We start from the raw sequence: 72,089 nt of genomic DNA, 5'->3' as shown, positions 1-72,089 counted from the left end.
CTGGAGGTGCTGGCCCGACAAGTGGAGCTACAATATAAGCCTTATTAGGCAACTGGGGAGATGAAATTAAATTTTGATGGCCCGCAAGTGAAAAGAAGGGTTTAGATTCGTGAGGTGGAGGAAATGAGATTGAATTGAAAGCATATCACAATGATAGTATCTACAAAGATAGGATAACCAAATGGTTTGATTCAAAGTTCTACTATTCAATTTGATGTTCAAATTATATGGAAAAAGGAAAAATTACAATTCACCATTACGACCTTAGCTGAACTTTTACTTATCACACTATAAAAGAGCGAATAATTTGTGGGGGGCTATCCCTTTTTCATAACGTTTGATCTTGAAACCGTTTCATATCAGCCTTCCGTCGTCTGAGATCTTACTCTCCTTCATTAATAACCATTCGATCTAAGCACCATGTCATATTAGCCTTCGGTTGTCCAAGATATTACATTACCCCATGCCCCCTCGATCACATGGCCTAGACCAACAGGTTAGGAGGTTGGTGTTGTAGCCCAGCTTGACCTGGACTTCGACATGCACCCACCTCCTCTGCTGGAGACGTGCCCTAATGATTAACAAAACGTGGCTATTCTTTTTTCATAACTGTTTGATCTTAACACTGTTTCATATCAGCCTTCCATTGTCTGAGATCTTACTCTCCTTCATTAATAACCGTTCAATCTAAGCACCGTGACATATGAGCCTTCTATTGTTTCTGAGATCTTACATTACCCCACGCCCTCCTCAATCCCATGGCCCAGACCAACATGTTAGGAGGTTGGTGTTGTAGCCCAGCTCGGCCTAGACTCCGACATGCACCCACCTCCTCTGCTGGAGACGTGCCCTAACGATTAACGAAACATATATATAGGTTCCAAAAAACTGAATGCATCCATCCTGAAATCGTTGGTTAGATCCTGGAGAGTCATCTTCGGCGAGGGGAGGGCGCAATGAAGAGTGCGATCATTGTGGAGGCGGCCGCTTCCTTCGAGGCAGAGAAGCCTCCTCCTCCTGCTGCTGTCCCGGCTGATGCCATAGAATTCAACACTGGCAAGGAAGAAGGGGAATTGAGATTGCCACAAAAGTTCAACGAGTACATCCTGTCCTAGAAGCCGAAGGTCGTTGTGGAGCCGACCGAGTACTACGCCCTGAGGATCAATGACCCAGCCTTCTCTCGAGAGTATGTCGAGAGGAGGATAAAGACCCTATGGGATGTCGTTGAGTTGTTTAAGCATTGCGCCGATATGATGGTGGACTACAAGGCCTGGGTGCGCGCCGAGTACGAGAAAGGCTCCATGGAGGTCGATGATGACTACATTGCTCCATCAGTCCTAGGAATTGGAAGAGGGTGATGGTGATGAAGAATTTCCTGAGGCTTTTGGACCCGTGGACGGCCTCATCTCAGATGCAACTCCTCAGAGTGTCATTGATGAGATTGACGGCCGCATCTGAGAGTCAACTTGATGAGATGGTGAAAATTGGCTGCTCATTATCTATCTATCTTATCATCTATGTGGTCTATTAGTTATGTGTCATACGTCTAATGGAGGGCCCTGGAGAGGGCCTAGGAGGGGGCTAGGCCAGCTAGGTCTAGGCTAACAGCGCCACCAGGAGGGGGCACGACCAGCGGAGGGGCGGCCTCCTACCACGCTGCCGACATCTAGATCCGGGAGGATTATGATTAGCTTGCTTGGAGGATAAGTTAGATTTCTTAGGGGCTAAGTCTCCTAGGACTATGAAGACAGGGGCTATGCAACCTTTCAATGGGAAGCAAGAGTAGAACAGGCCAAGGGCCTTCTATCCCCTCCTCTCCCTTCTAAGCCTCGGTCCCCTTCCCCTATGCCTCTCTCTCCCCTCCCCATAGCTGACGCCTATACCTCCCCTAACCCTAGCCATCGCCACCCAGCGCCCTTCCTAATAGGGCTCTGACACTAGTATCTGAAGACCAGATGATCCGATGGCCACCACCACCAAGATCATCAACATTGACATAGTTTGCAACAACGCCCACAACATCAATTAATTGGTGAAACTAGGCGACAAGTTCTTTGCTGTCAACTCTAGTAGTAGTCCACTACTGCCCGATGCCACCACACCCTTGTTGCTCGCTACACCCTGCAGTGACCATACAACAAGTAGCGTCACCGCCAGCCTTCCCTGTAGCGGCCTCGCCACCAAGCTGATGGACAACGACGCTCGCCTGAGCAACAGCAAGCATGCACATTCCAAGGAGGACCTCGACATTTGCAACATGACCAACCGTTGGAACACGATGTTTGATGAGTTCTTCGCTCACCCCAACAATTCTCCACCAATAGCAGATCCACCTCAACTAGAGATCCCCACTTCGGAGATCACGTACAAAGGAGTTGGAGTAGACGTCTTCCTCAAGCCCTATCAATGATGAAACAAAGCCATAGCACGAGGACGCGCTGCCTGGAGAAGGGGGAAGAGAGTCATACGTCTAATGAAGGGCCCAAGAGAGGGCCTAGGGGGGCCCAAGCCGGCTAGGTTTGGGCTGACCATGCCACCAGGAGGGGGCGTGACCAGCGGAGGGGCGGCCTCCCACCGCGCCGCCAACATCCAGATCCAGGAGGATTATGATTAGCTTGCTTGGAGGATAAGTTAGATTGCTTAGGGGTTAAGTCTCCCAGGACTATAAAGATAGGGGCTTTGTAATCTTTCAATGGGAAGCAAGAGTAGAACAAGCCAAGGGCCTTCTATCCCCTCCTCTCCCTTCTAAGCCTCGGTCCCCTTCCCCTGCGCCTCTCTCCCCTCCCCATAGCTGACGCCTACACCTCCCCTAACCCTAGCCACCGCCACCCAACGCCCCCTCCCAACAGAGCTCTAACATTATGCTTTATGTGTGCACTAAGCTATGTCATGACGGTGTTGTTTATTAATTAATTATTATTAATGCTCTTTTTTTAAAAAACTAATTATTAATGCTCATCATTTTGTAGCATCAAACGAATAAACTATGACTGATGTTGCTAAGTTTGCTAATTATTTCTGCACATCATTGTATATGTATCGATAAGATCATGGTATGCATGTCCTGTTTTCCTCATCCTCATCACATTATAAAAGAGCGAGTTTTTAAGGGGGTTCTCCCTCTATAATAACCGTTCGATCTATACGCCGTGCTATATGAGCAATCCGCATTGTGTGATCTTATTCTTTCTTTATAACAACCGTTTGATCTACATGTCATGCCATATTAGCCCTCCGTCGTCCGCGATCTTACATGTAAGATGTAAGGCTTCTATTCAATCTCAAATACATCTCATGGTACGTTTAAAATCCCACCTGCCATAAGTCACGTTTATTTTAGGTACATGAGTCAAGTACAACTTCTATCCTTGACGTGCACCACCTTTTTCACGTTTATTTTAGGTACACGATCAAATACGACTTCTATCCTTCACCAACACCATCTTTTTTTTCTTGGACTCCTGGTGCGTCCGTGATTGAATTTGCATGTAGCCATGTAGGGAGGGATAACGGACCACGGAAAGGACCCTAGCCTAACTCGCAGTATCAGATGTACCAAATTAAACCAAATGTGATAGTATATTGTTTGAGTCTTTTGTGCCTCATGTTGTGGCATGAATTAAAGCAAGGTCGCATTATTATGAAAGCCGTCAATCCAGGAGACAAGAAGCAGAGGTAGCAGTGGGTGAAAGACAATGGTGCTACCAACTAGTTTAGCAATGGAGACTTATTTGCAATCCAGCTATAGGGTACAAACTACAGAGTACTTGTCAGCGCAAAAACGTGGTAGCCGCGTCGAGTCGACACACAGCAAGCCGGAACAATCTGGAGATTTGCATGGCTTCAATGCAGGAGCAGTCGATCCTGGGAATTCCCAAGGGCGTGCCAGTCAATTTGACCTGCAATTGATAAGGAGAAAGTTTATTAGTAATTTTGGGCAGAACATGCTAGTTTTGCCTAGATAGTTCCAAGTTTGTCGCTTCGGGAGCAGCCAGACGGGAAAAATTGACTAAATAGCCGATACGAGGAGAAATCGATTGTTAAAGACTGTGACGCTCGCGGGTCATGATTGATTGAATACAATGCACCTAGTTTTAATGATCCTTTCCCTTAAGCTATTAACATGTATGCGTCAAAGACACATCACTAGCTAAATTAGATTTGATTAATATGTGGTGTAGAGCTAATGAATCCAGTGAAAAGGGATATGCCACGTAAACAATTGACTGTTTGATATCGACAGACCTACAAACCGTTTAGATCTAATCTATTATTGTCAACAGTGAGGTTCGACCAGATCGATGCAGCTATGATGATGATAGTCTAGAACCAAAAAATCCATAGAACCGACCATACTTCAACAGGTTCATGAAAGCATGCCATATCTGTGAAAGCGTAGGCAAATTGGCTAAAATACCCGATTTAGGTAGAAAAGGGATTACGGCATGTGAACAATTGACTGTTTAATATGGGCAGATCTATAAACTCATCAAATCTAACTTGTTATCCTTAAAAGTGGGGTTTGACCGGATCGATGGCAGCCATGATAAAGATAACAAATCAAAACTTTAAAATAAACAGATCTACTCACATTCAACAGAATCATGAAGGCACGCTATAAACGTTAAAGTACTGGCAATCGACTATTTAGCCGATGCAGGCATAGCAAACATCCAAGGTCACGCCTGGTCGAAAGCAAATCTCCCAACTAGCATACTCCGATCTAAAGTACTAATAGTGGGGATCGACCAGATCATTACAGCCTTGATAGCGAGCTATAGACCAGATTCAACTAGCTGATAAACCTTCTCAAGATCAGACATGCCTTAACCGCGTACTATGCATGATCAAGATCGAAGTAGAATGGCCGATATAATATAATCCGTCGTTTAAAGTAAGAAACATCGCAATGTGACAAAATAAACAATGGACTAAAAGGACGTGAGGCCGATCTAGATCAATCTCGATTGGATAGGTTGATATTGCTGAAACTAATAACAACATGAACATCAGCAAGATCGGTAACTTAATGAATCTACCTGAAGGATGCCACCCTTAGGTAGAGCCGATAACTTGACCTTAATCTGATCCGAGCAGTGGAGGTCAAACTTAATCGATGCAGCCATACTCGAACTAGATAAGGATCGATAACTAACTTATACTAGAGCTCGTAAGAGGTTGGCCGGACCGATACAGCCTCACAAACAAAAGCATAAGCCATGACGGTACTTACAGACAAGCCGGAGGTTAACCAGATCGATGCAGCCCTGCTTGTTGAAGAACTCGCCGAGATCTACAGTACTCCTACTCCTAAGGGTTGGCGTGAAGCCAAAAAAAGTAATTGGCATTGATTGATTGGATGTCTTTCTACAATAGCCGGGGTCCAATATTTATACCCGAAACCTAAGCATGAATCCTACTCAAATACGACTCATTACAATCTTTGGAATACAAGGAAACATTCCTAACTTAAGATAACTTGGACCCCTAATCTTTCCTTTTTTGTAGAGTTCGACATATTTTTCCCGACGCCAACCGTAGCTCATTGACGTTATCTGCTGATGTCATCCAAAGAGACCGATCCGAGTACCGTGTCTGAATCAGCTGATATCGATCCCTACACAATTGATTCCTTGATGACACAATCTTGGAAGCTTCGAGTTCCCGTGTTCTTCTTCCTAAATTTTGGTGCAAATACATGCCCCCCAATTTTGGGATAAAAATGATTTTATTCCAAATTTTCTATTTACCTATTCACCAAGTCACAACTGTTTATTCCGAAACATATGCATTACTCCTGATATTCTCTTTCCGAATTTTATATAATACCCCAACAGTATCATTTCCGATTCACTCGGCCCATTCGCTTTCCCCTTCTTCTTCGAGGGAGCCTCAACAACCAAAGCCGCCACCACTAGAGCTCCAACCCTAGCAGTTTTCGCTCTATTCGAGCTGTTCGTTAAGTCATTCCTCTGCAACCTTTTTTCAGATTCAGATCTATTCCAACTAAAATGGCGACCATTGACTACATTCCTGAGGTACGTCTCTAAATTTTTGCCCCTCAACTATCAGCCACTACTCTGAATTTTTCTCTTCTTTAAGTTTATCTCATCTGGCTTTCTAGGGGATGGAAAATGAAATTCTGATCCCTTCATCTATTGTTCCAAAAGCCTATTACCTTGGACCCATGGGAGATGCTAATCCTTCAAATTTTATCAACCAAGAAACCAATCAAATTCCTTTTAGGCAGTTCTTGGTAGATCTGTCCTCTTGGAACAACAAAATTCCCTTTAGGAATTGGCCTAAAATACCTAAGGGGTAGAGAGACTGGTTCCGTAGAGTGTCAGACAAAAAGGGCGAAGACTGGGAAGTTTATGATTTAAGCCAATGCCTGACCCTTTCACTGTCTGGAATGGAGAGAAATGATTTACTCCTAATTGCCGCTTCTTACTTCTAGTCCAACACCTAGAATGCTTTCGTCTTTGGTCATGGCCCAATGACTATTACCATGGCCGATGTTTATATGTTGACTGGCCTTAGAATAATAGAACCAATGCAACCATATGAACTCTTAGGTGCTAGGTCAAAGAAACTAGCCAAAATATCAGACTGCACAGGATGGGCAAGCTACGTTCAGAACCATATCGGGAATGAATCGACTGTTAGCGAAAGAGAACATGTGGCTTTTCTAAACATGTGGCTAGAAATATTCATCTTCTATGGGTCATCTTGTGGTCCGACTTACAATCATAAACTCATGGTAGAGCATCTAGCAGCAATCGTTGAGATTCCTCTTGTAAAGTATCTATTGGGATCAGCTTACCATTTGATGCATCAGGTGGCCACTCAGCTACTGAAGAATGAAGCAGTGCACACCATCAGCGGCCCTTGGTGGTTAATACAAATGTGGTTAAATTTGTATATGCATAAGATTATAAAGCCAAATCTCTAGAATTTGAGCTTTCCCTCCTCCAACTTTGATGAGGAATACAGAGGCGAAGAAGGAAGAACCCATCAGTGCATGAACTATGTTGAAGCTGCATCGACCATAACAATCGTTGTTGATGTTGGCCATCTCTTCAAAAAATTTTATAGAGGGTTTGATGCAGATATTTTGACTTGGCTACCCTATGATGAGGATGAGAACAATGAGTTGGTCTTCCCATTCAAATTTTGATTTGAATCAGACTGCTCAGACGAAACGGCAGCTGCAATCTTCAATTTCTTCATCAAACCTTGCGTTCTTCTAGCCAAATTTTGTCATGGCCGTGGCAAAATGTCTACCGATTCTTTCCTTCTAGGCAACCTTCTAATCTATGAGTTTTACAACCCTTCTTTCATAGCTCGTCAGTTTGGTCTTGGTCAACTGCCCACTAGGCTATTTTTCAAAGATATACTGAAACCAAGAGAAGGCATCAGTGAGGCAATGGAAGCTTCTAGGGGTTGTCAGTTAGGATCAGATCTTCCTTCCCTCTATTTGCATGAATGGACGAGAGCCTCTTTCACTTTCCATTTATATGATCTCTAGTGGCAAGAATGGCACTCCCACCTCTTCTGCGGGCCAGTTCATCCTAGCTGCATAGGTCTAGATGAAGATTTTGCTTCTGACAGTGAGGTTACTAGCTAACTCCTTTTCTTTCATAAAGATCATCTACTAAAGTCCCTCTATCAACTTATCTAACAACCCTTCCTTGCAGGATGCTGAATTCAATCCCCCCAATTGTGTATAGAAAAGGGCATGCCATAGAGTATTATTCGCCATGTCCAATCTCGAGACTGGGATCAACTACACCTCCGCTAAAGAAGCTAATGAAAACCTAGGCTGCTTCTACAATTATAACATACCAATCTTCAAAATGTAAGGGAGCCCAAGGGACAAACCAGAAAACCATTACTGGGAAAAGACTTCACAGAACGAGACCGTCAACTGCTTAGGTAAAACAATTCATCCTTTTCTCAAAATGATATTCAATTTCTAATCCTCTTTTCTCACAGTTATCAACCATTGCATCCCAATCTGCTCTGGGTGCGGAACTGTTGTCCCAAGCATTTAAATCAGCATCGACTAAACCTTCATCGGTCGATCCTCAAAAGGAGCCAATTTCAGTTGAACCAACCGATGCTTCTAAGACTACAGAAGATGAGAACCCTTCCACTTCACTTCCTAATGTTGCCAAGGTATCTCCTCAAAACTCTTAATTCTTATTCAATTTCTACCCTTCTTTGACCATTTATCACGCCAGATACTCCTTGAGGCAACATTCACGCTAGTGTAGGAGTCTGACAGTCTACCCATTGAAAATGATCATGTTGTTGTTGTCACCCGACTATCGATTCCCCCGTTCAGCACACAATTGATGGTAAGAAAATCATATATCTATTTTATCCTTCTGCAACAAACATGAACTGAAAAAATCTTCTTCGATGTTTGTAGATACCAATGTTGAAAGTTCAGAGATGATTCAACCAGATACCATTGGTGCATCATCAGTTGTTCCTTCTCCTTAGATAAAGACTACCCTAGAAAAGGTACTGTATCCACTTCACCGTTTATCTTATTATCAACTGATTCAATCCTCCTAACAAGATTTTCTTATATATAGATACTTAATTCTCCAGCTCTGAGCAACTCCTTCAACTTTGAAGAATACATAGATGAAGGTGAAATCAGCTCATCAGCCACCTCTCTCCAAGAGACTTTATCAGAAGAGACTAGAAATCGGCTAAGGGACATACTACCAATGCTTGAGAAGGATATAACCGATTTTGTCCAAGATGTAGATCCAGTCAGAAGGACTTTCCTAGCCATTAAGGGTAACTTGCCCTCGAATCTTACTGAAGTTCTAACACCTTTATCTGACATTGAGGATCAAGCTCTAAGAGTGAAAAGGGATCAGAGAAATCTAGCTGATCATGAATCTTTATTGGCCAAGAAAAACTTCAATAGACAAGAGGCCAAAGAGCTGGCACAACTAATCGATAATTTGAAGAACTCCTCCCTCAGGATAGAGACAGAGCTGAACCAACTAAAAACCAAGCGTGCAGAACTTGAGAAGGAACTGAAGAACGTGAAGGCTATCATCGATCGCCATGCCATGAGTCTAATCTGGCTCAAATACCTAATGCCATTAAGCAGAAGAAATAGGAAAATGCTGACTCAGGTCAAAGAAGGCAAGGCCATCCACAGCAGCCTTGAGAACATTCCTGGATCAGCCGAAGGAGACAAGCAACCAATTGTAGAGGTTGATGCTATTCGGCTGAAAGCTTGGAAGGCAATCTAGGATGTTTTGAATTTGTAATGTCATTATTTGTAATATATATCCCATGTGAAACTAATAAGAACCATATTTCCCACTGATCTATTGTATCTCTTGTCTCGGCTAAAGAGCCGATCTGAAAGTAGCCGATTCCAAACCCCTGACCTTAATCCAATTAAGTCTAAAAACACGGCCTTCATTAAGAAAACTCCTCAATCTTCTATCCTCAGTTATCAATGCTGCATTCTATTCGACATTAGAGAAGCGGCACTTCGCCTTCTATTAATTGCAGTTACTCTTCGCACATCTTGAGATATCTACCATCCCATCTCCATAGCTATAAATACCAGCCGAAGGCTTCCGCCTCGAACAAATCTATACTTGCAACTACCTCTATTCTTTGTGCTTCTCCACCTTTACAAACCCTGTAGCGGTCTTCTTCCTCCTCTCAATAGATCTAACCAAATCCCATGGCCGGCGAGGACAATCAGGGCAAGCGCACGGCAGAAGAGGTCCTAAAGGAGAACCTACCAATGAGCCAGTGTCTCTATCATATGAGATGAGATCAACATCCTCTGCTCATGGCAAGGGATCTCTCTAACTTGTTTATAGGTTTGTCCTGAATGATAGCCTTTGTCCACTTCCCCCCAGGGCCAGTGAGCCCTCCAATGTTGCATCCGATGCTGCCTCCACGCCGGACTCATTATCGAACGCCTCCAATTCTTATAATGGTGACGACGCCCGACGTTTCCTCTGGGAGTAGAGGGCGACCTAGGACCATTATTCTGAGGCAACTCAGGAGAATAGTTAGCTTGAGATCCACCTTGGGGCTTCTCAAGCCACCCTCCTCGCCGCCGAGGAAGAGGCCAATGCTACTCGGGCGTGGCTGGCCAAATTTGACACCATGGTGGCGGGTAAGATGAAGACCAAGAAAACTCTTCTTCTAATTTCCACTATCTCTGCCTTGATATTCTTCTTTGTTTCTATGACCGTCGGCCCTGACGGTGCAGTTGGAGAACCTCCAACTGGCGGCTACGGTGGCCATCAATGCTCGGGGCCCCCTCATCAACGCCTGCCTCCACGACATCTTGGCCCATGTCTAGGAGATCGCCCTTCATGACATCCATCATGGCGCATTGGTGGCGTTGGCCGCAGCGCAGGTCCAGACCAGGTACAAGCTCCATACCATGGAGACTGGTTTTCTGATGGGCAATGGCCCCGAGGAGCATAAGGAGTTAATCGAGGACTTTGTTGATGCAGCGGAGGCCATCGTGGGCATTACATCAGCTCAGGATGTGATAAACAATGTCTTTGACTAGTTTGTACTTAGGGCAAACTAATCAATGCATAAAATCTCTTTTTCTCTGATCATGTCTTAGTATACTTTCTGCAATGTCTTGTGTATACCATAATCGTTTCTGTGTTGGTTTTTGGCTCTATAGGCGATACATATTGTATCGGCTTTTCCCTTCTTTGGGTTAATTTTTTGAACTAACGACGATACCCTTTTGGTACCAGCTATTAGAGCCGATGACTGAACAAATCGGCTGTCAAGTATTAATCCAAACACTAGGATAATATTCCTTTAGACACTTTCCATTGATCGCTTCTTGATAGGTTACACCAGAACTCTTCAGACCAAAGATCAAACAATTGGTCGATCTAGGCATCTCATAGTATTCCCAAGCAAAATAATCTTTAAATTCCTTTAATAAATCTATCAACTCTTGCTTATACTCAGGATCCAACTTAGCACTTACATACATCGCCCTAGGCCTATCTCTAGGACCAATATCAATCTCCTCTAATTCATCTGCCGACATAAAGCCACGTCCTAGTTTACCATCTGTACCATCTATTGGATTATCCATTAAAACAAACTCTCAGAGCTGATTGCTTGGATCGGCTATTGGCTTTGATCATTGATTTTAATGAAGCCTCCTTCCCATAGCTTGCCAGAAAAACACTCAAAGTCTTCTAGTTCCCAATACATTGGATCAGCTATTGCTATACTCATAGAATCATCAGCATAAACTAGCTCAACATCATCTCCATACAACTAAATCAAGCATTGATGCATAGTCGATGGTACACAACAATTTGCATGAATCCAATCACGACCAAGGAGTAAACTGTATGAACCTTTTTCATCAATGACGAAGAATGTGGTGAGCAAAGTCTTACTTCCGATTATGAATTCGATGTTTATTGCCCCCTTGGTCATGGATGCATTACCCCAAAATCCTTAAGCATCATATCGGTCTCAATCAAATCTCCTGGTCCCTTACCAAGATTGCGAAAAGTAGTATAAGGCATAAGATTAACAGAAGCACCTCTATCCACCAACATTTTGCTCATCGGTTTCCCATTAATGAAACCTTTTATATATAAAGCTTTTAAGTGCCAATGCTTGACTGGCTTATCGAATATAGGTTGCTGTATAACCATCCACTTGGCAATTATCTCCTCATACTCTGATTCATCAAAATCTGAATAGACTTCTTGGTCTGCTGGAGCTCTAAATTTTGACAGCAATAGAAAAGCCATTTGAATATTAGCCGATGATTGACCCCTATCGGCTGTTTGTTTTGCACGCCATACTTGAGGTCTACAAGATGCCTGAGCTTGTTCTAGCTCTCTGTTCCTTAGGCGTTGTACCCTTCTTTTCTAGCTTCTTGTCAAACCTCCTGGACACCATTGCCCTTCCTACCAAACATACTCTTTCTCATTATCTTCTTCATAATCAACCCAATTTTGATCAACAACTTGCTTCCCGAGCCGATCGTGAATACTTCTATTTTTTAAGCGCCGATCCATATTATTATGATGAGACTCATCTCAAGCATGGATAGACCGGCGGTTGGCTTGAGATTGCCTAAACTCCCAATATTGCTCACTGCTCTGGGCAATTATTTCTAGTAGGTAATTTTAAACCTTCATTCCAACAATGTCTTAAGAAAGGATAACTCCAATGTGATTCAGCTTGTTTTCTTTCATACCTCTCCTCTTCTTGTCGATGCTGGTATTCTTTCTCTTCTAACCAATGTTGATAATCCTTTTCCTTCTGTCGTTGCCATTTATTCAACAAAATTCGAGATGTGACACGCGGCCTTATCGCTCCATTCCTTGACGTCTCTCCCTACTCATATCGGCTCTTCAGTTGGTCGCGATGCCTTTTAATCTCTCTATATTCATCAGCCGATATTTGCATCTTTGGATCGACGGTTCTGGTTTCTTTTGCCCTGGTTGATGTTAGGACTTTAGTCTTTCCTTTGAGCAACTTCACATCGACCATATTCTAATCTCTTGGGAAAGGATTATCATCAACTTTCATCTTTCGAGGTGTATCAAATTTTAGCTTCCCTTGCTGAATAGCTCTCTATATATGTTGTTGGAAAATTCTACACTCATTAGTAGAATAAGAAGTAGCGTTATGAAATTTATAGAACTTCTTATTCTTCAACTGATTAGGAGGTAACATAACATGATTGGCGGGCAATTTGATATGTCCTCTCTCAAGCAAGAAATCAAAGAGCTTGTCTGATTTTGTGACGTTGAAATCATAGCTCTCCTCAACTCCTTTTCCCCAAGGATTTGGTACCATCACTGTCTTCTTACCCCAATACCATTTGGCCGCAACAATCTCTTTTTCATCATCCCCATCACCGTCATCTACTGAATATGGATTATAGACTTCAGCAATTGCGGCACTCTTCTGGAATCGGGTATCTCTGCGCATATTCTGGAATTGGCTATTGAGTGCTGCAACTCGTTGAGCCAACTGACCTAACTTATCAAACTCTTGCCCAAGCAGCTTCTCCCTCCATGTTGGTAATATTCCTTGAACAGCTAAAACAGCTAGCTGATCATCAGTTAGATTCAATGAGAAGCACAAATTTCTAGTCTCTCGGAACCTCTGAAGAAACTCGGCACCCAATTCATTAGTTCTCTGCCTTATGGTCGTCAAATCTATGATTTTCTTTTCTCCTGTCCCAGTATAGAAATATATATGAAACTTCTTCTCTAGGTTAGCCCAATTGGCAATGGAATTAACTGGCAATAATGAAAACTAAGTAAAGGCTGGTCCTGACAGGGACAAGGAGAAGAAACGAACTTGATGAGCCTCTTCAATGGATGCTTCACCCAACTATGTAAGATATCGACTAACATGTTCTATTGTGCATGTGCTATCTTGACCAGTGAACTTAGCAAATTACGGGAACCTGTAATTTGTAGGAAGAGCGACCAAATCATACCACTCTGGATATGGATGTTTGTACAAAAAGGTCTGCCCTTTTGGTTTTAAACAGAATTGATTCTTCATCATCTTGGTCACTCTGAGCAGTAACTCATCAACATTTGAATCTAGATTTCTCTGCAATTGTTGACCCATCTACGGATTAAAATTTTGGGTACCTTGATACTCTGGATTTGGAATCGTATGAAGGGTATTGTAATCTGTTCCATAATGATATCCTTGTAGAATCTCAATCTGTTGGGTCCTTTGCTGATTTGCTGCTTGAAATCTCTGGTTATAAATGTTAGGATCTATATCTCTATGAATCCTTTGAACTGATGGCACTATTTTTTGAGTCGACGATGATATTTGGCCTAAGGTGCCAAAATTAACCATTTGATTCTGAACTTACCCCATCGGCTGTTGCACATACTGCACTGATAATCTAGGATTATTTTGTATTTGATTAGTAGTGGTACCTTGAACTTATTCAGATGAGCTCTGAACTATCTGGACATCATCATTACCAGTTAATGCTGCTTCTTGATGGCTAGTACTAGTTTGATTAGTCCCTAAAGTCGACGGATATGGAATGTTGTAATAAACCGGTCCAACCTGATCAATTGGACATCCATAAAACACCTCTTTCATGGTATTGTGGAATATGTTCAAGAAAGTTGTATTATGGTTCAACATGGCATCATGAACAGATTTGTTTATAGCGTCTACAAAGAAATGCCTATCATCAGCTTCGTCTATATCTGACTGCCCATGTATCAAAACTCTTGGTAGTGGATATTTCTGAATAACTTTATTGTCACGTGTCTTGGTGTAGGACAACAATCACTTATTCTGAAATTCTTCTATAGCTTTACTGATGACACATTTATTCTCATCAGGTAGGTCTTCATAAGGCACCATAAGAATGTCTCTATTGTTATGAGTTGTCATGATAATTGTGGGGTTCCACCGGGCATGCTAGAACGCGTGTCGGCGTGAAAACGTGGTAGCCGTGCCAGGTGGACACGCAGCAAGCTAGAACGATCTAGAGATCTACTTGGCTTCAACGCAGCAGCAGTCGATCTTATGAATTCCCAAGGGCGTGCCAGTCAATTTGACCTGCAATTGACTAGGAGAGAAAGTTTATTAGTAATTTAGGGTGGAACATGCTGGTTTTGACCAGACAGTTCCGAGTTTGCCACTTTGAGAGTAGCCAGACAGGAAAAATCGACTAAATAGCCGATACGAGGAGAAATAGACTGTCAAGGACTATGACGCTCGCGGGTCATGATTGATTGAATACTGTGCACCCAGTTTTAAAGATCATTTCCCTTAAGCTATTAACATGTATGCGTCAAAGATACATCACGGGCTAAATTAGATTTGATCAATATATAGTGTATAGCCAATGAATTCGGTGAAAAGGGATATGCCACACGAACAATCGACTGTTTGATATCAATAGACCTACGAACCGTCTAGATCTAATCTATTACCATCAACAGTGAGGTTCGACTGGATCGATGCAGCTATGATGATGATGATAGTCGAGAACCAGAAAATCCATAGAACTGACCATACTTCAATAGGATCATGAAAGCGTGCCATATCTGTGAAAGTGTAGGCGAATCGGCTAAAATAGCTGATCCAGGTAGAAAATAGATTACATCATGTGAACAATTGACTGTTTAATATGGATAGATATATAAACTCATCAAATCTAACCTGTTATCCTTAATAGTGGGGTTAGACCGGATCGATGGCAGACATGATAAAGATAATAGATCAAACATTTAAAATAAACAGATCTACTCACATTCAACAGAATCATGAAGGCACGCTATAAGCATTAAAGTACTGGCAATCGGCTATTTAGCTGATGCAGGCATAGCAAACCGACAAGGTCACGCCTGGTCGAAAGCAAATCTACCAACTAGCATACTCCGATCTAAAATACTAACAGTGAGGATCGACCGGATCATTACAGCCATGATAGCGAGCTATAGACCAGATTCAACTAGCTGGTAAACCTTCTCAAGATCAGACATGTCTTAGCCGCGTACTATGCACGATCAAGATCGAAATAGAACGGCCGATAAAACATAATTTGTCGTTCAAAGTAAGAAGCATCGCAATGTGATAAAATAAACGATAGACTAAAAGGATGTGAGGCCGATCTAGATCGATCTCGATCGGGCAGGTTGATATTACTGAAACTAATAACAACAAGAACATCAGCAAGATCGGTAACTTAATAAATCTACTCAAAAGATACCACCCTTAGGTAGAGCCGATAACTTGACCTTAATCTGATCCAAGCAGTGGAGGTCGAACTTAACCGATGCAGCCGTACTCGAACTAGATAAGGATCTATAACAAACTTATACTAGAGCTCGTAAGAGGTCGATCGGACCGATGTAGCCTCACAAACAAAAGCATAAGCCATGACGGTACTTACAGACAAGCCAGAGGTCGACCGGATCGATGTAGCCATGCTTGTTGAACAACAAGTCGAGATCTACAGTACTCCTACTCCTAAGGGTTGGCGTGAAGTCGAAAAAAGTAATTGGTATTGATCGATTGGATGTCTTTTTACAATAACCGGGGTCTAATATTTATACCCGGAACCTAAGCATGAATCCTACTTAAATACGACTCATTACAATCTTCGGAATAAAAGAAAATATTCCTAATTTAAGATAACTTGGACCCTAATCTTTTTTTAAGTCCGACATATTTTTCCCGACGCCAATCGCAGCGCATTGACGTTATCTGCTAACATCATCCAAAGAGAGCCGATCCCAGTACCGCGTCTGAATCAGCTGATATCGATCCCTACACAATTAATTCCTTAATGATACAATCTTGGAAGCTTCGAGTTCCCGCATTCTTCTTCTTAATTTTTGATGCAAACAGTACTACTTGAGTCTGCCCAACCCCCCAAGGCGATTTCAACATGGTACGCACGCACGTACGATATATATTATTTTTTAGCTGGTTGTTAGTTTATTACGTATATTTTGGTGTGTGTATATATATATATATATACACACACACTCACACGTTGTTTTCGTTAGTTCTCGCATGTGTGTATAGGAAACACGTGTGTCGCACGTACATATTTGCTAGTTATATATAAGGGCAACATATCAGGTGCAAATTAACTAATCTATGTAAATTTAGAAACTACCAATTAGGACCACTAGATGCTGATCCAATAGATGGGGTGATGGGGGATTAAGCGCAAAAAAAGACCGGCGGGTGGGGGCTTAAGCGCAAAAAAATCCCACATCTCACCTTATCTATTGGATCAGCATCTAGTGATCCTGATTGATAGTTTCCACGTTTACACAGGTGGTTGGTTTGCACCTGATAAGTTGTCATATATAAGAGCAAACAATTATAGACATTACATTACAACATTCAGCAGTATAAAGGTATACATCTTGGAAAATATGGAAAATCATACAACACAATTTTCTAATTTTTAAACAATTTTTCTTACTTCCCCGTTCATATTTGGCAGTGACGCTTCAACATTGTAACTTATAGCTCATGCTTTGAGCAGGTCACAATAGGCTGATGATCTTGAAGAGTTTTGTTCTAGTTTGCTTTTTTTAATGAGGTTTATTAGTACACTACTAATGAGCATACTTTTAATACCACGTGCTAGTTTTTTCTAGCAATATATTTCATGTTTTCTTAAGAAGCTGGATGTGAAAGCCGTCCGGAAATGGCAGCCCGGGATAAAGCATCATCGTCCCTTTGCTGAGGGCTTTCCATCTATATTCAAGAAAACACATGGTATTATTAATTAGCATCATTATACAGTTTGAGGCTTTTGTATGTCATCATCTGTATGCATGGTCCAGGTATATTCATATTCTTTTACCTGTAATTGGTGACCAAGCAGTGGATGAACATAGCCATTTGCAGCTTGGCGAAGTCAGCACCAACACATTCCGCAAACCACCCCCAAAGGCCATAAAATCCTTAGAGCCACCAACTGGTTCAGGAGTATCCTGTACCATGTAAACATATATGTCATCAAAACAGCACTTTGCACTGAGAACACAGTTTAGGACATGATATTTTAAAACTATTTAGGTCAGTTAAGATTTGTTTCTAAATGTGCGTTTCACATACCTTCCATCTCCATGGATTGAACGCCAAGGGGTCCACGTAAACCTTTGAATTCAGGTGAGCTGCAGATGGACAGATCATGATCTTTGATCCTTCAGGGATAGTGTACCCTGAGTGCATAAGCTCGAAGTGAGGATATATACACTGATCTATTCCTCCTAGGAATACCATACCTTAGTAGAATTTTTTTACTGCACGGTGGAAACCAAATGCATATACATACCCTTTATATGTACGTCCTCTGTCTGAACACCACCGGAGCGATGTTTGTGAGCCTAAGAGATTCATTTGTCCCTAATAATAAAAATAGTAATAAAAAGACAAAATTTCTGGCCACTTTAGATTTTCGTTCAGCCCAAACATTTACTTGGTTTCGGCCTTAACTTGCTCCGAGTCGTGTTGGGCCTAATTCTATTCCGAGTCGTATTCAACCCGTACTTTCCTTCTTTCAATTCCAACTGCAGGCAGCGCCACCGTCCCCAGACACCGTGCGTGGTTTTGTCTGGCCTCTCCCCCCGAGAGAGAGTCGGCCCGACTGCCCTCTCCGTCACATACCTGCCTCTCCATGCGTGCAACGAGCCAGAGAGAAAGGATTTCAAGTTTAAAAAAAGAACTCTAAAAATCTACGCAAAACAAGAACTCAATGATAGAACTTAAAAGAACTTCTAGGCGTAGATCAGTGGATAATACTTAATTTAATGGGAGACTTGCTGATGTACCTCGCCGGGGCATGGTCACAGGCACGGTATAAAGTCGAGATGGCGGACTAGAGGGGGGTCAATAGTCTTTTCTAAAATTAATCGCGTCGGCTAACCGAAACAAGTGCGAAATTAAGATGATCGGTCTAGCCAAGACTACACCCCTCTATCTATGTTCTCTAGCACCTTCCACAGATACTAATCAAGCAACAAAAGTGTCGGGCTAGCTAGAGCTCACCTAACCAATTCTAGGAGCAAGGTTACACAAACCTATGCCTCTAGTACTTCAAGCAACAAGGGAGCTCCTACACATGCTAGTAAGCAAAAGCACAAAGCCAACTAAGCTCACTAGCAATGCTCAATAACAAGGCAACCAATGCCAAATTAGAGAGCGTAAATACTTAGCTACACAAACTAAGCAATGTGACTAACAAGGTTACACAAACCAAATTAGCCACGCAAGGGAGCTACTTCTATGCTACACAAGCTAGAAGGTAACTAGTAAGCTACACAAGCTAACTAATTACGAGAGCAACAACACAAGCTTAATGTATATGAGAATAATTGCAAGCTTGTGTAACGGGGATGCAAACCAATAGGAAGAACAAGGTTGACACGATGATTTTTCTCCCAAGGTTCACGTGTTTGCCAACACGCTAGTCCTCATTGTGTCGACCGCTCACTTGGTGGTTCGGCGGCTAATTGGCATCACCCGCCAAGCCCGCACGTCGGACGCCGCAAGAACCTACCCCATAAGTGAGGGTAGCTCAATGACATGCTTTACTAAAGTTGCTCTTCGCGACTCCCGCGGGGCGAGCACAATGCCCCTCACAAGCTCTTCTCCGGAGCGCCACACAAGCTTCTTGCGGGCTTCCATGGAGACCACCACCAAGCCGTCTAGGAGGTGGCAACCTCCAAGAGTAACAAGCACCACCGGCTTGCAACTCGATCACTTAGTGCCACTCGATGCAACCTCACGATGCAATCGCACTAGACTCGCTCACTCACACAATCGAATGATCACTATCAAGTATGTGTGAGATGGAGGGCTCCTAAGCACTCTCAAGCATGGATACAAAGTCCCTCGAGGTGCTCAGCCATGGCCAAAGGCCACTTCTATTTATAGCCCCATGGGCTAAACTAGCCGTTACTCCTTCACTGGGCGTTTTTTGGGTCGATCGGACGCAGCACCGGACGCTGCACCGGACGCACCGATCGTGCATACCGGACGTGTCCGGTCGCTATACCGGACGTGTCCGATAGCTGCCTGACCGCCACGTGTCCGACCGTTGCCTCCAACGGCTCTCTGACAAGACGACCGGATGCTCAGCCGCTGTGGCCGGTCGAGTCCAGTAAGCCTCCAGGGCCGACCGGACGCGTCTGTTAGAAGCTGATCGGATGCTGAGCCTCAGCGTCCGGTCGAGTACAGTAAGCACCCACTGACGACCGGACACGTCCGGTCACACCGGACCGGACGCAGCCAACGTCCGATCGACTGCTCTGCCGAACACTGCCTTTTCTGCTTCACACCGGACGCGTCCGGTGTGGCGACCGGACGCGTCCGATCGCTGAGTACGCCGCCAAATACCGGACGTGTCCGGTCACCATACCGGACGCGTCCGGTCACTCTGTAACCAACGCGACTCACTCGTTTTCATCACCAACTTCTTCTCCTTTGCAAATGTGCCAACACCACCAAGTGTACACCAACATGTGTATGTGTGTTACCATTTTCACAATCATTTTTCAAAGGATTAGCCACTCAACTTGCCACGCCACTCGATCCTAGCGACGATGCAAAGTTAGATCACTCGAGTGGCACTAGATAACCGATATGCAAACAAGTTTTCCCCTCTTGATAGTACAGCCATCTATCCTAAACCCAGTCATAAACTTCTCTACACACCTATGACCGGTGAAATGAAATACCCTAGGTTATACCTTTGCCTTGCACATTCCATTCCATCTCCTCCAATGTTGATGCAACACATGCACCAACATAATCAACAATGATATGATCCACTTCATATCATCACGTGATCATATTGGTTCATTAATCTTGACTTCACTTGCTCTTCACCGTTGCCATCGTCCATCGGTGCCAAGGCTTGCTCAAGCTTCACCGCCACACGGTCCATCACTTCAAAGCCTTCGACTTGCCCTTCACGCTTGCAACCGGTCCATCAAGCCAAGTCTTGTCTTGATCTTCTCCACCTTGATTATATGACTCAAAGTCATATCTCATGTGCATTTAAGCTCCTTCATCATCACATGTGTGAGCTTTGCAACATCTCCAAGCCATTTTCACCTTCATGGCATATGTTGCTCACACACATGTACCTATGGACTAATCACTTGTGTTTCTCATATAAACACAATTAGTCCACCGAGGTTATCACTCAATTACCAAAACCAAACAAGGACCTTTTAATCTCTCCCTTTTTGGTAATTGATGACAACTCTACAAAGATATAGAAATTAAGCTCTTTTGGATTCATGTTACTTGCCCAAGCAATTTTACCATGTGAAAATGATTTTGGACAAGTACCACAAACCTGAAATGGTAGTATTAGCTCCCCCCTACATATGTGCTAGAGTATTTGATTTGAAGGTCGCACATATGCATAGATTAAAATTGTAGGAGAGTAATTACTATAAAATGATGCTAAGGTGTATAGAATAAACCTTTGAAGCGTATACCAATCGGAGTTGCACCTTTAAGTTCATCCTTAGCACCATGGTTAGCTAGATGTCACTTGAAATAAAATCACTAGATACCTCGTGAGATCAACATTAAAAGTAAGGTACTAGCATTACTTGTAAAGCATACCAAGTGTCTAGCTATCATCCTATGCATGCTAGTTATTAAATCATCATTCAAGTTCTACAACTATCATACACCACACAAACATGCATATTGAATTTTAAAGCTTATGCAATGCAAGCAAGCACATGAATATGCACATATCAAATGCAATCAATCAAAGTTCATGAGCTTGCTCCCCCTACTTGTGTTCTTCTCTTGTCCAAGAATTTTGATCCATCTCTTCAATGTTGCTCCCTCTTTGTACATGTCCATGTCCAACCTCTTAAGCTTTCATATCTTATCTCTCCCCTTACACAATTTATCTCTTCTCCTTACAAAAGCTTTCATATCTTTGTACAATCTCTCCCCCTTTGTCATCAATTTCCATAAAAGGTGTGCTTCTTATTGATGCAAAGGTATGCATTTGGGGTAGATGGTTGAGGCTTAAATCTTGTATTTTTTATGGACATCACTTGATTGTTGGAATGACACCATTTGTAAATACCACTTGTAGCTTGTACCACTTGTATCTTGTGTAGGGCTTCTTGAGATACCACACATAAGATTTTTAATCTTGAGATCAATTTGTGGGACACCTCCCCCTATGTGATAGCATGGTCATCCATTTGATACACTTGAGCTCTTGTAGTTGAGGGATGCATTCTTCATTTAATGATCACTTAAAGTTGAGGATCACTTGTGGAACCATCGTCTTGCATGATTGATACTATGTATAGATACCACTTGTAGGAAGTGAATACCATTTGAAAGAATCTTCTAGTATGGAACCACTTGTTTGATTTATCAATAGAGACCATTTCTTAAACATTTGCTATCTTCATGAGTATCACTTATAGGATATCACTTGTGAGTTGATCTAGACATCATTTGTAGATTCTTGATAAAATACTTGAGTCTAGGTACCATTTGAAACAAACAAACTAGATATCCATTTGCATTATTGTTTTGTGCTTGTACTCTTATTACTATCATGAGCTTCTATGATTGACTTGAACTAAATTGATTTGCCTAAGCTTCCAAGCCCGGTTTGAACCAATGACAAGCTTCTTCACACCTCTTGCAAGGGTTATCTTGCCAATGTTGTACTTGTCACTTGTTAGCAATCCAAATTAGATCAAGTACTTGGGATCACTAGCTCATGAACAAATTCATATACTAACCACTAGATCAAGTAATCATTCAAACAATAGTGGTAGGCTATGAATTAAGATATTTCATTTGTTATGCATGATCCTATGAAGCATGTACTATGTGCACTAACCGCATACTAGTAAGGGATGAAATGATCATGCACCTTATAATGATACCTTTGCTATGTTGGAGTAGAGGATAGTCACATAGATTCCAATTCATTACTTCAATAGCAATGTGAAGTCCAATTATAAGCTTGGTGAAGACCAATATATACCATGTTGAATTTCATTCTTCACCCATATGAAATGAATACCACTTATGATCAAGTGCACTTTCTTGTTGTGGTTGGCTTGCTTCATCTTTTGATCAATGCTTGCATGAGAGCATCAACATGAGAATATCACTTGAAATATTATGACTAGCTATCTTTTGGGTGTTGCTTGATTTTCTTGATCAACCCTTTTGATTGCTTCAACTAAGCATCTTAAATGTTCCTCGGATCACCACTTCCATGTTAGCCTTCCAAGTACCACACTTGGTTCACCTACACATAGGCGGTAAGCCCCTACACTAGGGAGAAGTGACTTCTCTCCAAAAACCATCATTGATACTCACTTGAAATAACTTGATTGATTGATCCAAGTGATGGACTTAACTTGGTGAGTAACCTTGATTCCTTCTTTAAGTCCTTTTCTTTCTTCTTGTTTAAGTCCTTTTCTTTCTACCAAATGATTTCCAATAGTCACTAGAACTTTAACTTTAACTTCATCTTGAGTTTGATCTTGATCTTCCAATTTGAGTACCAAATGTATGCAAAGTACACTCCAAAATCAAATGGCCTTATACTCTTTGCTTGTCATGCTTTTAGATTATCTCAAAACCAAACTTAGGTACCTCAAACACTTGTAAACATGTTTCCAACTTGAGGACCTTTCAATCAAAGTGACTCTAGATCAATCCAACATTTGTTATTTTTCTGACAGATTTTGTACCCTTCAAAGAAATAAGCATATCTCCCAAAGTACAAATCCAAATACCACTAAATTTGGTGGAGGTGTGCAATACTAAGTTATCTAGCAGCTGTAAAAATTTGAGCTCCATTTGACTTCTAGATTGCTGCTATATTTCAATTCTTCCACCACTGCTACATGCTGAAAACTGCTGCACTATAGCTGACAAGATCCACTCCAAAACTGAAGCATTTCTTATCCAATTTTTATGAAATTTCTACAGCATCTTATACCATAAGTCTAGAGCATGTACACCAATTTTTATGCCAATCCAATAGGTTTTGATTACTCAAATATGGCTAAGTTCACAGCTAGCTCAGATTTTGCAATATAGGACATATTTCAACAATTGAGTTATACTTCATCAAATATGAATCAAACTTGAAACTAACTTGTTTGAATACTTCCATAAGACATATATCCATTCAAACCACTTACTAAATGTCATCTTATGAATTTATCCAACACAAATCAATCCAAACTTGACTACTAATCAATTATCCATTCAATCATCTTATAGCAAGCAACATTGCATATTTATCCAATTCAATCAACTCATATGCACCCAAATGAAATGATCAACAAGAGATATACCTTGGTTAGCTCATGATCATCCAACTTAGCAAGTTTCAACACAAATATTTACAAGCCATCAAATAATATCTAATGAATCACCAACAACTTGAATTATAGCACTTGTATGTTGATAGCGCTTGGACTTCACTCAATTTTCTCTTGGCATTGGGTTCGGATGTGCACTAAGCTTCATAACTTGATTCAACATATGATGAACAATGTGAGATCAATTGAATCAAGTCTCCAATGCCGATGGTACCTACAAGCAATCATCCAATTTTTGATGGTACCCAAACAACTTTGGGTCATCTCAAGTTAGGAGCAACATACTTAGGCAACGTCTTAGTATGAGTAGCGGGATGTTTTGCAATAGCAACCATAGAGGTACCATCACCATCCTTTCTAAGCATATCATAATCATCAATTGAAATAGGCTTAGAAATTTTACCTAGGGGACATGAATGTGCCATGTGTCCCCTTTCCCGGCATGAGTAGCACTTTCTTTTTGCTTGAGCCTTCTCTTCTTTGCTCATGTGGTGCTTCTCATTGCCTTGCCTCTCATGGATTGCTTGAGCCTTCTTCTCAAGCTTGGTAGGACACTTAGAGGTAAAGTGTCCCATATTTCCACACTTGAAGCACTTGATGTGAGCATGATCTTTCTTCTTATCTTCATTCTTGCTCATCATCTTGGCATCTTGAGTTTGCATTGGATACCTTGCCTTTCCACCCCTTCTTGTTTTCTTCTTCTTTATCATTAAGTCACCACCATCTTCATGATTGATCTTGATTTGAACTTGGGGTGTCTTCTCTTGCTCAACTTATGGCTTTGGTTGAGGCTCTTTTAGTTGCTTCACCAATTGCTTGGTTGGGCACATTGAGCTAAGATGACCCCAAGTGCGGCACTTGAAGCACTTAACATGCTTGAGCTTCTCTTCTTCTTTTATCTTCTTGAGCTTCTTAATGTTAGGGCAACCATTTGCAAGGTGTCCCGCTTCATGACACCGGTAGCACATGGTATGAGAGAGCTTTCTTTGTTGTAGCTTCTTCATCATTCTTTCTCTCTTTCTTTCACCCTTTGTCATCTTCTTCTTGAAGCCAAGGCCACACTTGTCACCATAGTTTCTTTGAGTCTTCAACATGTGCTCAAAGGTGACTTGAGAGTTGTAGCACCTCTCTAACTTGTTGATTAATTTCTTCACTTGTTCATTGAGCTCATTGTTCTCCTTCAAAAGGTTAGTCTCACAAGACATAGAAGTAGAACAAGCATCTATTTGTAAAGAGCATGGCATATCTAATAAATCATCACAAGAGGTGGATACATGCTTCTTTCCTACATCACAAGGATTAGCAATAATTTGCAATTTATCATTTGATCCATGTGATGAGCTATCATTATTTTTAAGTTTCTTTGTAAACACTTTAATGAGAGAAGCATGTTGTTCTAATAATTCATCATGAGATGCAAGTAGTGTCTCATGATTCAATTTTAGCTCATCAAGTGAAGATTTATAAGCATTATGTAATTTCTTATGTTCTTCACAAGAGTTCTTTAGAAATGAGTTTTCATTTTCTAATTTCAATGTTTTAGCTTTCTCATTTTCTAAAGACATGGTCATGCTAGCAAGTCTACTAACAAGCTCATCATATGAATCAATCTAATCAACCACATAATCATTTGATACCTTGGTGTCACCTTGTGACATGAAGCAATGTGGTGATGTAGTCGGAGAGCTTGTAGTAGCATCTTCATCATGGCTTGAGCATGAACCATCATCTCCATCAAGTGTGCATGGGGTAGCATCATCACTTGCAACACTTGTGGCATCATCATCAACCTTGTCAAGTGAACTTGTAGTGGATCGATCATCATCATTATCACTTGACCATGAGGTGGAGCAATCTTTCACAATCACCAAATTGTGATGCTCGACACACTCATGCACCTCCTTCTTAGGCTCATCCTCCTTCTTGAATTTGCCATCATCCCATGTGGAGGAATCACCATAGAAGGCTTGGAGTGCCATCCACATATCATGAGCATTCTCCAAGTCCCACACACATCTAAAAACATCATCATGCAAGGCACACGTTAAATAATAAAGAGCACGATGATCAAGTTATAAGCAATCCTCTTGTGCTTGGGTTAGGTTGTCCTCATCCAAAGCATTACGAGAAAAACCAACAACAATGATCCACCATGCCTTGGGACCCAATTCACGGAAATGATCAAGCATATGACGTTTCAACCATGCATAGTGTGTGCCATAAAAAATGTGTGTCACAAACAACTTCTAGCCCAAAGTTCACCATCCTCTCGGGTCGGTGAAGACCACAAATGAGAGACCGGGCTATGATACCACTTGTAAGGTCGAGATGGTGGACTAGAGGGGGGTGAATAGTCTTTTCTAAAATTAATCACGTCGGCTAACCGAAACAAGTGCGGAATTAAGACGATCGGTCTAGCCAAGACTACACCCCTATATCTATGTTCTCTAGCACCTTTCAAAGATACTAATCAAGCAACAAAGGTGCCGGGCTAGCTAGAGCTTACCTAACCAATTCTAGGAGCAAGGTCACACAAACCTATGCCTCTAGTACTTCAAGCAACAAGGGAGCTCCTACACATGCTAGTAAGCAAAAGCACAAAGCCAACTAAGCTCACTAGCAATGCTCAATAACAAGGCAACCAATGCCAAATTAGAGAGCGCAAATACTTAGCTACACAAACTAAGCAATATGACTAACAAGGTTACACAAACCAAATTAGCCACGCAAGGGAGCTACTTCTATGCTACACAAGCTAGAAGGTAACTAGTAAGCTACACAAGCTAACTAATTACGAGAGCAACAACACAAGCTTAATGTATATGAGAATAATTGCAAGCTTGTGTAACGGGGATGCAAACCAACAAGAAGAACAAGGTTGACACGATGATTTTTCTCCCGAGGTTCACGTGTTTGCCAACACGCTAGTCCCCGTTGTGTTGACTGCTCACTTGGTGGTTTGGCGGCTAATTGGCATCACCCGCCAAGCCCGCACGTCGGGCGCCGCAAGAACCTACCCTAGAAGTGAGGGTAGCTTAATGACACGCTTTACTAAAGTTGCTCTTCGCAACTCCCGCGGGGCGAGCACAATGCCCCTCACAAGCTCTTCTCTGGAGTGCCGCACAAGCTTCTTGCGGGCTTCCACGGAGACCACCACCAAGCCGTCTAGGAGGTGGCAACCTCCAAGAGTAACAAGCACCACCGGCTTGCAACTTGATCACCTAGTGCCACTCGATGCAACCTCACGATGCAATCGCACTACACTCGCTCACTCACATAATCGAATGATCACTATCAAGTATGTGTGAGATGGAGGGCTCCTAAGCACTCAAGCATGGACACAAAGTCCCTTGAGGTGCTTAGCACCAGCCATGGCCAAAGGCCACTTCTATTTATAGCCCCATGGGCTAAACTAGCCGTTACCCCTTCACTGGGCGTTTTTGGGTCGACCGGACGCTGCACCGGATGCACCGATCGTGCATACCGGACGTGTCCGGTCGCTATACCGGACGTGTCCGACTGTTGCATCCAATGGCTCTCTGACAAGATGACCGGACGCACAGTACCGAAATGACCGGACGCTCAGCCGCTGTGTCCGGTCGAGTCCAGTAAGCCTCTAGGGCCGACCGGACGCGTCTGTTAGAAGCTGACCAGACGCTGAGCCTCAGCGTCCGGTCAAGTACAGTAAGCACCCACTGACAACCGAACGCGTCCGGTCACACCGGACCGGATGCAGCCAGCGTCCGATCGACTGCTCTACCGAACACTGCCTTTTCTGCTTCACACCGGATGTGTCCGGTGTGGCGATCGGATGTGTTCGATCGCTGAGTACGCCGCCAAATACCAGACGTGTCCGGTCACCATACCGGACGCATCCGGTCACTCTGTAACCAGCGCGACTCACTCGTTTTCATCACCAACTTCTTCTCCTCTGCAAATGTGCCAATACCACCAAGTGTACACCAACATGTGTATGTGTGTTACCATTTTCACAATCATTTTTCAAAGGATTAGCCACTCAACTTGCCACGCCACTCGATCCTAGCGATGATGCAAAGTTAGATCACTCGAGTGGCACTAGATGACCGATATGCAAACAAGTTTGCCCCTCTTGATAGTACGGCCATCTATCCTAAACCTGGTCATAAACTTCTCTACACACCTATGACCAGTGAAATGAAATGCCCTAGGTTATACCTTTGCCTTGTGCATTCCATTCCATCTCCTCCAATGTTGATGCAACACATGCACCAACATGATCAACAATGATATGATCCACTTCATATCATCACGTGATCATATTGGTTCATCGATCTTGACTTCACTTGCTCTTCACCATTGCCATCGTCCATCGGCGCCAAGTCTTGCTCAAGCTTCACCGCCACGTGGTCCATCACTCCAAAGCCTTCGACTTGCCCTTCACGCTTGCAACCGGTTCATCAAGCCAAGTCTTGTCTTGATCTTCTCCACCTTGATCACATGACTCAAAGTCATGTCTCATGTGCATTTAAGCTCCTTCATCATCACATGTGTGAGCTTTGCAACATCTCCAAGCCATTTTCACCTTCATGGCATATGTTGCTCACACACATGTACCTGTGGACTAATCACATGTGTTTCTCACATAAACACAATTAGTCAACCGAGGTTGTCACTCAATTACCAAAACCAAACAAGGACCTTTCACATGGCGGCACCACGGCATGGCCACTGGAGTCATAGTAGTAGTGGAAGCAGAGACACGCCCACTAGGTCATCGTAGGTAGCAGTGTGGGCGCGGTGCTGATGGCGCTTGCGAAGGCGATGGTGGCGCTTCCCGTCGCTGACAACACCCCCTCTCTAGATCGGTTAGGGTTGGGATATCGGTGGGGCGTCTAGCGGCTTAGGGGAACCTCGTACCTTGTGCCCTGGCCCCCACCTTCCTTTTATAGTGTTGTGCGATGGAGGCCCACCAACCATGGAGCGGTTGGGCGCCTTCGATCAGGGCACGGATCCAAGGGCCCAATTGGCCGATCAAACTAATATTCTCCCCCTTGATCCCACCTTATGATTAAACTTAACTTACTTACTTTATCTTGTTCCCATTCCATCACAGATCAGTGCATAGAGCGTGCCTCATCTTCAGGTTTTGTTGCAATTAGATTAAACAGCTACAACGCATCTCTCTGTTTTGAAACAGATACTCAACTAGGCCCTTAGTATCCAGAAATTATAGGCTTTCCCATAAACCCATGTCGACTGTATATTCTCTGAACGCACTGGGTGGTTAGCCTTTGGTAAGCGGATCCACAAGTAGTTACTCGATACTTATGTGCTTAATGCTTTCAGAATGATTCTGGATTTTCTCCTTTACAACATATAACTTAGTGTCAATGTGTCTGGTAGCACACTTGACCTGTTGTCTTAGGAGTTAATTTACTTTAAATGGTTATTGTTGTTGTCTACCATTGTTAAATCCGGATACAAATTCCCTTAACCTCCTTTTGCCTATCCCTTAACCTCCTTTTGTCTATCACTGATGACACCACAATTGTTTCTTTGGAGCTTTTCCACAATAATACTCCAACTGCGAGTGTTAGCAACTGCTGTGGATTTCACTACATATCTCGTCAAGACTTAACATTTATACCCTCAACTATTTGAGAGTACTTGTTCTTTCTTACTCAGCATGAGGCCTATCATACTTTGCAAAATTACAAGACATTTTCAACTCCATTCCAGTGATCTATATCTGGACTGGACTTCTGCCAAAATATCTTAGATACGTAAACTACATCAGGGTAAGTTCTTACTTATACTTGTACACTCATCAAGCTTCCAACAGCTGAAGCATATGGAACCATGTTCATTTGATCGATCTCATATCGGTTCCTGGAACACTTAAAGTTCTCAAATCTATTACCCTTGACTTATAGGAGCAGGCGTAGGTTTACTCGCTTACATACTTTATTTCTTTAGAATCTTTTCTAAGTATGCCTTTGCGATAGTCTTAATACCCAATTTTCTTCTATCTCGGTGAATTTTGATTCCTAGAACCAATGACGCTTCACCAAGATCATTCACATTAAAACTTGAGGACAAAACTACTTCTTCTCCAATGACAAATTAACATCACTACTAGTGAGTAGACTGTCAGCTATTCACATGATGTGGAAAATGAATTTTCCATTCTTGAACTTCACATAAACGCTATTGTCCTTCTTATTTTCTTTAAAACCTAAACTTTCTTATTGTTTTCATCAACTTCAAATACTACTGTCTTGTGACTTGTTTTAACCTATAAATGGATTTCTACAGGCGGCACCCCATGCGTTTTTTTCTTCCACGACAAAATCTTTGGGTTGTGCCATGTAAATGTTTTCATACAAATCCCCGTTGAGGAATGCCGTCTTTACATCCATCGGATGTAACTCTAAATCATAATGTGCCATTAATACTATTATGATTCTAAAAGAATCCTTACATAAGACTGGAGAGAAAACTCTCGTTGTAATCTATTCATTTTCTTTGCGTAAAGCATATTGCCACAAGTCATGCTTTATATCTTTCTACATTTCCTTTGGAATCACATTTTATCTTATAGACCCATTAACAACCTACTGTTTTGGCTCCATTAGGAATTACTTCTAAGTCTCAAACATCATTTGTATTCATCGAATTCATTTCAACTTTCATAGCTTCTTGCCATTTAAATGAGTAAACGCTTCTCATGGCTTCTTCAAATGAGGTGGGATCACCCTTTATTTGAATTTATTTACTAACATAGACTTTATAATCATTAGAAAACTGGTTTACTAATTCTTTGAGACCTTTTAGGGCCTCAGCTACTGGCACTTTCATATGGGGCTATTGTTGCTCTTCATTGCCAAGAGGCAATTGATTCTACAGGCTCCTTTATTACAAGATCCTTGTTTATATTATTCGTCTTCTTCAAAAAGCCAACAATAGGTGTTGTATTAGTCATACAACATCAACAGGTATTGAGAAATTCGTTGTTTTGAATCACTAAAGTGGGCATGTAGTCCTGCTTCTCTTCAAGTCTTAGGTCTCTACATACTTCTACATACCATGCTCCCCAAGATCTTTCCATCTTTTCTAAAGATAGTATATATTCAAATATCTTATTTTAGGTTTAATCCGTTAAAAACTTCATATGGCGCTTTAAGAACCACCTTAACATCTTTGAGGCTGACTACACTATCTTTCTGTCGGAACTTTAAAAGGTCCAGAAATTTAGTTGTTTCTCTGCTTAGGGGTATCATTGTTGTGACCGTTGTACTCCTCCAATGATTTCATCTTAATTAATCTTTATCTCACTGTTAATAAAGAGTAATTTTCTTAATTGATCTTTTATCTCACTCTTAATGAAGAGTACTTTTCTTAATTGATCTTAATATTCTCCCCCTCGAAATATGGCATGAATTTTACTACCATAATTTCGATAACTATTCAGAAAACCTATGAACGAGGAGACACTCATAACTTACTTCATTCACATGATTGTGTCATGTAAACAAAGTTACTTTTTGATCCGTTTAGGAGTACACTTTCTTTATTTTACTTGAAGAACTCAATGAGGTCTATCATTAGCTAAACTTTTGTAAGTCACGCTTGCATCTTTTCTTCTCCTTTGGTTAGTATTGACCATGACGATGTATTTCTATTGTGCCACGGTCAATGCTCGGACAGCATAAGAGCTACCCAAACTTCTCTCGCTATGCGGAATACAAAACATGTGAATCATCACAAAACTTCTCCCGCTATGCAGGATTGACTAGCATAAGTTCTACGCCAAAACTTCTTTCCATGCGGGATAGATTTATACAAAACTTAGTCATGACGACTAAAACATCCGCTTATACTTCATTTTCCAATTAAATCTTTCCGTTGGTTCTAATTTAATCAGAAAATTATTAAACTAACAAAAAAATGTCATGAACTGGCTTACTCAAGCCTTTTCATTCACATACCCCAGCATTGTAGCCCGTTGGCATGCAGCCGAGTGATCTTGTCGGTTAAAAATAAAACATACAATATGCTTCTGTATTAATTCTACATCACTGTTGGACAGAAAACAGGATTGATGTATTAAAACTCATAAATTAACTTGAAATCCATATAACTACTCTTCAAAATTAAATTCTCTCGTTCGTTCAAATTTAATTAGAAGATAATCAACTTCATTGCAGCGAAAACTTAATAATAAAATATATTCTTTTAGTTCAGGAGCATTTCTTGGTACTTATCTACTCTCTAAAAAATTCACCACGTTGGTGTAAAATTTACCAGAGATTTAAACTTCAAACTTAAATTCATTATAATATTGTCATCATCAACGTTGGTCAGAAAATGACAATACCATAATCTCACTTAAACAAAAAACAGACTACTCCTCTAATTTAAATTTTTCCGTTGGTTCCAATTTAATTAGAGGATAAATTTAATCATAATTTACTAAATACAACTGCTCTTCAAATTAAATTCTCCCGTTGGTTCGAATTTAATTAGAAGATAATAAACATTAAACTTTGCAACGAAAACTTAAACATAATTGGTGAATTTTACCCACAGGAAAAATTCTCTTAGCTATTTTTTCTTTCTTTGAGCCATTAATCATTTTCCAGGAAATAAACAATTTACTAGAAAAGAAAAAAGAAAAATGGACTCATTTCTTCACTGTTGCTCGACCCAGCGGCAAAAACCAGCCCGGCCTGCTACGCTCGCGCGCGGCTCCCTCCTAGGCCGCAACCTGGGCTTGGGCCGGAAAGCGGCTCGCCCGCTCGCGCCCGCTTGGGCCAGTCTCCGGCCCGTCGTGTCTACACCGTTGATGTAGATCGGACGGCCACGCACGCGTCACGGCTCATCAAAACCGGCGACGGCGCCGCTCCCCAGAAAACTCTAGCTCACTTACATTCGCCCTCTTCTCTCTCTTCGTCGCGACAGCCAGCACTCTCTCCCTTCCTCGGCGGTGGGAGATGATGGCGCTGCCGCGGGGCTCCTCACAGGTGAGCGCGCTTGCCTGAGGCTGAACGCGCCGCCGTCGAGCGGCCTTGCGCCGTTGCCCTTGACCCCACACGGCTCCGCTCCCCGAAACCCTAACTCGCTCCACTCTCCCCATTCTCTCTCTCAACGGCAGCCACCGAGAGCTAGAGCAGTCGTGACCACCAGAGCTAGTAGAGTGGTGGTGGTGCTATCGTCGGTCCCCCTCGTCGGCGCACGCGCTCCCCATTGGGTGAGCGCGCCATCGTTGAGTGGCCTAGCGGCGACACCCTAGCACACGCCGCAGTTCACCAGCGCGGAGTCTTTCCCGAAGTGCTTCGGTGAGTGGAGGCTGGCGTGGTAAGCCGCCTCCCTAGCCTTTCCTCTTCCCCCCTTCTTCTTCTCTCTGTTTGGATCTTCTTTTCTCTTCTTCCTGAAGTAAGTCTGATCTAGGGTTAGGGTTTGGGTTACTGTTCATCTTCCTCAATGGGTTAGGGTTCGCATTGAGTCACTGTTCTTCTTCCCCGACGGGTTAGGGTTCGGTTGAACCCTCTGCTTCTCTGTTTCTTCCCCCGATTAGGGTTAGGGTTTCAATCCGAACCGGATCGAACCCTCTGCTTCTCTTCGATTTCTATTCAATTTTCTACCCCACACTAGATCTACACACTAGAACCTGGCTTTGGTACCATTGATAGAACTTAAAGAACTTCTAGGTGTAGATCAGTGGGTAATACTTAGTTTAATAGAAGACTTGCTGATGTACCTTGTCGGGGCGTGGTCACGGGCACAACGCCACCGCGACATGGCCACTGGAGTCATAGTAGTAGTGGAAGCAGAGACGCACCCGCGTCGTCGTAGGTAGCAGTACGGGCGCGGTGCTGAAGGCGGTTGCGAAGGTGATGGTGGCACTTTCCATTGCTGGCAGCACCACCTCTTAGATCGGTTAAAGTTAGGATATCGATAGGGCATCTGGCGGTTCAAAGAAACCTCGTAACTTATGTTCTGGCCACCATCTTCTTTTTATGGTGCTATGCAACATAGAGCAGTTGGACGTCCTCCATCACGGCACGGATCAAGCCCAATCGGTCGAGTCCAGGAGATCATAAATAGGCACGGGCATTGCCCTCCGGGCTAACCAGATGCGGCCGCCACCGCGAACAAAAAGCGCGGAAGCCGCCCACCGGCAAGGCGAGCCGAGAGGCGAGGCCGTGTCCGTCTGGATGGATCCCGCGGCGGAGCTCCACCGTGGCCACGCCAGCGCCTCAAGGCCCGCGCTCCGCCGCGCCGGGACATCGCGCTGGTGGAGCCACCCTACATTGAGGACCCAACGAACCCGCGCCGGAGAAGTCGAGTGAGCCTAGGGGCCGGCCGCGCACGTGCCCTGGAGCCGAGGGACGAGCGCTCGCACGCCGGGGACGCCGTGGGCGGGAACTCCGGTGCTGCCGCACCCAAGCCTCACACACGCGCCGGGCTGGCCGTAGCCGCCGCTCCCGTGCCCCTCGCCTGCTGCGAGATGGCTGTGGACGCCACGCCCGCGGCCCCTGTACGCGCCAATATGGCTGGGGCCGCCATGCCCACACACCCCGCCCGTGCCGGGGTCGCCGCGGCCGCTCATGCCCCCCAACCGCGCCGGGGCCGCCGCCAGAGACGCCGTCGTGAGAGGGAGAGAGAGAGAGAGAGAGAGAGAGCGTGAGTTAGAGAGAGAGAGAGAGCTCGCGACGGAGAGATGAGAGAGACAGAGAGCGTGTCCAGACCTGCCGGACTTAAACGGATTGAAGAGCGGACTTGAGGATTGACTTAACCGGATTGTATTTTATTTTCGAGTTCCTGGGCCGCCATTACGTATCCAAACTAACCTAGAGAAAAGATATACAATCAAGCTTTAAAAAGAAAGATTAATGGCTAAAATAAATGTAATGTTCCACTATAATAACTGTTGCCGGGAGACAAGTTTAACTTAAATTAATTCCATTTAACAAATAGTAGTAGTTATTATAAGATTCGTCATAGCACAATAATATTGTTCAAGGTTTTCGAAAAACAATAATATTGCTCATCCAAAAAAAACTTATAACACTTTTAATTGTTATAAAAAAACTAACACAAAAATATACATATAGAATCGTACAATCTGACATCCACCGATAGCAACACAACATATTTATTATATCTAATATTTAATGGAAAAAAGGTTTCATGGTCCAAAATAGCTCATAGTAGTTCGGTTAAATCCAATTTCTAAATCTCTCCTATGCATTACGAGTTACGTTAATAAATTAAAATATAGTGTTTTTCCATGGTCCACCATCCTATGGTATATCTCCCAGGTCCATATGAGTTACCATAGAGTGTTCACGCGTAAACTCTAAGCCTCCCGTACTCCTCGAGTTAGAGCAGCATACACCGAGCATGACATAAGTCATCAAGGTGACAATACATAATAAGTTATATGTCTCGTTACAATGCACAGGCATATTTGCTAGTGTATAAGCTATATGTGATGTAGAAAGTATATTAGGAGCCAGACAACTGTTGGATTGGATTCTTCCATGGACTAGAGATATATTTGAGAGTTTTTGTTTGCAAATCTTAGCCCTTGATTTTTGAAGTGCATACAATAATTAAGTAATTATTAATTAATTAAAATGTTTAGAAAACAGAAAATATAAAAGGCAACAAACCAACAAATGTATACAAGATATTTGCTATTCAAGAACAGCTTGTTTCTTGCCATAAACCGGTGCCCGTGTACAGCATGCAACAACGCATATACGGGTTCATGCAACAGCGGCATACTCCTATACTGGTGTACCGGCCTTGTGCCCGTGCCAGACGTGGCACCGTAGAGGTACATCACATACGTGAACATGTCACGTAGTGAACAGATCTGATGGTATAAATCGAATAAATATATTAATGTCAAAAGCTAATGATTGATAGTAGAGTTTTCCGTTACCAACATACATTTGCAAAATACTAAGTCAAAAATACTAATGTTGGGATTATGAAAATAAATAAATCATTCAAATACCAATACGTTCAAGACTGATGTTGTCATTACCAACACTTTCACGTTCTAATTTAAATAAATAACTAAAATGCACCTCTACTTTTGTCACATTTGTAGAAAAAAATACAGCTCATGTTTGGATACAACTAACCTTGACATAAATTACATATGCACATAGATCAATTAATTAAAAAAGATCACATGTCACGTTAGGAATCAACCATACATCCATACCTAATAATAAAGATGCAAAATTTCTATTCATTTTTTTGGCATGGCCTTCCTTAACTAACTTCGTGAATGTCGAAATTATCCCTTCATCTATTACCGCTCTTCTGTTTTGTATGATGTGCTTGTTTCTATGATGATGTGTAGGACTTTTTAAGGTAATGTAAATAGCTAGGAATTCTAATCCGAATCCAATAAATCCCTTCTATTCTAAATAACCTGAATGAGAATCCTAATCCTAATCCAGATAGAAAAGAATAAGAGAAGAAATCTATACAGAGCATAATTTCTGGCACTAAATTTCGGTTGAGCCCAAATTACGCGTTCAGCACCAATACGGGCCTCTGCCACCCGCTCTGTTGCACGTCCGTGACTTTTCTATTCTTTTTTCTTGCCCGTGTCCGTGTTTCTCAGCACCGATACGGGCCTCTGCCACCCGCTGTTGCACGTCCATGACTTTTCTCCTTTTTTTTTTCTTGGCTGTGTCCGTGTTTCTCGTTTACTTCGGACTTTCATGGCTTTTTGTTACGTGATTTTTTTTTTCTATACCTTGGCGCTGCCAAGACACAGCATGCATGCTGCTTGCTGCATGTGCTACGCCGAAACATCAACAAACGAGGACGTAAGTTTACGAGTCCAAGTGGTGGCATTCTGAGACAATGGCGTTGAGCCGTAACTCGCAAGTAGTGTGTGCCGGCGTGTGGCGTACTACTGTGCATTATTATAGGTTGTGTACATCACACGAAGCGTCTTCAGTTTCCTCAGTCCGGTTCCGCTCGAATGTCTTCAGTTTCCTCGGCGTACTACGGTCAGTTCATTCTTTTTTTCGTATATTTGTGATTTTGTACTTTTTTCTCAGAGTACCTTGATTGTGATTTCTTATTTTCTAATAAACGTGAAAAACAAACAATAAAAAAAAGTAACAGTAGATGTTGACCCTTTTCTAATATCTAGGCAACAAAAGATTGCTACTATCAAGTTATCGATCGATGTACTTAAAATAATTAGAAATAAAATTTATTCTTATTAAAACTTACATCAACCAAAACAAGAAGAATAATATAAAAATTAATGTTATGATATATTTATAAGTAAATATCTCTATACTTTGCAATAAGAAAAAAAAGTCTATCAAGGTCATAGTTTAATCTAACACATGCTTAATGGCACTGTCGTATTATTAATAACACTAACTTATATGGATGCCATGGTCATCATAAAATAATTATAGCTTTTGAATTTTATAGAAATGATAAAACATAAATAGATATATAGCATTCACGCCGTCGTTTTTAATTAAAGTTTGATAATATTTTTTTTCCATTGCAATGTATGGACATATTTACTAGTACTTACAAAAAAGAAACCAACCATACAAATGCAGGCCTCATGCAGTTGCATGCATGTTAGATCCAATTGATAGATATTTTACCTAAATTTTTGCTTACTTTCCTGTTTTTCAAAATAATAAAATATATTTATTCTATTACCTCTTAAGAGGTAATATCGAATTATGGCCGGCCAGTGGCGGATGCATGATGGGGACAAAGGGAGGCTAAATAATGAAGATTTAGGCTTAGAGCTATAGATTAATGGCAATTTGAGGCTAAGTAATCGTGGTCTAATAAAGAAATTAGGCTCACTAGGGGGGTTGTAGCCCTGACAGCCCCCCTTTGGATCCACCCCTGTAGTCAGCCAAATCGACGGTCCACAGTTACTTGACGGTACCATAGCAAACCCCTTTTTACAATTTTATATATAGCACATACATGAGACGTGAATTTCATAGACTTGTTGTCGGTGTTTTGAACCGCGGACTAGTAAATTTGTGTTTGCGCGTCTGGCCAGGATGGTGTGCTTGGAGGACACAAGGGTTTATATTCGTTCGGACAGAATGTCCCTACGTCCAGTTTGAAGCTGCTCGTGTTACCGGCATTTGTTTGTAGTAAGGGTTACAAACGTGTGCGAGAGGGAGAAGGTCCCAAATCTATGATGGAAGGATCGAATGGAGTTGAGTCTAGTTGAACTCAGTTCCTTTCAGCGTTGAGCCGTGCCCTTCGTGGGCGTCCTGCTTCCCCTTTTATAGTTGAAGGGGAAGGTGCAGGTTACACGAGACAAAGAGAGAGAAAAAAGCGAGGAGAAAGAAGGCCTCCGGGATCGCGGTGCCCTTCATCTCCTTTACGTGGGTCCTGCCGGTCCTGTAGATGATGACGGAAATGGCTCCACATCGCGACTCTGTTCATCACTGGCGCTATACGTGGGCGTCGTCAGCCGGTCGTGGCGCTCTATTCCGTCTCGGTAGACGGCATGGTTAGCAGATACCCCCGTCGAAAGCCGTACGGGGATTAGGTAGCATAGCACCGGCACACCCGACACTATTGGTGATGTGAGTCCTCAGGTATGGCCCATCGTGGCCATGGGTCATGTCAAGACGCGCCTACTACCCTTCTGGTGTCAGAAGTTTGACCCTAGGTTCGTACTCTTAAACCCGTAGTGGTTGGAGGCGGTATGGACCCCCGTCGGGCGAGGTGGAATCACCTTTTGAGGGGTTTGGCGAGGCAAAGTTCGTGCCCGGGGGGTTGGGCAAGACGGAGCCCGCACCCTTGAGGTCAGACATGATGGAGCCCGCGCCCTTGGGGTTGGGTGACACAGAGCGCACACCCTCGGGGTCGGGCATGATGGTGCCCGGACCCTCAGGGTCGAGCAATATGGAGCCCTCACCCTCAGGGTCGGGTGGGATGGAGCCCGTACCTTCGAGGTCTGACGAGACCAAAATACGCTCTTGACTATCCGAGAGAGTTAGCGTTCGCGGCCATCAGCTTCCTTCTTTTAGGTATCCCTAATACTGATACCCAACAATAGCATCCGAGCCTATGGAGGAGTAGAATACTCCTTTGAAGGTTTTTTCGGACGAAAGGATTCTGAGGGTCTTGATCTCCCTTTACGAGCCGTGGGATGTCTTGGTAGGGTCGCGATTCCTTTCCATCGCGTTCAAACTCTTTGGGAGCATGCAGTTGTGGGATTCGGGGGGTTGGAAAAGATCTCTCTAGATTTCGATCCCTCCCTAGGATCTGATCAATCCGCCATTGTTATGCGACCGTGTATTCGATTTCCTTGCGAGTCCAACTTCCCCCGAGTCCCCGCACGTAGCAAAGGTTCAGTCGAGGGGTCAGCTCGTCTTGTGGTCGTTCTCCCTCAAGTGTTTTTTCGATAAAACAGAGGGGTTGAGCCGTGCCATGTTTTCCTCGATGGATGAATCATGGTGCTCGATGAGCTGTTAATGAGCTAGTCTAAGTGGGGCCCTAGCTTCCCATTCACGGGGGTCCAGCATGGGTTAGCTGGTGACCGACTCTAGATTCGTGATAGCCAGTCCATATAGTTCTTGGGTCTATTCGATCGATCCCAAGGGCTCGTTGTCTTTCTTCGAGGAAAAACCATGGACCGTGCATCGACCAAGACTCAACGTGGGTCGAGATGCCCATGGCGCTCGTGCGCCCGGGTGTTGGCCCCTAGCGGGCCCATCGTTAACCACCCCTCACTCTAAAGGTGCCCCGGAGCGGTTGTCAACCCGTCGATGGGCCAACCTTTGAACTCTTGGGCCTTAATGGGTCATGGGAGCATTTTTAGCTCCATATCCCTCCTTACCTGTGGCGGTTTTTTGGCCCATCGAGGGGTGAACCGTTGCCCGATGTGCCCTTTGAGGAGGCGGCTGGGGGTGGCATGCGCATGACTTCTAGAGAGGCGAAGTGACAAGGCGCGGCAGACGCATTGTAAGGAAAATTGACCCTTGCCCCATTTACTTTAGATTTTGGTGTTTGATGACTAATACAACCAAATTGGACTAATAAATTTGCAAGTGTTTGTTTTGTAGTTCAATAGGGTGCAAGACGTAACTTAGATGAAGGCGACATGATGATCCGATGATCAAAACCTCAAGCAAGATCTTAGGAGCATAACAGAAGACCCAAGAAGATCAAGCAAAGTCCAAGCATGAAGATTGGAACCAAGACGTATGCAAGATCACGAAGAAATGAGCTCACTGTGGTGACCGGACGCTGGATAAGTGACCGGACGCTGCGATCGGACGCTGGGCAAGTGGCTCAGTAGATAGGCGATCGGACGCTGGCGGCAACCGACCGGACACAGGACAACAGCATCTGATCGAGTACAGAGAGGTTCCAGAGCGGCAAAACTACGACCGGACGCGTCCGGTGGCAGGTGACCGGACGCTGGCCAGCGTCCGATCAGTATATTGCCGGCTCAATGGTCGGGACGACAGGACGTGTCCGGTCAGTAGTAGTTTCATAGGAATTCGACCCCAACGGCTACTTTCTCAGTGGGGCTTATAAATACAACCCCCAACCGATCATTTGAGTGTGTGGAGCTGAGGAAACATACCAAGGGTGTTGATACACTATTTTAGTGATCTCTACTTGCATAGTGCTTAGTGATTCATTAGGTGATTAGCGTAGGTGCTTTGTGAAGTGCTTAGGTTGATTAGACCACCGCTTATGCGCTTGCTCTAGGTTTAGGCCTAGTGTTTAGTGAGGTTTGCATACCTCTTGCTATCCCGTGCTTGCGAGCACAAGTGTTGTACATCGGAGGGGCTTGAAGTCTTGTGAGATCACACCAACCGTGTTTGTGGTGTGGCCGCCACCGTGTCCCAGAGGGAACAAGGCCCGTGGCGTTTTGGCCGGAAGCTTGATAGTGAAGACGGCGGGGAGCATCTGGGAGAGGCTTGCCAAGAGGCACGTTGGAGACCCACTTGCGCGTGGGGAAGGCCTGAGGCTATCCATGGAGTTACCCGACCGAGAGCTTGGCCCTTGCGAGGGGCTCCAACGAGGACTAGGGGGAAGCTTACGCGCTTCTCGATACCTCAGTAAAAATACCAGAGTCGTCGATGGGAGTTTGCATATCTCTACCTTGCTCTTTAGCTTCCGCATTTATATTGATTACTTTACTACATTTGCGGTAGAGATAGCAACACACTAGCAAAACCATAGTTGCACATCTAGATAGTTTATCTATTGCATAGGTTTATCTAGGGTTAGAAAAAGAGGCCATAGTTTTGAAGTAGAATTTTTAAGTTGCCTAATTCACCCCCCCCCTCTTAGGCATCACAGTCCTTTCAATTGGTATCAGAGCCGGTTGGCTCATATTTGTACCTTTGGCTTAACCGCCGTTGAGCCAACGCTATTGTAGAGTGGTTGGGATGGATACCGCTAGGCCTCCACAATTTGATGGCACTAACTTCCTCTACTATAAAGCTAGAATGGCTTGCTACCTTGAGGCGGTAGATTTTGGTGTATGGAGAGTCACTCATGACGGGATGAAACCCATTAAGAATCCCGAAAAGCCCACAAAGAGTGACGAAAAAGAAATGCATTTTAATGCTAGAGCTAAGAATTGCTTGTTTGAATCATTTAGCATGGATGTGTTTAACCAAGTGTTCACCTTAAATACGACACATGAAATTTGGTTAAAACTCCAAGAGCTCCATGATGGCACAAGCAATGTCCGTGAGCAAAAACATTGTCTAGCAAAGCAAAACTATAATTCCTTTACTATGAATGATGATGAGCTTGTTCGTGATATGTATTCTTGTTTGAATCTAATTATCAATGAGCTCCATTCTATAGGATTATTAAAGCTAGATGATGCGGACATTGTGAGAAAGATCATCTCCGTGCTACCACAAAAGAAATATGCAAGCATCATCACCATCCTTCACAACATAGAGGACTTGAGCAACATGACCCCGGGCATAGCCATTGGCAAGTTAGTGGCATTTGAAATGTCACATAAGATGGGTCAAGAAGAAGCTTCTTCATCAAGCAAAGGCAAAGCTCTCGCTTGTAGTGAGAAAAAGAAGATGAAGGGCAAGCAAGTTGAGACAAGCTCAAGCTCAAGTTCCTCAAGTGAAGATGAAGAAGAAGATGAGGACGATGATGATGATGATGAAGATTCAAGTGATGATCAATCTTCCTCCTCCACCTCTGATCTTGATGAAGAATCAATCAAAGTGATCAACAAGGTAGAGAAGATGATCCAAAGGCTCAATGTCATGGGTGTGCCCATCCAAATTCAAGATTTCATTTTCACAAATCAAAGAAAAGAGCAAAGAAAGAGAGGATGCTATGGATGCGGCGAGTTGGGGCACTTTGTGGAAGTTTGTCCAAACAAGCCCACACCCAAGACAAAGAAGAAGGCATGCAAGAACCAAGCCCTCACATCAATAAGATCATGGGATGATTCTTCAAGTGAAGAAGAACCCCATCACAAGAGGCAAGGCCGCAAGCAATCATCATCAACCTCTTCTCATGTGTGCCTTATGGCATGAGGTAACGAAAGCTCTTCTTCTAGTGAGAGTGATAGTGATGATGATATGTCTTCTTATCATGAACTTGTGCAAGAAAATCTTAAGTTTGCTAAAGCTTGCACTAGTCAACAAAAGAAGCTCAAAAGTTTAAAAGAAAAGCTAGATAGTTCATAAAAAGCATACAAAACCTTGCTTGAATAATATGAGAACTTTGCTAATCTCAATGTTGAACTATCTACTAAAATTGAGAAACTTGAGACTAGTGCAACAACAAATGCATGCACAATCAATGATGAGCAACTTGAAAAGAAAAATGAAAAATTAAAAGAAAAGTTAGTTAGCTCACAAGAAGCATATAATAGTTTGCTTGCTCAAATGGAAACCATGTGCAAACATTGTGATGAGCTAACTAATAAAGTTGCTAATCTTGAAGCCGTTAGCACAACCCCCACCAAGGCATCTAAAAGGAAGAGTTCTATCTTTAACATGTCTAAAAAGGATGTCTCTACTTCTTGCAATGATTTATGTTTAGACTCACCTTTGTGCAACCAAGTTTGTGTTGAGAAAGTTGTTGTAGATACATGCACACAAGAGGTTGCAAAGGAGAATGAGCAACTCAAGCAAGAAGTAGCTCGCCTCACCAAGGACTTGACTCAAGTGAAAGGCAAGGTGAAGCAAACCCAACTTCATCAAGATAACACCGTCAAGGGAGTGAAGAAGCTTGATAAAGGACAAACCGTGGTTTATTACGTATGCCACAAGGAAGGTCACAAGTCCTATGAGTGCAAGGTGAAGAATGGGGGAGGAGCAAAGAAGAAGGAGAAAAAGCAAACAAGCAAGCTCTCCAACACCTACACCAACAAGGTGGACAAGAAGGCCTCCACACCTTATCTCTTAAAGAAGAAGAAAAATAACAAGGTGGTGGCCATCAAGGTGAACAAGCAAGCCAACAATGGGGTCAAACACTTTTGGGTGCCAAAGGAAATCATTTCAAACATGAAGAGCACCAAGAAGGTTTGGATCCCGAAAGGGAAGTGAGAAGTCCGTCGGACTTCGGGGAATTTGGAGACTTGGCAAAGTATTGGGTGCATTTCATGGGGTGCATCATAATGGACAAAGTCATTGCCAAGTAGGTTAGTGAATACTATAGACCCAAATTCCCCTTCCCATGTTAGGTAACTAGATGTCATTACTTTCAATTAGTATTCATTTCAATTGGTATTGTTTTTCAATTGATATACTCTTAAAGCATCTAGTTATCTTTCATGCCTATGTTTGCGTTTACTTGCTTAAATCTTTTGTCATGCATTTAATAGGTATATCATAGGGTAGGCTTGCTCGGTTTCATTATCAACCCTTGGAGCAAACCTACATGGTTTAAAATTGTTTAGGAGCACGGCACATAGCTTGTCCTACTTTTGTTTATCTAATATGTGCCAAAGTCCAAATTGTAGATAATCTCTCCCGAATATCATTTTTGAAAATGATTCTCACATTCATGAGATGTCATCTTTCAATTGGTATTTTGTTTCTAAAAATCAATGTGCATGATTCCTACAAAGTGTTTCACATTTGTGTGCACATATTTAGGGGGAGTAATTCTACAACTTGGATGCTTTGAGACTAACACTGTTTCAAATGGTATCAATTTTTCAAACCTATCACATGTGTAGTAGTCTCATTGTAAGGAAATTGGAGTCCCTGAAGTTAAGCATCATTCTTCAATTGGAATCATCGTGTTGTTTCATTTCATATTTGTATGCTTTCTCCATGCATTATATAGATCAAACTCTCTTGTACAATAAATTGCTAAATATGCATATGCTTTGCTTTCTACCATATGTATGCATATATTTAGGGGGAGCTTAGTCTATATAATGTGAGAGTCAAATTTTGTGATCCATTTCACTCTATACACAAAGGATCACGAAATTTGACCCTCCCTTGTGCTACTAATGTCTTCCTTTTCGGTGTTTGATGCCAAAGGGGGAGAATTTGAAGGACCAAAGGCAAGCATCAAGTTGATGTCTACAAGTGGTAATGGTTCAAGAAAGGGCGGAAAGTGAACTATGGATTAATTTAAGTAATGGGAAATTTTTTTTAGAAAGCTAGGCTTTAATCCATAATATCACATGGGGACATTTGCAAGGGCAAGACAAGCTTTTAAGTAAAGTTTCAATTGGTATCTACCATTTAGTATCATATAACCTTGCCCTTTGCATTGCATCCTAGCAAGTAGGTAGTTTTTAACTTTCAAATTCTTATTATTTTCTTGCTTTGGTCGTGTTGGCATCAATCACCAAAAAGGGGGAGATTGAAAGGAAAATGGACCCTTGGCCCATTTACTTTGGATTTTGGTGTTTGATGACCAACACAACCAAATTGGACTAATGAATTTGCAAGTGTTTGTTTTGTAGTTCAATAGGGTGCAAGACGTAACTTGGACGAAGGCGACGTGATGATCCGATGATCAACACCTCAAGCAAGATCTTAGGAGCACAAGAGAAGACCCAAGAAGATCAAGCAAAGTCCAAGCATGAAGATAGGAACCAAGCCATATGCAAGATCATGAAGAAATGAGCTCACTGTGGTGACCGGACGCTGGATAAGCGACCGGACGCTGCGACCGAACGCTGGGCAAGTGGCTCGGTAGATAGGTGGCCGGACGCTGGCAGCAACTGACCAGACGTAGGACAGCAACATCTGATCGAGTACAGAGAGGTTCTAGAGCGGCAAAACTACGATCGGACGCGTCTGGTGGTAGGTGACCGGACGTTGGCCAGCGTCCGATCAGTATATTGCCGGCTCAACGGTCGGGACGACCGGACGCGTCCGGTCAGTAGCAGTTTCACGCGAATTCGACCCCAATGGCTACTTTCTCAGTGGGGCTTATAAATACAACCCCCAACCGGCCATTTGAGTGTGTGGAGCTAAGGAAACATACCAAGGGTGTTGATACACCATTTTAGTGATCTCCACTTGCATAGTGCTTAGTGATTCATCAGGTGATTAGCGTAGGTGCTTTTGCAAAGTGCTTAGGTTGATTAGACCACCGCTTATGCGCTTGCTCTAGGTTTAGGCCTAGTGTTTAGTGAGGTTTGCATACCTCTTGCTACCCCGTGCTTGCGAGCACAAGTGTTGTACATCGGAGGGGCTTGAAGTCTTGCGAGATCACACCAACCGCGTTTGTGGTGTGGCCGCCACCGTTTACCGGAGGAAACAAGGCCCGTTTTGTTTCAGCCGGAAGCTTGATAGTGAAGATGGCGGGGAGCATCCAGGAGAGGCTTGCCGAGTGGCACATCGGAGACCCACTTGCGCGTGGGGAAGGCCCGAGGCTATCCATGGAGTTACCCGACCGGGAGCTTGGCCCTTGCGAGGGGCTCCAACAAGGACTAGGGGGAAGCTTACGTGCTTCTTGATACCTCGATAAAAATACCGGAGTCGTCGATGGGAGTTTGCATATCTCTACCTTGCTCTTTAGCTTCCACATTTACATTGATTACTTTACTATGTTTGCGGTAGAGATAGCAACACACTAGCAAAACCATAGTTGCACATCTAGATAGTTTATCTATTGCATAGGTTTATCTAGGGTTAGAAAAAGAGGCCATAGTTTTGAAGTAGAATTTTTAAGTTGCCTAATTCACCCCCCCCCCTCTTAGGCATCACGGTCCCTTCAGCATCGATTGAGGTAGACAGTTCGCCTCTCGCTCCACCTTCCCCTATAACTAAGGGCTTTTCCCTTCGTCTTTGATACACCTAACCACAGCCTCATCCTCTCCGCTTCTTCGCCGCAAGCGCTCAGATCTCTTGCTCTCGCTCTTCTGCCACCAGCGAAGTTCTCGTTCCTTCGCCCTTGCTTCCCATGGAGTCATGGTATTACTCCGATGTCACCCATGCACACATGGAGGGCCTCATCAAGCACGGTCTTCTCCGTGGGAGAACCAAGGCGGTGGAGTGGCTCGTGCCCGGTCGTGAGGTGGCACTGGTGCCGCCCGATGGCTACATTGTGTCCTTCATGATCTTCCACGAGCGCAGACTCGTGATTCCTCCCCACCCATTCCTTCAGGGACTGTTGTACCACTACTAGATCAAGTTGCAGCACCTAAATCCCAATGGGATCCAGCACATCGCAGCCTTCATCGTGTTGTGCGAAGGGTGTCTAGGGATCAAACCCCACTTCGAGCTGTAGAGGTACTTCTTCTCCGTCTCCCTGCATAAGAAAAGGGAGAGAAGTGGGGAACTATCGGTGCCAATGGGATGCACAGGTATCCACGGGGCCAAAGATCCACCGAGTACATGACCTATCTGTTGTTGAGGTCCAACAAGGGATGGTACACGCTTTAGTTCTACATGAAGAACAACACCACCATCCCCTTGCCAGACTTCACCGGACGCCTAATCGAAGAGGCGCTGCCGGTGTGGGAGTGGGGACCTCCCAAGACGGAAAATAAGAGGCTCCGTGACCTCATAGATGCCATCACGCTCCAAAAGAACCATGGTCTCTACGGGGTTGGTGTCATCGGGGCGTATCATGCGAGGAGGGTGGCACCGCTGATGGCGCGTGCCCTCCCGCTATATGGGATGACGCCCGATGCACAACTCAATGAGACGGTGCTCACCCAAGGGCCGCTCCATGATAGCAAGTTGGCATAGCGCATCAAGGAGGCAATGGAGGAGTCCGACATCATGTTCCCAATCCCGAGACATCACATGATGTGACCGGACACGGGCTTCATCGAGCTGCCAGCGGGGTTGGGCTTTTGGGCCTCCATCATGCCATTGCCAGAGCACGTGGCCATGAGGGCGGCGAACCATGCTGTAGATAAGAAGAGGAAGAAGAAGAAGGATGAGGAGAAGGTGAAGCGGTGGGCGACAGAGCGGTCAAAGCTAGATCAAGGAAGGCGGCGGCAATGTTCGGAGAAGGAAGAAAAAGAAGGAGAGGGAGGCGATGGTTCTAGGTCACTCGTCCAATGGGATGAGCTAGGAGATGGGGATGAGGACTCATCTTTGACACAGGTAGGGCCCTTCCTGTGGCATGCCCTAGGGCTGGAAAGGGAGGATGTGTCCCTAGAGCCAACGAAATTAGGCCACTCTACTCCATTCGGGTCTTCTAAGGCACCCCCAGAGTCGGTGGGATCCGACTGCTCTCTCTATTCGGGCCTTCTAAGTAGAGGGAAGGCTTGAAATGGCAATGTGCCGATGAGGTGCGGCCGGGGTCAGGCGGACTGGCCACAAAACGTCACCGTCTAGTGGCGTCGAGGTGAGTTAAGAATTTCTTTGCTCCTTTGTTCTAACGAATTGTTGCCATAAACTGATAGTTATGTCCTTCGCAACATTGGAGGATCAGGACTCTCCTGAGGCTTGCGCTGAAGAGGAGCCTCGCTCTCCTGCAGACGCGCCAGGAGCTAGCTAGCGTTACACCGAAGGCGAGCGTGAGTGGCACCGGGGCAATCGCGACGTCAACTAGAGGGGCGCAACCGGTGGCTATGTCCATGGGGGCTCATATGGAGGAGGGCACGTTCAGGGCACCCATGGCTAATGTGGCACGGTCGGGTTGGCCACGATGCCATAAGCGAAAAGGGCATAGCCAGGGCCATCATCCACGTAGGTGGCCATGACATCATAGGCGGAAAATGGCATAGCCAGAGCCATCATCTGAGGAGGTGGCCACCTCTGTGGTGGAGTGGATGGAGGAGGCACCCGAGGCATCCATGGTGGAAGTGGCACGACCGGGTACGACCACGACGTCATAGGCAGAGATGGTGCAACCGGAGATGTCGTCCATGTAGGTGGTCACGTCTATGACAGGGCAGATGGGAGAGGGTGCACCCAAGGCATCCTTAGCGGATGTGGTGATGGGGAAGGCCTCCGTGTCCATGTCACCACCCCCTCTACCGCCAGAGCGGCCGCTCCGAAGGAGTTGCTGCCGCAAGAGGGGTCGACGCTGCATGGGATCTTCGCATGTGTGGGGAGGATCCCAGATCCGGTGGGTAGACCGGTGGGACCCAGGGGTGATGCTTTTTGCCCTTGATGATGCCTTAAGGAGAGGGAATGGGAGAGCATCCACACAGAGGTTGGGACCGTGGTTCACGCCCTGACCACCGTGCTGAGCTCGTTGCGCGACGTCGTTGCCCCAATTGGCCAGGTATGATATGACTATGTTTCTGACTCTCATTTTCTGTTTACACGCCTCTAACACTTGTCCTCTATGCAGTCCCTTATGGTTCGTAGTCGGTAGAAGTCCCAATTCCTTCATCGCGAGAAGGACATTTGGGGCCGCCTCGCCAAAGAGACGCGGTGGAGTGATGGGCTGGCCACATAGTTTGCCACCGCCCGTCAGGAGGTGGCTGAGCTTGCCCCCACCGCTCAGAAGATGGCCAACCTCCGAGTCAGGGAGAAGGATGCTCGTGGCCCTGATCAAGAGGACACACACGGACGCCGCAAAGTCTGAGCGGCTATGGAAGGAGCGGGATGATTTGCTCCTATGGCAGAACCACCTAATTTAATGCCTCCCAGGAGTACTTGTCTTCAATTAGACACTAAGTACTCAAGAGAGGACACTAAATTACGCAGTTCCATCGAGCACACCCCAAGGGAGAACTCAAAAATCTACATTTTTCCATCAGGATCATAAATGAGAGAATAAAGCTTACAACATTCATAAGCCATTTCTTACATCACTTTATTACAGTAAAAGAATATTATCTCAATTGATTATAATAGCAGAATATAATGATGTTATCAGAGTTACAGAGAAAACAAAGATTAATTTAATGATATGGTGGAGTATTAACATAGTGGACATTTATATACGAGAGATGCTAGGAGATTTTACGTCTTTTCTTATAAAAACCTTTAGTGAGGGTTATAAATAAGCACTATGGTCGTAGCGTGAAGAAATCCTCTCTGAGCCCACTAGGAGGTTTCCACACACAAGGGTCAGCTCTATGTATCCTCCGATCACCTACAATAGAGGAAATAAAACCCTAAGTACTCTATTGTACTCAGCAAGACTTACCCGATAGGAGGAAAATAAAAAACTCTAAGGATATGCAAGGCTATCTAGCTTGTCGGTTATTGCATCTGCAGGAAGCATTACTAAACATGTGTCCTTATATTCAATTTTTATTAGCATACATCATTAGTTTATTAACTAACCATTCTGTGTAAGCACCTATGCTACTTTTAAGCAGGTGGTAAGCAATCAGAACTATTTTATCACCTTTCAAGTTCTAGTTCTTACTACGGTGCTAGACCATAGACAAGTCGTACCATCTCATTGAAATGATGATTCATGAATTAATGTATCCTAGCTGGGTACCCCAAAACAAATGCCTCGTTTATACCCCTGGCACAAACAAGACCAACCCATTCCACTCCTGTCGAGGGGTCCAGGTCCCTATCCAAACTTGGACTCCAAGCCCCCACACTTGAGACCCGGTCTTAGTATGGTGCTTAGACCTCCACCTTTCTCTGCCTCCAATCAGTTGATCTGGAAAGAGCCAGAACCCACGACAAGAGCATAACGAGCGTTCCCGCTCCCATAAGCAAGTATGTGCTCAGGATAATAAGTCTATGACCTGACTACCATCCACAACAACGGACGGTCCTCAATCGACATAGGCGGAACAAGTGCAATCTAAGCCTCGCTCGAATGCCAAACCAAGTCCAGATCCAAAGTACCTTTCCGCCAGTCTCCAATTATCATTCATATATATTCCATATGATAGTAATGTAATAACAACAATAATATCTTTCCTATCTCTCGTGAGTGACAGATAATCACTCGACTTCTACCGGGTCCTATAGCAGAGCAATCTACATGATCTTGACATACTAGTAGGACTCATAGGATAAGGATATATATATATATATATGCAAGTGGTTTCATTCAACTCCTTAAAACTTAATGCAAAAGCATAAACTAAAGTATAGAATAATAGGGGTTATGCACCGGGGCTTGCCTGGGCAAGATGTAACCAAGGATTAGCATTTCATCGGGTGACATGATCATCAAGGCAATATCTTTTCTGCTACTTCGGTTGACTCCATGATCCATCATTGTTCCTATTATGATATACGTGGATGCAACGCAGAGACGTAAATAATCAACGACAACTACAACTCTAAAATATGATTACGCTCCGCAAACTAACGAGCTAGATTTAATGACTAACGAACTAGTCTACATATCCACGTCGTCAAGTAAGGCTTCGCCTCCAGAAAAATGTTTTAGTTCTAAAATCCCAAGGCGATTCGGCATTTTATTGATTAAACATATATTTTTGAACTAGGGCTCATTTAGCTACCCTAGCAAACTAATTATTATGGAGCTATAAAAATTACAGTGAGCACATAATAATGTTAGGAATTTATTGTGAGAGTTCCAGAGCCAACACTATTACCAAGTTATCACAAAAATTCCTACAAGATTATATCTTATAATATTAAGCATCTCAAATTAATTAGATAACTCCTGAAAATACTATAAAACTATATGAACAAGATATACTAGTAGATAGATCATGATTTTAGAAACCTAACAAAATTAGTTTCACAGTTATTGGCCAACAACACAAATTTACATTGCATTTACAAGTTTGCCTTAGAAACTAAATTAGAAAATGCATTAAAAAAAGAAAAGGGCCGGCAGCAACCCAACTTATAATATTGTGGCTGCTCACAGTTATTTTGGTCGATTAATCTTCCAATATGCTAGTTTCAACAACTTTCGTTCTTTACACTTCTTCTTGGCTGCTTGGCCTATACTCTATTATACCGCAATTGGTGCATTGATTTTTGCAACGTTAATGTTTTTGTCGGTTGGTTTCATTATCACAAAGCCGCTCCCAAATTGGCCACTTCTGGCCTGGCAGTCCAGAGCGGCATGGCTGTGCGTGCGTCGTGGTGGCCTAGTATGACCCAAGGCCGGGGGTGCCCGCGTGCATTGGTTGTTTTGCAGAAAAGCCCCTGAGCTTTCAGAGATTAATACGACTACTATGCGCACTATTCCTACCATGAGTAATTTTACAACTAAACCATCGGATGTTTCCATCTTTACCATGGGGAGGTCCCTATAAACCCCACGTGCGCTGGCATGCCGGCCGACGACATAAGGTGATTACACCGGGCAAACTAGGCGTGCTACGATGGAAGTAAGGGGCCGACCACCATCTATAGCTAAATGTGCAAGGATGGGTGGCAGTTAAGGACTTGGAGGCGCACTATTGCGGGCTACAGTGGTGAGTGGCTATCCATGGCAATGGCGTGACTGTTCCAGCGGCCTAAGGTTCTATCGGGGTGATTGGGATAGTGGGTAAGCACCAGTAGCTCACCAGAATTCAAGCTATGGTGACGGTTGAGGTGGAGGAGTGCCAAGGTGGCTTGGCCACGTGCGAGCCGCTAGGCGGCGGTGCTATGGGACGGACACCCATACATCACCACGTATTCGGCAAGCGCCCTAGCAAAATGGCATGAGCACCAGATAGAGGAGGTTAAAGCGAGCTCATGGACACAAACAATTGAACCCATTCAGACCTTGCTCCAATTTCACTGGCACGGCGGTGCACCTGGCTAGTGGTGAGAAAAACACCAAATTGCTGGTTGGTAGTGATCGGTCGGGCTTGAGGAGAATAGGGTGCCTAACTGACTACCTATGCCACCCACTAATGCGGGGAATTATGCTGTGAAGCCCGAGCTAGTGATTAGGAAGAGGAAGGAACGGTGGCTCTACACATGGTGCGGCTGTGGGGAGGTCACACAAGTGAGCCCAAGCGGATTAAGATGAGGAGACCCCGATCGATGGTAGCAGTATGAGCACGTGCGCACAAACGATGAGACCTAGAGGCTTGGCGCGAAGCGCTTGAATTGGAGCAGCTATATCCGAGCAGGGCTCATCGGCATTGGCTAGCGGGGTTGGGCGAGGCAGGGAGGTGTACCATCGCCATTGTGACCGGGGTCATTGGCCCAGATGTGGTGGCATTGGCATGTGCTCAGAACCTTGACATGGTAGGTGAAATGAGGGGTGGGGCAGACGCCATGTCGATCGAGCGATGGTAGCCGTAGCCTCGGCTCGGCCCAGCGCACGGCACAGCGGGAGCTAGACCGTGGCTAGCCAGGGCCGGCCAACACCAGGCCAAGGCATTACGTGGCACCATTCAAGCACATGAGCTAGCCCGCCCCTGTGAACTAGCCACGACATGAGACCAACGCCCACAGCGTCCGCGCGCTCGGTGACCACGTACTTAAGCTGATTTTTAGTTTCAGATTAGATTTTTGAGCTCTCAAGGACACTAGTTAACAACATTTGTTTTCATAAATTAAAGTTGCATCTTCAAGTACTACACACAAGTTATATTTTATTTTTGTTTATATAAATTGTTTTTCGTGCCAAACAATTAAAATGACTTATCCCATTTTTCTCATTAGGATTTTCATTAGCACTTTTACGCATGAAGTAAGTTAACTTGGATATTTATTTGAGTCCATAAAAGTGAGTCATATAGGATTCGCTCATCATTTCATGTGCGTTATAAATTTTTAAAACTCAAAAACTTGTTAGACTAATCCCTCTCGGACTTAAATCTCGGTGCTAAGCAAGCTCATAACACCAGGGGTGTTACAGCTCCAGGCGATAGAGGGGTTCCACATGGAGTATGGCTTGGCTCACCAGGAGTGTGCCGACATCCAGCCACGGATCGACCTCCTCAAGGGCGAGCTTGAGGAGGAGAGTGACCTGAAGATTGCGGCTGAGGGCATGTCTGCCAGGCTCGCCACGAAGGTCGATCAGCGCCAGGAAGAGGTCCAGCGCCTGGAGGCCGTGGTGACCCGGTAGCGCGACGAGGTGCGCAAGCTTTGGGTGGTCGTGCACGGTAAGCCTCTGGTTTCCCTTGTTGTCTTTCTCCCTGGAATCCGTGGTAGGCCTTTTGACACGGTCGGTATGTGACTTGAACATGTCTCGATGACAAGCTTGGGGCGGAGGTGACGAAGAGCCATGACCTAGAGAAGGAGCTTGACGAGGTGAAGGCCTCCCTCCTAAAGGAGAGCGATGAGCATGATACCCTACGTGTCGTCATCCAGCTAATCTGTGATGACCTCGAGCTGACCCCGGAGTAGGAGATGAGCTCGCTCGCGGTCCGCGCTGTCCAGATTACGGAACGGGCGTGCGAGACTAAGAGGAACACGCTTCGCTTTGGTGTTCATCAGTCATTTGTGATCGCTCGTTCTCACTATGAGAACATCGATCTGGTGACGATGAGTTAGGGCTTTGTGCCTAGTTACTCCGAGGATGAGCTAGAGGAGATCAAGGAGATGGTGGCCCCCTGGTGCATGATCTAGCTATAAAGATCGAGGATGAAGCCATACCCCTGAGGGGTTAGTTAGTTGGATGAACCGGGCGGTGAACTTGTAATAAATAAACAAGTTTTTTACTTTTGTTCTGGCCAAAAAGACTTGGCCCTTCTCTTTTTTAAGTATAAAAGGTTGATGCGATCTGACCCCTTCTAACATTAAGGTTGTAAAGCTCAAGGTGCGGGCAAAAAGACTCTGATCACGCTGGTGGGCAAAAACGCCATAGCCACTGGGGCATAAGTTTCTTGCAGTCTGACCAGTTTTACTCAGCATTTGTTTCTACAACTCTTGCTTCTAGATCTTAATCGTAAGGAGGGCTCGGGCACAAAGAATATTTCTAAGTACATATATTCTTATCAACCCCCGAGTGACGCCCAACCCCTTGCCATTGCTAGGGTCGGGTGTCACTAAAGAACGAGGAAACGATAGCGAAAGCGATAAGAGAAAGCGTTTTCACGTTTTAGAAATATCATTCTTAATTTTTATAAATACGCGCATAGACTAGGGGTAAGCAATGCAGCTGATCGATGTTCCAAGCATTGGTGAAGACTTTACCATCGATGGACTTGAGCTAGAAGGTGCTCGACCGGAGCACCTCCGCGACAATATACGCTTCCTCCCATGGTGGAGAGAGCTTGTGGCGGTTCTTGCTGCTTTGGACGAGGCAGAGCACCAGGTCCCCGATGTGGAAGGCCCGGCCCCACACACAGTGGTCATGATACCAATGTAATGCTTGCGGGTACTTTGCCAAGCAGAGGAGGGCAATGTCGCGTGCTTCGTTAGGCTGGTCCATGGCATCCTCGAGGGACATCTTGGCTCCCTGCTTGTTGTATGCTCTGACCCTCGGCGCTCTGTAGTTGAGGTCGGTCGGGAGGACCGCTTTGGAGTTGTAGACCATGAAGAAAGGCGTGTAGTTGGTCACCCAGTTGGGGTCATCCTCAAGATCTAGAGTACCGTGGGAAGCTCCACAGCACATCGTCCGCCGAATTTGTTCAGTTGGTTGAAGATTCTAGGCTCAAGGCCTTGCAGGACCATGCCGTTCATGCGCTCAACCTACCCGTTTGTGTGGGGGTGCGCCATGGCGGCCCAATCGACCCGGATGTGTCAGTCATACAAAATTGGAGGAATCTTTTCCCGGTGAACTATGTGCCCTTGTCCGTGATGGAGTTCAGGGCTCCAAAGCGGTGGGTGATGTCGAGGAAGAATTGCACGGCCTACTTAGATTTGATCATGGAAATTGCCTGAGCCTCTATCCACTTCGTGAACTTGTCCACGACAACAAGCAAATGCATGTAGCACCCGAGCACTCTTTTGAGGGGTCCGACTAGATCAAGCCCCTAGACCATGAACGACCATGTCATAGGGATCATCTGCAGTGCTTGGGCTGGTAGGTGGGTTTGACGAGCATAGTACTAACACCCTTCGTAGGTGTGCACAACTCGCTCAGCGTTGGCCACCGTGGTTGGCCAATAGAAGCCTCGTCAGAATGCATTTTTTACCAAGGTTCTAGGTGCCGCATGATGTCCACAGACCCCACCATGGATGTCCTTCAGCAATAACCTTCCTTGTTCGATGGGGATACAACACTGTAGGATCTTGGTGTGGCTTCGCTTATAGAGTTCCCCCTCAATAATGAAGAAGGACTTGGTGCGGCATGCGAGCCATTGAGCCTCAGTTTTATCAGTTGGGAGCACCTCATGAAGGAGGTAATTGAGACAAGGTGTCCTACAGTCAGTTAGAGGGTTAGGCTCTACCACTGGGTCTTCATCAAGCTCCATGGCTTCGAGGTCGGAAGGAGCCGATGATCGGTTAGCTCCTGAGCCTAGGGCAAGTGGCCCATCACCGGTATGTTCTGGCTCCTCATAGCGGACTAAGGGTTTGTACAGATCGATGGCAAAGATGCTAGTCGGGACTAGCTCTTGATCGGACACCATTTTCACTACCATGTCGGCCGCCTCGTTGAGTCATCTCGGGATGTGGTTGAGTTCGAGGCCATCGAACTTGTCCTCCAACTGGCGGACTTCTTGGCAATACACAACCATCTTGGCGCTATGGTAGCTTGACTCCTTCATGACTTGATCGATGACTAGCTATGAGTCACCTCAGATGTCAAGCCATCGGATGCCCAGCTCGATGGCAATACGTAGGCCGTTGATGAGTGCCTCATCTTCAGCCACATTATTAGAGGCAGGGAAGTGAATGCGAACCATGTACCTCATGCGCACTTCGAGGGGCAAAACAAAAACTAGCCCCACGCTGATGCCTTTCTTTATTAGTGATCCATCGAAGTACATCGTCCAATACTCTTGATCAACGGCTACTGGCGGCATTTGGATCTTGGTCCATTTTGCAATGAAATCAGCCAGCACCTGGGACTTGATGGTCTTCTGAGGGGCATATGAAATGCCCTAACTCATTAGCTCAAGTGCCCACTTCGTGATTCTCCCTGTGGCATCCTGGTTTTGGATGACCTCACCGAGAGGGAGGGACATCACGACCGTCACCAGGTGTGACTCGAAGTAGTGACGCAGCTTCCTCTTAGCGATCAGGACGGCGTACAAGAGCTTCTGGATTTGGGGGTAGCGAGTCTTGGAATCAGACAAGACTTCGCTAGTGAAGTATATGGGATGCTGCACCTTGAGGGTGTGTCCCTCTTCTTCCTGTTCTACCACCAGGGCAGCGCTGACCACTTGCGTGGTGCCCGTAATGTAAAGCAGGAGTGGTTCTCCATCGGTCGGTGGGACCAGAATCGGGGCTCTCATTAGGATTTCCTTGACCTTGTCAAGCGCCTCCTGAGCCTCAGCATCGATGCAAATCGGTCAGTTTTCTTCAGAAGCCGGTACAGGGGTTGGTGAAATGAGGGGTGGGGTGAGCGCCACAATTACTCATTTTACTCCCTTTAGTTTTTGAATCGGACCCATCCTCGTGATGGCTGAGATCTTCTCTGGGTTGGCTTCGATGCTACGCTCGGATGTAACACCTTGGTGTTACGAGCTTGCTTAGCACCTAGGTTAAGGCCTTTGAGAAATTAGCAAAACAAGTTCTCGAGTTTTAAAATTTTAAAACACACTTGAAATGATAAACAAACCCTGTGCGACTCTCTTTTATGGTTGAGAGAAATCAAAAAAATATCTAAGTTAATTTACTAATGAAAATCCTAACAAGAAGAACAAAATAAGTAGTTTTAATTGTTTGGTACGAAAAACAATTTCTATAAACAAAAATAAAATATAATTTGTGTATAGTGATTATGTAAAGATGATGAGCAAGTGGTGTAGATGAAAATGCAAAATTAATTTTTGGAAAATAAACGTGTTACCTAATGTTCTTGGGAGCTCAAAAATCAAATTGGAAATTAAAATCAACCTTTTTGTTAAGTCGACAAAGATCTGAACTTATGTTAAAGTACTATTTTTGGCAAGTTATGTTAAGCAAAATAATTAAATGGTGCTTAAATGTTTTGTTCCTATGGTTTAGAATAAAGTACGAACTATTGCATGAAGTATTTGTTGGTTGAAGTTAACAAGGTTTAGACCTTTTAAAAATTGTGAGAAAAGAGTTAATGGCTACTTAGTCCCAACTAAAAACCCTTAACTTTTCTAAGTATGGAAGGGTGGTAGACAATGTTATTGTGGCGTTTAAGTTCTAACTAAAATACTTAAACACTAGCTTCGTGTTTTGTATTATTGGTTGCCCCTAAGTGAGCACTTGGGCACGGTGTAGGTCGTAGGTGTGTCGGATGCCACGTTGCCCTCTTTAAAAATTGCTCAACTTCGTTGGGATGTGTTGTAACCTAGTTGTTGGTGCTCTGTTCATGCACTGGCTTTTAGCACGACGATCTTATCTTGGTGTCTCTCCATCTTTCTCTTCGGTCATCCTCTGGTCGTAAGCATTGCTTCGCTAGTTAACTGTTGGCACTAGCTATAGGATAGTGGAATTGGTTGAGTCTTAATCGAGACGCTAAGTAGTTTTGGGCTTGCTTTAAAAACCGTGCTTGACACTGTTTTGTCCACTAGCCCCGTGGGCACGGTCACCACGCGTGCGTGCGCTATTGGCGCCGAACTTAGGCCATGGCTGGGCTATTGCCACTAGCTAGCTCGTGTGCCCAGTCGATGCCACACAGCGCCCTTGGCCTCACGTTGGCTGTCCTAGCTGGCTGTGGCCTAGCCCTGCTATCACTGTGTGCGTGCACCACCCTCTAGCCATCGAGCCATGCATGGGGTCAAGACAAGGCTGCGGCTATCATCGCCTTGCCATTGTGGTGCTCACCCCACCCCTCATTTCACCTATCGCGTCGAGCCTCTAGGAAGGTGCCAATGTCGCCGTGTCTGGGCCAATGACCTCGGTCGTAGGGGTGATGGTGATGTCTCTCTATTGTGCTTGCCCCCGCTAACCGACGCCGGTGTTTCCCCTTAGGTCTGTCCATGCCATTCAAAGTGCTTCACGCCAAGCCTCTAGGTCTCATCGTCCATGCGCACGTGCTCATACTGCTGCCATCGATTAGGGTCACCTCATCTTAATCCGCTCGGGTTCACTCGTGTGACCTCCCCATAGTCGCACCGTGCGTAGAGCCACCATTCCTTCCTCATCCTAATTACCAGCTCTGGCTCCATAGCACAATTCCCTACATTAGTGGGTGGTATAGGTAGTCAGCTAGGCGCCCTATTCTCCTCAAGCCCGGTCGATCACTACCAACCGACAATTTGGTGTTTTCCTCACCGCCGGTTAGGTGCACCGTTGAGCTGGTAGGTTGGGAGGTAAGGCCTATAGGATGGGTAGTAGTTCAATAGCTCATACCCTTGAACTCATCTTGACTTCCTCTATCCGGTGCTCACGCTATTTTACCTAGGGAACTCATCGACAATGGGGTGACGCATTGGTGTCTGGCTCGGGGCGTCGCTGCTATGTCCGGGCGCACATGGCCAGACCCCCTCGGCTCTCCCTTGCTTCAATTGTCACTATAGCATGCACCACGATGAGCTACTGATGCTTCCCCGCCATCTCTACCTTTCCGTGAGGACGTAGGCTCACTAGAATGCCCACGCCACCATACAGATCCACCTTCTTTGAGGCTAAGGTTGGGTAGTACACCGTTGGACCTTCCGCTGGCTCCCACCATTGCACGTTGGTCCGTGGGTCGATGTCGGCCTGATGGACGCGTATTTTTGGCCCTCAGTAGGCTGTCATGGCCGTGCTGTGCCGGCCAGAGCCACGCCGTCATGCACAGGGCATCGGGGACCGACTCAGTGAGAAGGTAGGGTTTTTGGGGTGCTTGATGTAAAACATATCTCTAGTGCAATAGTGGTCGAAATCACCGCGTAGTAATCTAATAAGCTGAGGACTCTTTTGCAAAATGTGCAAACACGCTCATGTAGCAGGCCAGTTGTGCCGGTGTGCTGACGTGCTATCACGCCCCCGTAGGGGCAGCAGTGGGCTGCTAGGCCGAATTGTGACCATTGGTTCTCCCTTTTTCTAAAACATTTTTTAATTTAGTTTCTAAGGCAAACTCATAAATTCCATATAAATTTGTGTAGTTGTCCAAAAATTATGAAACTAATTTTGTTGGGTTCCTAAAATCGTGATCTATCTGCTAGTATATTTTGTTCACCTAGTTCATAGTATTTTTACAAATTAATTTGAGATGCTTAATATTGTTAAGATATGAACTTGTAGGAATTTTTGTGATAAATTGGTGATAGTGTTGGCTCTAAAAAATTTCATAGTAAATCCCTAACATTTTTAGGTGCTCACTGTAATTTTTGTAGTTCCATAATAATTAGTTTGTTAAGATAGCTAACGAGCCCTTGTTCGAATATAGATATTAAATCAATGAAATAAAGGAACACCTTGGGATTGTAGAACTAAAACATTTGTTGGGGAATAACGCTTTATTTGGCAATGTGGATACATAGCCTAGTATGTTAGTCATTAGAGTTAGCTCATTATCTTGAGGCGTAATCGCATTTTAAGAGTTGTGATTGTCGTTGATTAATTACATCTCTGCGTTGCATCCACGTATATTATAATAGGAATAACGATGGATCGTGGAGTCATCTGGAGTAGCAGAAAAGATAGTGCCTTGATGATCGTGTCACTATGATGGAATGCTTACTTTTGTTACCCAGGCAAACCCCGGTGGATAACTCCTATTATTCTACACTTTATTTTATAATTGTGCTTTATGTTTCAAGGAGTTGAATGAAAACCACTTGCATATATATATCCTTATCCTATGAGTCTTACTAGTATGGAAGGATCATGTAGCTGCTATGCTATAGGACCCTGGTAGAAGTCGAGTGATTACCAGTCACTCGTGAGAGATAGGAAAGAGATTATTATTGTTATTATCATATTACTATCACATGGAATATATATGGATGATAATTGGAGACCGGGCGAGATTGTACATTGGATTTGAACTTGGTTAGCCAACGAGCGAGGTTTCAGTTGCATTTGTCCTGCTTGAGTTGATTGAGGACCGTCCGTTGCTGTGGACGGTAGTTAGGTCACAGACTTATTATCCTGAGCACATACTTGCTTATGAGAGCGGGAAGACTTATTACTCTCTTGTCATAGGTTTTGGCTCTTTCTGGACTGGCTTTTAGGGGTGGGTACTAGGTGGAGGTCTAAGCACCATACTAAGACCGGCTCTCGGGTGTTGGGGGCTTGGAGTCCAAGTTTGGACGGGGACCTGGACCCTATGATTAGAGTGAAATGGGTTGCTCTTGTCTATGCCCGGGGTATAGATGAGGCGTGTGTTTCGGGATACCCAGCTGGGATATATTGATTCACAAATCGCTGTTTCTTTTGAGACGGTACTGACTTGGTTATGGTCTAGCACTGTAGTAAGAACTAGAACATGGAAGGTAAAAAATTCTGATTGCTACCATATGCTTGAAAGTAGCATAGGTGCTTACATAGAATAGTTAGTGAATGAACTAATAATGACTGCTAATAAAAGTTTGAATATAAGGATGCACGTTTAGTAATGCTTCCGCAGGTGCAATAACGCATGAGCCAGACAGCCTTGCATATCCTTGGAGTCTTTCACTTCCTCCTATCAGGTAAGTCTTGCGAAGTACAATTGAGTACTCAGGGTTTGTTCTACCCTGTTGCAGGTGATAGGAACGGTTGAGCTAACACTTGTGTGTGGAACCCTCCTGGTGGGCTCAGTGAGGATTTCCTTTACATTGTGGACCTAGAATTTTTTTGTAGCTTTCACAAAAATGTTTTACAATGAAAAGACCTACAATTTGTCATTACCTCATGTACATAAGTGCTCACCGTGATGAGATTTAAACTTGTCATTAAATAACTTTTGTTTTCGTTGAAACTCTGATCACATGTTTAATTCCGCTGATGCAATTATCTTGTGTATAATTCCTCTATTGTATTAAGTGATGTAAGAAATGACTAAAAATGTTATAAGCTTTATCCTCTCATTTATGATCCTCTCAATTATGGAGGACAAGTACTCTTGGGAGGGCATTAGATTAGGCGGTTCTACCACATCGGAGATGATGAACCCAAGCAGCATACCTCTCGGGACCCAAAAATGCATTTCTCAGGGTTGAGTTTGATGCTGTTTGCCTGGAGTTTCGTGAAGGTTTGCTCCAGGTCTGCTATGAGCTAGTCAACCTATTTAGACTTGACCACGATGTCATCTACGTAAGCCTCAACGGTTCGCCCGATGAGGTCCCCGAAACACTTGAGCACACAACGCTTGTATATAGCCCCTGCATTTTTTAGACCAAACGACATTATGACATAGCAGAACGATCCAAATGGGGTGATGAAAGAAGTTGTGAGCTGGTTGGATTCTTTTATCGCGATCTAATGGTACCCGGAGTACGCATCAAGGAAGCATAGGGTTTCGCACCCTGAGGTCGAGTCGACTACTTGATCTATACGTAGCAAAGGAAATGGATCCTTTGGGCATGCCTTGTTGAGACTCATGTAGTCACCACACATTCTCCATTTCCCATTCTTTTTTCATACGAGGACAGGATTGGCTAACCACTCAGGATGATACCCTTCCTTGATGAATTCGGTCGCCAAAAGCTTCGTGATCTCCTCACCAATGGCCTTGCGCTTCTCCTCATCGAAGCGACGCAGGCGCTGCTTTACCAGCTTGGTGCCCGGCCTGATCTTCAAGGTGTGCTCGACGACTTCTCTCGGGATGCCTTGCATGTCCAAGGGTTTCCACGCAAAGATATCTTTGTTGGTGTGGAGGAAGTCGATGAGCGCGCTTTCCTATTTGGCGGAAAGTGTGGTGCCAATGCGCACCACTTTGTCCTCGGAGCTGCTAGGGTGTATGAAGACCTCCTTGATGCCCTTCATGGGCTCAAGAGATCCAGTCAGTCGCTTGGAGTCAGGTGCTTCCTCGGTGGTCCCCTCCTTGATGACCGTGAACTCCTCGGAGGCGATAATCGCTGAGGCATGCTCACAACACTCAACTTCGCACTTGTAAGCATGTTCAAAGGTGCCGACGGAGATGACCCCACACGGTCCTGACATCTTGAGCTTCAGGTAAGTGTAGTTGGGGATGGCCATGAACTTCACGTAGCACGATCGTCTTAGGATGGCGTGGTAGGTTCCATGGAACCTGACCACCTCGAAGGTGAGGGTCTCCATCCTATAGTTGGTCGGATCGCCGAAGGTGATGAGTAGGTCAATTTGCCCGAGCAGTACGGCTTGTTTCCCTGGCATGATGCCATGGAAAGGCGCCTCGGTCGGTCGGACGCGCGACTGGTTGATGCCCATGGCTTCAAGCGTCTCGGCGTACATGATGTTGAGGCTGCTGCCTCCATCCATCAGCACCTTGGTGAGCCACTTTGTGCCGACGATCAGGTCGACCATGAGCGAGTACCTTCCTGGCTATGGGACACTCTCTGGGTGATCAAATCGGTCAAAGGTGATGGCGGACTCTGACCATCGTAGGAAAGACGGCGTGGCTAGCTCGGCCGCATAGACCTCACGGCGCACGAGCTTTTAGTGGTGCTTGGAGTCATAAGCCACCATCCCACTGTAGATCATGAGGCAGCCATCTAGCGTTGGGAAGCCACCATTCTTCCCCTCGGCATTGTCCACCGCTGGCTCGGGTTTCTTCCCCTGGTCCCCTTTTTTGGAGCCGCCGGACAGGAAACGCTTCATGAATGCATAGTCCTTATATAGGTGCTTGACGGGGAAGGCGTGGTTCAGGCACGGCCCCTCGAGCAGCTTCTTGAAGTGGTCGAGAACGCCCTTAGCGGGCACTCGGCTGCCTTTCTGCTCGGTAGCGGCCACGAGCGAGCCCCCGTGTTGCTGCTTGTTCTTCTTGTTTGGGCAGTTGGAGGTGCCCTCGTTAGCGTCCTCGTCCCGCTTCGCTTTTGACTTAGGGCGATTGAAAATTGCTGTGACCACCTCCTCGCTTGAGGCATGGCTGGTCATGCTGTCGAGGAGCTCCTTGGTAGTCTGAGGGCCCTTGCATCCTAGCTTGTGGACTAGGTACTCGCAGGTGGTCCTAGACAAGAATGCTTTGATGACATCATCATCGGTGACGTCAGGCAACTCGTTGCATTGCCTGGAGAAGCGTTGAATGTACTCGCGGAGAGTTTCCCTAGACTTTTATTGGCAATTCTTTAGATCCCAGGGGTTCCTAGGGCACGTGTAGGTGCCCTAGAGATTTCCCACAAAGATCTCCTTCAGGTCCGCCCAGCTTTGAATCTAGATGGGCGGAAGGTGCTCTAGCCATGTTCGTGCCGAATCGGCCAGGAATAAGGGGAGGTTGTGGATAATGAAGTAATCACTATCGTCACTGCCGGCTTGACAAGCAAGCCGATAATCCTCGAGTCATAGGCCGGGGTTTGTTTCCCTAGAGTATTTTGGGATTTTGGTTGGTGGTCGATACTGCGGCGGGAAAGCCACGTTGAGGATGTGCCGGCAGAAAGCCTAGGGCCTCGATAGTCAGGGCTTGGGCTCTGGTCCTCGCCTCTGTCGTAGGGTCTGCTGTGATGAGGGTGGTAGCTATGGCCGGCCTCTTCTCTCTTGTCCCCCCATCGGTGCCTATGGGCGTCCAAGGTGTTACGTGCGTCACAGTTGGGGCTGAGACGCTCTTATACCGGGACCATGGCAAGCCCCCGCCATCGCCTAGCGCCTGGTGGACGGACACATCCTGGCCATGTCGTCCCGAAGACACGCGCTGACTGGCATCGAGCTCGTGTCATCGAGACAGCAAGCTTTCCGCCTGCTGCACCGCGATGGGCCCGATGGTCTTCGGGTGTTGCGGGCTCCAGGAGCCCTCGAAGCAAGGCCGTCGTGGTGGCTATGTTCTGGCTTGCCCAGACGAAGTGGTGGAGGCCTCCGTCGTCCTCAATGATCCTCCAATTTATGTCGCGGGCGATTGCGCGTGCACGGCCACTGTCTCCACGGCGTTCGATCTCGCGCTCGAGCTCCACTCGCTTCTGCTCCAGCTAGAGTCACACATCCTCAATCTCCTTTGTGTCGTGCCCTCAGCTGCTCTACCTGCATCTCCCTCGACATCATTATCGGGGGCATTCGTAGGAGTAGCCCCTCCCTCATGGACACTTTCGATGCGCCCCTTGGGGGTGCCTGCCATGAAGCATTCTCGCGAGGGGTGATGGCTTCCCTTACTGGAGTTAGAGTCGGAGATCATCTCTGAATCTTCCATGACATAGTCCATCATACCCATGAATTCGTCGTCCGTGGGGGACAGGTGCATGCGATGCGCCGTGAGGTGACCAATGGCCCTTGTGGCGTTGCGCAGACCAAATAGAAACGCTGTCGAGGCGCTTCGGGTGAGGTATTCCGGGGAGAGCGATTCTTCCTTTGGCAAGCTACGTCATGACGTTGGCAAACGAGAAGGTGAGGCAGCGTAGGTCCTCCCGGGACAGTCGGGGTTCTAGGAAGGCGCCAAGTTGGCGCTCTAGCCTCCCGCAATCGAAGTCGAGGAGCTGACTGCTCCCGGGGGCACTGGACTCCAGGGCGTGCAGCTGCAGCTCCCCGAGGGCCTTGACGGTTGCGTCGAGGCCGGTGGAGTGAAGAAGTTGGACGGGGGCGGGAGCCCACGCTAGCTCTTCCTCCACAGTGAAGAAGAAATCCAGGCTCCCAAAGCGCACGTATGTGCCCAGGACCCAGCTGATGCCATGGCTAGCCATCCGTGGCCTATTGTGTACGACGAGACGCGCAAAAGACCCCTACCTGGCGCGCCAACTGTCGGTGTTTCGAACCGTCAACTAGTAAATTTCTGTTTGCGCGTCAGGCCCAGATCGTGTGCTCAGAGGACACAAGGGTTTATACTGGTTTGGGCGGAATGTCTCTACGTCCAGTTTGAGGCTGCTCATGTTACTAGCACTTGTTTACAGTAGGGGTTACAAACGGGCGAGAGAGGGAGATAGTCCCAATTCTCTGATGGAAGGATTGAATGGAGTTGAGTCTAGTTGAACTCAATTCCTTTCAGCGTTGAGCCGTGCCCTTCGTGGGCGTCCTGCTTTCCTTTTTATAGTTGAAGGGGAAGGCGCAGGTTACACGAGAGAGAGAGAGAGAAGCGAAGAGGAAAAAGGCCTCCGGGGTCACGGCACCCTTCATCTCCTTTACGCGGGTCCCACCGGTCCTGTAGAGGGTGATGGGAATGGCTCCACGTCGTGACCCTGTTCATCACTGGTGCTATACGTGGGCGTCGTCAGCCGGTCGTGGCGCTCCATTCCGTCCCGACGGGCGGCATGGTTAGCAGATACCCCGTCGAAAGTCGTACGGGGATTAGGTAGCATAGCGCTGGCATGCCCGACACTATTGGTGACGTAAGTCCTCAGGTATGGCCAGTCGTGGCCGCGGGTCATTCAAGACGCGCCTACTCACCTTCTGGTGTCAGAAGTTTGACCCTGAGTTCGTACTCTTAGACCCGCAGTAGTTGGAGACGGTACGGACCCCGTCGGGCGAGGCGGAATCCCCCTTCGAGGAGTCTGGTGAGGCGAAGTCCGCGCCCGAGGAGTCGGGCGAGACGGAGCCCGCACCCTCGGGGTCAGATGTGACGGAGCCCGCGCCCTCGGGGTCGGGTGACACGAAGCCCGCACCCTCGGGGTCGGGTGTGACGGAGCCCGCGCCCTCGGGGTTGGGCGACACGGAGCCCGCACCCTCTGGGTCGGGCGGGGCGGAGCCCGTACCTTCGGGGTCTGGCGAGGCCAAAATACACTCTTGACCATCTGGACAAGTTAGCGTTCGCGGTTATCAGCTTACTTCTTCTAGGTATCCCTAATACTGATACCGTACCCGACACTTAGTACTCCTCCCAGGTGATATCAGAGAGTCTGGATCCACCCTTCTTTCCACGATTTTTTCATGCTCCTGAAAACATCCCACATCAAATACAATAATCAAGGTACAGCTTTGACCTACACAAAAGAGTTAAGTGGCGACAAAGCGTTTACTTACGGTCAATTCTTGCAATGCCTTTGGATTGTCCGTCAGAAACTTGAGTATCGCTGTCAGTGCCATCGACGTCGTTTCGTGGCTTGCAAAGAGGAGCAAGAACAATAAGTTCAACGCGATGTTCTTTGCCGTGACGCCAAATATCATCTGCACGCACAGATCGTGAGATCGATCGATGCAAAGGCATAAACGACACACGCAGTCGCAATCGACTAGTAAATAGCATGCAGCTTAGAGCTTACCCTGCAGGTGGCCGTCCTGACCTCGACGTCCGGCCGGTCGAGCCATGAGCTGAGCTCGTCGCGCGCGCTCCGCTGCACGTCATGGAGCAGCACCAGGCGGAGGGCCTCGGGCAAAAGAGGCGGAGCACGAGGTTCCTAATGTGGCGGTGGAGCGGGCCGAGCATGGAGACCATGTTGTTAGCGCCCAAGATGCGCATGAAAGAGGAGGGGTACCAGATCTGGAAACCGCGCTCCTCCAGCTGCAGCACGCGCGCGTTCAGCTTCGGGTCCAGCGACACGATCATGTCCTCGCCAACTATGTTCGTCCTGAAGATGGGCCCGAACCTGCATACAACGAGCCGACGACGTCGGTGGCGGCCGGCACTCGTTAGATGCTGGTGGCTCACTTCTATAAAATCATCGAAGGGCCTATGGCACCTGTGTTGTAAAAATGGTAGTATATGCACATATACCTCTCCAGTCTCCAAGCGTCGCTTGAAGAAGGGCACTAGCTCAAGGGTCGGGGACGCTGCGAAGAACTCGAGAGTCTCGCCAAGGAGCGGCAGGCCCCTCGAACCCGGCGGCAGCATCCCTTCTTCACCCGTCCGGCCGTTCATCCATTTGAAGGCCAAACGGAGAAGCAAGATAGCTCCCAGCAGAGTCACCGACAGAGCAGCTAAGGCCCTGTTTGGTTGAGCTGTGGCTGTGGAAAAAAGCTGCTGTGGACTGTGAGCTGTGGAAAAGCTGCTGTGGGCTGTGAGCTGTAGAAAAGTTGAAAGCTGTTTGGTTAAACAAGTATAAAATATACCTTTTATCTTTATCTCTCTTAAAATAACTATGGAAGAGCTTTTTATTCCACCAATTTCAAAAAGCAGAAAGCCAAAAGCCAAAAGCAGGGTCAACTCAGCTTTCAAAAATGAACTACGGAAAAACAGCTGCTTCTGAAAAAAACACCCTCCAAAAGCACCCCCTTTGGTTAGGCTTTTGGCTTTTGAGGCCAAAAGGCAAAGCCAAAAGCCCAACCAAACAGGGCCTAAGTAGTGCATCGACATTATTGCTAACAATGTACTTGCTCTGCAACTCGGTTATGTAACCGTGCCTTTGCTGTTCACGGATGCAGCTCGCTAATCATATATATTAGCAGCAAGCAGAGCAGCAGTAGCTTTCAGTACGTAGTATAGAGTACGTAGAGTAGCAGGAATTTTGTACGTACGTTACGGTACTCCCATAGTCGAGGACTGTTAATTGTTATTAGTTGTAGGATTATTGCACTTGTCTGGTGTACGCTAGCGGAACAATTGTATCACTAGGTATATAACGTAGTAACTAGATAAATGCCCGTGCGGTGCACCGGGTTCATAATTTTCGAATTGAAACTAAGTAATCGGACGTGGACGCGTGAGCTCTGAGGACTTCGGATCGGACACGGACACGTGAATCCGGTCTTTGTATTAGAACCGGGTAGGATGTGATCGTGTGAGCTCTGAGCGGAGTATGATTCATATCGAACGCATACTATAGTAACATGCATGCATCAAATCTGCATTATGTTGGCACACAAACACGTCACCGTGTGCCTCCGGCATCGAGCACAATACGTATGACATGTCACCAGAGGGCCTCACCAAGAGCGTGATACGTAAGACACACCGATAAGATTTATTGAGACCTGAAACCTCGTACGCCCAAGAGGGACCGCATCAAGACGTGCGATGTCTATTTGGGCTGCCCTAGCTAGCCTGAACACACTCTCTAGGGCTTCACCATCATTGAAGCAATGAGCATTGTCAACAACAAAGAACACGGGAATAATATATAGATTAGAAGATATGATAAGAGATAGTAGTAGATGTGTTTAATAGATCTTACTTTGTCTTATCAATCGGCTGTCAGCTTTTTTATATTTTCTAGCAAACATGTCCGCGCGTGGCAATGGGAGAAAAAAAACTATCAAACACTTATTGAAAACAAAGACGGAACGATACATATCTATTTATGCTCTTACCCTTTCTATAAATTTTAAAACTATATCTTATTTTGCAATGACTATAGCATCTACAACATAAGCTAAAAATAATATGACAACGTCATATTAATCCCATACGGCCGTACCAAATTTAAAATAGAGGTTGCAAAACACAAAAAACATTACTTGATAACCTTAATTGTATACTATCCTTGTGTTTGTATGGCTAAATATCAAGTTATATGACCTCCTTTGTACACCCACAAAAAATTGTAATTCTAAACTCTGATTAAAGTTTAGGAGTTGGTTGCGACATATCAAAGACTGGGTTTTCCGCTTGATTATGATAGAGGATACCCCTCTTAATTTTTTTACGGTACTACTGATACATGTATACAATTTGGAGACACATTTCTGTCCGCTGATGATCATGACAGGAGTCCTCTTTTGATTTTTTTTCATGGCACTACTGGTACACGCATTGGTCGTGGAAATCACTATTTCTTAAGGAAATATTATATTTATTATTAGTTATTCATATTTATGAGGTAAGATAAGATATATAATATTTGTTGGATTATTTTAATGTATGTCATACCACTTTTTCATGTTTTTTTGGTCGTGCAGACCATAAAGTATTAGCTGTAAATCACGGATGTTATGGATATTAACGTAAATTTAAGATCATGCAGCGTCCTGGCATGCAATTAGTATTCAGTTAATGAGTTAATGATTAACTAGGTAGCGTGCCCATGCGTTGCTATGGGATAGCTAACATTTTGTACTAAAAATACATGGATCGCACGATAAGATAATAATACTGTAAAAATTAAATACCAACGTTAAAGTGACATTTAATTCAAAAAGCAAAGTTTATGAATTTAACACAGTCACGGAGTACGCGGCGTCGCAGGCTCATAAACTCTACTTTATATACATTTCCGTGATGCGGCTAAGATAATGTTTTATATTGGCAGGAAGAAATCTTCGATATCCATTTCTTTCGTGCTCATAAACTAATGACCCTGGTGAAACAAAGGAAGTACAAAGGAGCTATCCTCCTGAATGCGCGGAACCAATGCCACTACGATCGTGCCATCCCACGACCACTGGTATGGTGTTGTTTAGCACTATTGTTCATTATTATCGCTAACTTGCTTCGTTGATTTTATTCAAGTAATTTATGTTTGTAATTATGCAGGTGCTAATTAGGTTGATCCCACATTGGCACATGAGAAAGTGGGGAAAGTCGACAAAACTCATGGTTTTGAGAACATACACGTGTAATACTTATGAATGGTTACAGAACAAGATATTATGAACAAAACACTCAAAGTGTCATTTTTATAACAATAATATAACACGTTCAATTTTCATTATGCCATCACACAAGTGTATATACAACATCTCCGTGTAGAGTCTGATAAACCATTTAAAAATACCTAGGAACAGCAACAAATATGGCATTAGTGAGATATTATTTGTATAATATAAATTGAATGGAAAAAATGCATTGTATGCGTTAGTAATGTTCTGTTACCTCGCCTATGGTGTTAGAACCTCCTTAAATACAATATTCTTTGTGAAAGTTCCATCCGCTATAGGGGTCTTCTTATCCTTATCTTTTGTATTTGACGCGTTCTTATTTTTTCCTCTCGGCATTCTTTTTAGCATTTTTCTTCTCTATATTTTTGGCCTCCTCCTCTTGTGCCTCTACATCAGGCGGGAGGGCAAGGATCTTAATATTGGTTCTTGACGTGGCTCTAGACATCGCAACGTATAACTGATCGTGAGAGAACATAGGTGCGGGTATGTACACACCCACGTTCGGGATAGTTTGGCCCTATGACTTGTTGACCATCATGGCAAAGCTCAGCCTGATAGGAAACTGCTTCCTCTTAAACTGGAACGGGAACATCTCGTCATCAGACGGGCATAGCGGTATTCGAGGAAGGAATACCTGCTTCCTAGCATGCTGCCCCACCACGATTTCTGCGTCGATTGTATTTCTTCAGAACCCCCGCACCACTAGCCTTGTACCGTTGCATAGAACATTGGCAGGGTCAATAATCCTAAGCAATATAACATGACACCCGAGCTTGAGCTTCAAGACGTGTGGAGGTAGCCCATTGGGGGTCAAACTGTTAAGGAACTCTGATGGATAGTAGTTATGTGCATCATCTACCGCGGAGTCAAAACTGTGATACACCATCTCACTGCCCTAGAACATATCAATCATTTTCATATTGATCATGTCCACCCAATCATTACGTGTAGATAAAATCGCTCTAGTGGTGATATAGTCTTTGTTCGCCATGTTTGAATTTAGATCTAGAAAGATTATGTCGATCAATGTATGAAGATCTTTCTTGGCATCGCCAGAGTATATGACACATATCTCATCTGGAATACATACATTGTCATCTCCGTTAACCTCTTCTGTTCCACCACCAATGCGCAACAGATAATCTGCAAACCATGGGTCACTCTGAGCCCTCATGTTGTGGACGAGCGTTAGGTGGCGCATGGATTCCCAAAGATACGACCTTCATAGAGAAGCACCGACTATTTGAGCTCTGAATCCTTTCCGCACAATAGGGAGGACCTATCTGAAATCCCCACCAAGGACAACAGTCTTTCCACCAAACGGTAGGTTTGACCAGCCCATTATATCCCGTAGGCTATTGTCTAGTGCTTCCACATTTTGCCTCTTTGTCATAGATGCCTCGTCCCAAATTATGAGAGTTGCTTGCTGCAGCAACTTGGCAGTACCACTCTATTTCGTGAAGCTATAGCAACCGCCCTCTTGAAGAGTGAGGGGTATCTTGAAATGTGAGTGGGCCATTCTCCCGCCTTGCATTATGGCTGTTGCGACTCCAGATGTAGCTATAGCCACAGCAAGCTTGTCCTGGCTACATAGTTTTGCGAGAAGTGCCCTATACAAAAATGACTTCCCTGTCCCTCCAGGTCCATCCACAAAGAACAACCCACCTCATTTGCTATAGACAGCGGCCATTATCTCATCATAGGAAGACCTTTGCTCGGCATTGAGTGAGTCACATAATAGCACATCTTTAGGATTCTGCTCGATGCTAGCTTCCTCAAATATCTCATGAGAATATGGATGGCATCGTCATATGAGTGATCAATATCTAGAAGAGGAAATGACCTTATGTCCTTCCCCATAGACTACATCATGTTTCTAATGTCTATCAAAACCATTTGTTGCACTAGATTTGGGGATGGATGATTGCGGCTGCAGTCCTCTAACATTGCATCATAGTGTTTTTTTCCATAACCCCATCACATCATGCGGCTCGTAGAATACCAATATTGTTGCAAATAGCCTCCACAGAGAGGAAGGCATCTAGAATAAAGTAGCTTCAGTTAGACATTCATCTAGTGTATTGTCTTCTTCGATTAGACCCCTCCTTTCTGCAGCTTCATGGAACAAAGGTAGTAGCACACCATCAACCGTCCTCAGATGTTTGTATGAGGTAGCACCAGCAACATTGTTCAAGAGAACACAAAGAAAGTAACGTTCTCCCTCAGTAGAATGAGCCGAGATGAGTCTTCCAACTTAAAAGATGGAGTTTTTCCTTTTCTGCCAGAATTTACCATCAGACTGCTAGGTAAAATGCTCCGAGAAGTCCCGATACAA

The 72,089-nt window shown here is 44.9% G+C and overlaps 1 pseudogene; it reads right to left on the bottom strand.

The window, feature by feature from the left end:
- Positions 1 to 17,382: 17,382 nt before the first annotated feature.
- On the bottom strand, positions 17,383 to 67,514 carry LOC136538524 (cytochrome P450 87A3-like; annotated as a pseudogene).
- Positions 67,515 to 72,089: the final 4,575 nt, after the last annotated feature.

Source organism: Miscanthus floridulus, chromosome 2, assembly GCF_019320115.1.
Source record: "Miscanthus floridulus cultivar M001 chromosome 2, ASM1932011v1, whole genome shotgun sequence".
Lineage (NCBI taxonomy): Eukaryota > Viridiplantae > Streptophyta > Magnoliopsida > Poales > Poaceae > Miscanthus > Miscanthus floridulus.
Note: the sequence above shows the minus strand (reverse complement) of the source record. Positions and strands in the feature narration are given on the sequence as shown.